At 42.7% G+C, this 72,089-nt stretch overlaps 1 long non-coding RNA gene and 1 pseudogene across 8 annotated transcripts; both read right to left on the bottom strand.

Moving 5' to 3' along the window:
- Window positions 1–25,985: 25,985 nt before the first annotated feature.
- Window positions 25,986–26,640, bottom strand: LOC100685032 (annotated as a pseudogene).
- Window positions 26,641–39,801: 13,161 nt separating this feature from the next.
- On the bottom strand, window positions 39,802–63,901 carry LOC102156851. 8 transcript variants are annotated; one of them, XR_005365441.1, is made up of 7 exons: window positions 63,065–63,901; window positions 62,828–62,962; window positions 45,877–46,020; window positions 45,334–45,503; window positions 44,943–45,027; window positions 43,977–44,008; window positions 39,802–43,516 (listed from the first exon to the last, which is right to left on the bottom strand). It is a non-coding gene; the product is annotated as an uncharacterized LOC102156851 (long non-coding RNA). The 8 variants fall into 8 exon arrangements; XR_005365439.1 differs by having other exon boundaries at window positions 39,802–44,008; XR_005365437.1 differs by lacking the exon at window positions 45,334–45,503 and having other exon boundaries at window positions 63,065–63,900.
- Window positions 63,902–72,089: the final 8,188 nt, after the last annotated feature.

Raw genomic sequence — 72,089 nt, 5'->3', positions numbered from 1 at the left:
CAGCTATTTTAAATCCTGCTGTTGAGTACTACCCTTTCACTCTGAAAGACGTTTAGGACAATAAAAAAAAAAAAAAGATTAGAAAGCAACAAATACAGTATGATGCCACATGGATCTCATATACACACCACCTTCTGTGAGCCAATCCCCAGCACAGCGTCAGCCCAGTCCAACACAAGGAGAGGAAAGAGTCAGGACCACCTGAAGTGAACGGCACAGTCCCAAGGGACAGGAAGCACTGCTGCCGATGTCAGCTGTTGCACCTGCTGCATGTACACTCTGCCATTTAGTTTCAATTCAGCCCTATTGGACCGAATTTTACCAAAGACCCCTTTTTTTGCACAAAGTTCAGAATATCATGCTGGGCAAAAAACACAAAGAGAATCTCATTCTGAATTTTGGATGTTTAAAAAGCCCCAAATCAAGACAGTGATATTGACAAAATCCATTTAGTGGATTTCTAGCCAATGGACACAGAATATTAACCAAATTGCTTCAGGCCTATTTTAGCATCCACGTGACGTGTGTCTGCATGGGTTCCCATATGTGCACACATGCATATGCGCAAACGCCCAGACACACAGTCACACACACACACACACAAACACACCATGAGACAACATGAAAAACATTCTGGGTTATTGGGGTGATATACAGTATTAGTCTAGTTCTTTTTTTAAAGTTGTTTATTTATTTGAGAGAAAGAGAGTGAGCATTAACAAGAGAGAGGGGAGAGAACATGAGTGGGGCAGAGGGGCAGAGGGAGAGGGAGAAGCAGGCTCCTCGATGAGCAGGGAGCCCAATGCGGGGCTCAATCCCAGGAACCCAGGATCACAACATGTCCTAAAGGCAGATGCTTGACCAATGGAGACACCCAGGTGCCTAATCTAGTTCTTTGATTAAAAGAAAAATGCAGGGATCCCTGGGTGGCTCAGCAGTTTGGCACCTGCCTTTGGCCCAGGGCGTGGTCCTGGAGTCCCAGGATCGAGTCTCACATAGGGCTCCTGGCATGGAGCCTGCTTCTCCCTCTGCCTGTGTCTCTGCCTCTCTCTGTCTATCATAAATAATAAATAAATCTTAAAAAAATAAAAAAGAAAAGAAAAATGCATTTTGGCTGTATTATTTCAAGTAATGAGAACTGTACCATCTGAACACTTGGAAAGAGAGGTTCCTGGGTGACTCAGTCAGTGAAGCGTCTAACTTCTGATTTCAGCTCAGGTGAGATCAAGCTTTGCATCAGGCTCTGAGTGGGTAGAGACCCTGCTTAAGATTCTCTTCCTCTCCCACTGCCCCCCCCGCCCCATTAATAAAAACCAACATCTAAATAAAGAGAAATTTTAGTTGAGATGTCAAACTTCAAAGGAATTCACAACTGCCAAGACACCAGCCACACAGATACCAAGGTGCTTCTCAATTAGAAGGCCGATGTTGCCTCTATGGATGTGCTGGAAACCAGCTGGAAGCCCAGCTAGTTAACATGACAGCTAATAAGCACCAAAGCTTATCAGATAAAGTACACTTACCATAAAATTGTCACCACTGAAGAGATTTAAATTTTGACCAACAGGATACCATGAATATAAACAACAACAACAACAACAAACAAATACTTAGGGGCTCCTGGGTGATTCCATTAGATCAGCATCTACCTTCAGCTCAGGTCATGATCTCAGGGTCCTGGCATTGAGCAGTCAGGCTCCCTGCTCAGTGGGGAGTCTGCTTCTCCCTCTGTGTTCCCCTCCCCTCCCCACTCCAACACCATGTGTGCAATTCTCTCTCTCAAATCAATAGTCTAAACACCCACACTCACACACTAAAGAATACTAGTTGGCAGAAACCAGAGAAAAAGAATAAAAATATCACAATCAAAATAATAAATCACATTTCCCATAATGAAAAAGTACAAGGAGGGCTTCAATTAAAATAAAAGCAAAATCAAAGTCGATGTTGGCAGCAATAAAAAGCATGATTCGTGCTACAGAAAATCAGTGATGCAGAGGATGAACCCTTGAGTAGCTACCCCGCAGTAGAGCAAGGGTATAAAAAATGAAAATTAGGGAAAAGAAAACAGTCCTAAGTGACCAGAGAAGGGAGTGTTAACTAATGGGAAACCATTAGTTCCTCAAAAGAAGAGAGAATAGATGGAAACCAGCCAATTACCAAAAGTAACAGAAAACAAAAATCTTCCTCAGCTGAAGAAATTAACTGTGTATAAAGCTTATCATAATCCTGGAAAACCAACTAAGAAACTGACACAGGGGGATCCCTGGGTGGTTCAGCGGTTTAGCACCTGCCTTTGGCCCAGGGCGCAATCCTGGAGTCCCAGGATAGAGTCCCACATCAGGCTCCCCGCATGGAGCCTGCTTCTCCCTCCTCCTGTGTCTCTGACTTTCTCTCTCTCTCTCTCTCTCTGTCTGTCTATCACAAATAAATAAATAAATAAATAAATAAATAAATAAATAAATAAATCTTTAAAAAAAGAATGAAACTGACACAGGCATTTCAAGGTGATAAAGGAAAAAGGATAGAAAGCTGCAGTAGGAACCTAAATTAACAGAGCTGGAAATGAGGCTTAGATGACAACACATGTTGTGCAGCAGGAGAACAGATACACAGCATGGCCACAGTCACTCGAAGGTGTGTTCCAACAGTTCCTCCAACATGAGGAGCCCCTGGTACAGGTAACCACAGGATGAATCTCAAAAACATGTTAAGTGGAGGAAGCTAGACACAGAAAAATGTATGAATCCATTCAAACGTAGTAAGAGCCAAAACTTAATTAGGATGATACAAATCAGAAAGTGAGTGGTAGAGAGGGGGTGGGGAAGCAGGAGAACTGACATGAAAACGGCAAAGGACTGTGAATGGAGGGGGGGAATGTATGTGTTCTATAGATCTTAGGTGGTGGCTTTAAATAGGTAAGTGTCAGAAATGCACTGAAAGAAACCACAAAGATCTGTGTATTTCACTGCATGTTAATTATACATCAGTAAAAATCTAACAATGCATACTGTGAAAGCCTTAAATTGGGTTAAGAGTGAGCCAGAAACCTGACAGTAAGCATGGTAGTAGTCTAAACCACACCCCAAAATGATTCACGGATTAATCTACAGGCCAGAGACTGATGGAGAGATCTCTACTAGTATTTGCTTTAGTGGCTAGAGCAGCAAAACACGTATGCTGAGCAACTCAGCAACATCTCATCAATCTCGTTTCATCCTCCCCAGTGATGTTAGTTCAGAGAACACTTACCCTCTTCTAAATTGGCCATTTCCCATTATGTCCTGTGGTTTTGCCCCACACTAAGAGGTGGGGATGCAGGTATTTTGCTAGCTTATGAATTCCAAGGTCGCTTCAGAAAGATTACACATGATGCCCTCATTCAAAATATCTGAACATATACCAAGTTCATGAGACACTTCAGTTTCTCTCCAAGGTCTCTTTCTGACACATAATAGATAATTTTCTTAGAAGTGCACACACGTGCATGCACACACATGCGCACGCGCACACAACACAAAAGCAGGTGGGTCCAAGAGTAAGGCCAGCCAGCCAGCATTCTGTCTCTGACCAAGGGCAGTATGGAGGAAAACAATAATAATGGAAGGTTTTAGATAAGAGTACTTACACATTTCATTCAATGCCTTCATATACATTTTTTAAAAATATCAAAACCACAGAAAATAAGATAAAACTGGAAAGTACCAGGGGAGCAAAGAACACTGCAGATAGCACTGCAAGGAATGCAGAGATTAAATTGTGAAATGCAAACAAGATGAAATCAATAAAGAGGCAGATCACTGTGGTGATGCTGAAGTTCTGTATCTCTGATTTTTGCATGGCAGTTCCATGAATTTACACCTGTGATAACACAGTACCCAGGACAAGTTCCTGGTTATGACACCATGGTATCATGATGGGAGATGTAACCACTAGGGGAAATGGTAATCCCTCTATAAGATCTTTATAACCTACTGTGGATCTATAATTTTTCAAAAAAAATAAGATCTTAATGTATTACAGAGACAATAAGTGCCAAAGTCAAGCAAAATAGATCCCACATATGCATCACCCAAGTTCTGGGGGCTGGAGCAAATTGTCCTTAATAAATAAATTGCTTGAGTCTACATAAGGAAGAGTAACCATGAATCGTCAAGTCAACAAGAGACTCAGCAAACTGAAGTAGACTTGAAGGAGAGAGCATCTTTGGCAGAAGCTTACAAGAAAAACATTCAAGTGTGAGGCAGGAAGAACTGAGGTGCCTCAGATTTCCCTCCTACATTCCACAGAAACAGGAAAGCTATCCCTACAAAATAAAAAATATAAGGGATGAAAACAGAAGCAGACAATTTGAAGCACACCCTGATATGCTTTCATTATCAAAGCCACAGGTTAACTGTGGAACATGAAAGAGCCTAGTGAGTACTGTTCCCTCTCCTCTGAGCAAAAGACCACAGAGTACATTCTTTAGTCAGTTGGGCGGGGAGTGGGGGAGAGGGACACCTGATGGCTAGATAAGAATATATTTAACGACAGAATAAGAACTAAACAAGTGTAGGATATGGTGATCAATCAAAATGCAAATGAAATGCCAATGTAGAAATTATGAAACTAAAAAAGAAAAAGGTGGAAAGGGAAAGAACATGAGAATAACCTCCCCAATTGTGTCCTTGGTCAAGGATGCTATTATGGGTTGAGCTGTATTTCCAAGAAAACAAATGTTTAAGTATTAAGACCCAATACTTCAGAACATGACTGTATTTGGAAATGGGATCCCTGTGGATGTAATTAGTTAAAATAGGATCATATTGGAATAGGCTGGGCCCTTAATTCACTGTGAATGCAGAGACAGAGATTAGAGTAATTCATCTACAAACCAATGGATGCCTAGGACTACCAGGAGCTGGAAGATGTAAGAAAGGTTTCTCCTGTAAAAGCTTCAGTTGAAAGGCTTGATTTTAAGTAATCTCTACACCCCACAAGGGGTTAGACTCCACATCCCTCAAATCAAGATTTACGGGCTCTACCAACTGAGCCAGCCACGCATCCCCTTCCCTAAAAGTTTCAGGGAGAATATGGCCCTGAACTTCTAGCCTACACAGTGTGAGGCAATAACTTTCTGTTGTGTTAAGCTGCCCAGTTTGGGACACCTGGCGATGGCAGCCATGGGAAACTAATAAACTTGGGACTCAAAGTATATCATTTAAAAACTGACAAAGCAAGTGTCGGAAGCAGAAGCATATTGGACAGTACAAAGATAAATGCTCAGATAACTTTACACACAAATATGAGAGAGGAGACCAAGAAAAATCAGTAGATGACATCAGTCATGACAAGGACAGATCATGTTCAAATTTCGTTGGGCTAGATGAATTTTAATGTCTTACATAAACTGTTGAGACAAGGCTGTACATATGAAAAAGTGTTAAGATGAGGTATCTAAGTGTCACTGGAACAGGAAGGAATTTTAGCCCTCTACTAAGCGTTCTAGCTTACCCATACCATTTCAGACAAATATGCAAAACTCCAATGGCAACTAGGGAACAACTTACTAGGTAACTTTGAAATCAGATTGAATTTCAACTTGTTTCTAATTACTGAACATTTTTGATAATGTCACTGTTTAGGTAAGTTTTCCTATTTATAAAAATCTTCGAATAGGGAAACATATAAAAGATATTTTATAAAGCCATAAGAGGGGCACCTACGGAACTCAGCTGGTGTCTGACTCTTGATTTTGCTTCAGGTCATGATATCAGGGTTGTGAGCCTGAGCCCCAAATCAAGCTCGACGTGGGGCACAGAGACTGCTTAAGATTCTCTCTCCCTTTACATCTTTGGTTAGGTTTATTCCTAGGTATCTTATGCTTTTGGGTGCAATTGTAAATGGGATTGACTCCTTAATTTCTCTTTCTTCAGTCTCATTGTTAGTGTATAGAAATGCCATTGATTTCTGGGCATTGATTTTGTATCCTGCCATGCTACCAAATTGCTGTATAAGTTCTAGCAATCTTGGGGTGGAGGCTTTTGGGTTTTCTATGTATAGTATCATGTCATCGGCGAAGAGGGAGAGTTTGACTTCTTCTTTGCCAATTTGAATGCCTTTAATGTCTTTTTGTTGTCTGATTGCTGAGGCTAGGACTTCCAGTACTATGTTGAATAGCAGTGGTGAGAGTGGACATCCCTGTCTTGTTCCTGATCTTAGGGGAAAGGCTCCCAGTGCTTCCCCATTGAGAATGATATTTGCCGTGGGATTTTCATCGATGGCTTTTAAGATGTCGAGGAATGTTCCCTCTATCCCTACACTCTGAAGAGTTTTGATCAGGAATGGATGCTGTATTTTGTCAAATGCTTTCTCTGCATCTAATGAGAGGATCATATGGTTCTTGGTTTTTCTCTTGCTGATATGATGAATCACATTGATCGTTTTACGGGTGTTGAACCAGCCTTGTGTCCCAGGGATAAATCCTACTTGGTCATGGTGAATAATTTTCTTAATGTACTGTTGGATCCTATTGGCCAGTATCTAGTTGAGAATTTTTGCATCCATGTTCATCAGGGATATTGGTTTGTAATTCTCCTTTTTGGTGGGGTCTTTGTCTGGTTTTGGAATTAAGGTGATGCTGGCCTCATAGAACGAATTTGGAAGTACTCCATCTCTTTCTATCTTTCCAAACAGCTTTAGGAGAATAGGTATTGTTTCTTCTTTAAACGTTTGATAAAATTCCCCAGGGAAGCCATCTGGCCCTGGACTCTTGTGTCTTGGGAGGTTTTTGATGACTGCTTCAATTTCCTCCCTGGTTATTGGCCTGTTCAGGTTTTCTATTTCTTCCTGTTCCAGTTTTGGTAGTTTGTGGCTTTCCAGGAATGCGTCCATTTCTCCTAGATTGCCTAATTTATTGGCATATAGCTGTTCATAATATGTTTTTAAAATTGTTTGTATTTCCTTGGTGTTGGTAGTGATCTCTCCTTTCTCATTCATGATTTTATTAATTTGAGTCTTCTCTCTCTTCTTTTTAATAAGGCTGGCTAATGGTTTATCTATCTTATTAATTCTTTCAAAGAACCAACTCCTGGTTCTGTTGATCTGTTCCACAGTTCTTCTGGTCTCGATTTCGTTGAGTTCTGCTCGAATCTTTATTAACTCCCTTCTTCTCTTGGGTGTAGGATCTATTTGCTGTTTTTTCTCTAGCTCCTTTATGTGTAAGGTTAGCTTTTGTATTTGAGTTCTTTCCAGTTTTTGAATGGATGCTTGTATTGCGATGTATTTCCCCCTTAGGACTGCTTTTGCAGCATCCCAAAGATTTTGGATGGTTGTATCTTCATTCTCATTAGTTTCCATGAATCTTTTTAATTCTTCCTTAATTTGCTGGTTGCCCCTTTCATCTTTTAGCAGGATGGTCCTTAACCTCCAAGTGTTTGAGGTCCTTCCAAACTTCTTGTTGTGATTTAGTTCTAATTTCAAGGCATTATGGTCTGAGAATATGCAGGGGACGATCCAAATCTTTTGGTATCAGTTCAGACCCGATTTGTGACCCAATATGTGGTCTATTCTGGAGAAAGTTCCATGTGCACTTGAGAAGAATGTGTATTCAGTTGAGTTTGTATGTAAAGTTCTGTAGATATCTGTGAAATCCATCTGGTCCAGTGTATCATTTAAAGCTCTCGTTTTTTGGAGATGTTGTGCTTAGAAGACCTATCGAGTATAGAAAGAGCTAGATTGAAGTCACCAAGTAGAAGTGTATTATTATCTAAGTATTTCTTCACTTTGGTTAATAATTGATTTATATATTTGGCAGATCCCACATTCGGGGCATATATATTGAGGATTGTTAAGTCCTCTTGTTGAATAGATCCTTTAAGTATGATATAGTGTCCCTCTTCATCTCTCACTACAGTCTTTGGGGTAAATTTCAGTTTATCTGATATAAGGATGGCTACTCCTGCTTTCTTTTGAGGACCATTCGAATGGTAAATGGTTCTCCAACCTTTTATTTTCAGGCTGTAGGTGTCCTTCTGTCTAAAATGAATCTCTTGTAGACAGCACATAGATGGGTCCTGCTTTTTTATCCAGTCTGAAACCCTGCGCCTTTTGATGGGGTCATTAAGCCTGTTCACATTCAGAGTTACTATTGATAGATATGAATTTAGTGTCATCATGATAACTATTCAGTCCTTGTTTTTGTGGAATGTTCCACTGAACTTCTTCTTAAAGGGGAATTTTAAGAGTCCCCCTTAAAATTTCTTGCAGAGCTGGTTTGGAGGTCACATATTCTTTTAGTTGCTGCCTGTCTTGGAAGCTCTTTATCTCTCCTTCCATTTTGAATGAGAGCCTTGCGGGATAAAGTATTCTTGGTTGCATGTTCTTCTCATTTAGGACCCTGAATATATCCTGCCAGCCCTTTCTGGCCTGCCAGGTCTCTGTGGAGAGGTCTGCTGTTACCCTAATACTCCTCCCCATAAAAGTCAGGGATTTCTTGTCTCTTGCTGCTTTAAGGATCTTCTCTTAATCTTTGGAATTTGCAAGCTTCACTATTAAATGTCGAGGTGTTGAACGGTTTTTATTGATTTTAGGGGGGGATCTCTCTATTTCCTGGATCTGAATGCCTGTTTCCCTTCCCAGATTAGGAAAGTTTTCAGCTAGAATTTGTTCAAATACATATTCTGGCCCTCTGTCCCTTTCGGCACCCTCGGGAACACCAATTAAATGTAGGTTTTTCTTCCTCAGGCTGTCGTTTATTTCCCTTATACTATCTTCATGGTCTTTTAATTGTTTGTCTCTTTTTTCCTCAGTTTCCCTCTTTGCTATCAACTTGTCTTCTATGTCACTCACTCGTTCTTCCACCTCGTTAACCCTCGTCGTTAGGACTTCTAGTTTGGATTGCATCTCATTCAATTGATTTTTAATTTCTGCCTGATTAGCTCTCAATTCTGCAGTCATGAAGTCTCTTGAGTCCTTTATGCTTTTTTCTAGAGCCACCAGTAGCTGTATAATAGTGCTTCTGAATTGGCTTTCTGACATTGAATTGTAATCCAGATTTTGTAACTCTGTGGGAGAGAGGACTGTTTCTGATTCTTTCTTTTGAGGTGAGGTTTTCCTTCTAGTCATTTTGCTCAGTGCAGAGTGGCCAAAAGCAAGTTGTACTGGGAAAAAGAGAAAAAGAGGAGAGAAAGAAGGAAAGAAAAGAGAAAGAGAAAAAAAAGGAAGAAAAAAAAACGAAAAAAAAGAAGAAAAAGAGAAAGAAAAAGAAAGGAGAAAAAGGGGGGGTGGGGGAAGGAAACAAATCAAAAAGCAAAACAAAAAAAAAGAACCACGGGGGAGTATCTTCTGATTCTGTGTACTTTAAGTCCCTTGGCTTCCCCTGGAAGTTGTCAGTCAGTCTAGCTGGTCTTCTGGGGGAGGGGCCTGCTGTGCTGATTTTCAGGTATTAGCAGTTGGGGGAGCTGCTCTGCCCCTGCCTGGTGCAGGGCTCAGTGGGGGTTGTTTACCCCATGAGGCCCCAGGAGCAACAGCCCTAGTGGCGGGGCCAGCTCTGGAAACCTGGATTCAGCCCCCGCAGGAACTCCGGAGCTCTCCGTCTGCAGGGCCTGGAGGATCTATACCCTCAAAACTATAGAACACTTCTGAAAGAAATTGAGGAAGACACAAAGAGATGGAAAAATATTCCATGCTCATGGATTGGCAGAATTAATATTGTGAAAATGTCAATGTTACCCAGGGCAATATACACGTTTAATGCAATCCCTATCAAAATACCATGGACTTTCTTCAGAGAGTTAGAACAAATTATTTTAAGATTTGTGTGGAATCAGAAAAGACCCGGAATAGCCAGGGGAATTTTAAAAAAGAAAACCATATCTGGGGGCATCACAATGCCAGATTTCAGGTTGTACTACAAAGCTGTGGTCATCAAGACAGTGTGGTACTGGCACTAAAACTGACGCATAGATCAGTGGAACAGAATAGAGAATCCAGAAGTGGACCCTGAACTTTATGGTCAACTAATATTCGATAAAGGAGGAAAGACTATCCATTTGAAGAAAGACAGTCTCTTCAATAAATGGTGCTGGGAAAATTGGACATCCACATGCAGAAGAATGAGACTAGACCACTCTCTTTCACCATACACAAAGATAAACTCAAAATGGATGAAAGATCTAAATGTGAGACAAGATTCCGTCAAAATCCTAGAGAAGAACACAGGCAACACCCTTTTTGAACTCGGCCATAGTAACTTCTTGCAAGATACATCCACGAAGGCAAAAGAAACAAAAGCAAAAATGAACTATTGGGACTTCATCAAGATAAGAAGCTTTTGCACAGCAAAGGATACATTCAACAAAACTCAAAGACAACCTACAGAATGGGAGAAGATATTTGCAAATGACGTATCAGATAAAGGGCTAGTTTCCAAGATCTATAAAGAACTTATTAAACTCAACACCAAAGAAACAAACAATCCAATCATGAAATGGGCAAAAGACATGACCAGAAATCTCACAGAGGAAGACATAGACATGGCCAACATGCATATGAGAAAATGCTCTGCATCACTTGCCATCAGGGAAATACAAATCAAAACCACAATGAGATACCACCTCACACCAGTGAGAATGGGGAAAATTAACAAGGCAGGAAACAACAAATGTTGGAGAGGATGCAGAGAAAAGGGAACTCTCTTACACTGTTGGTGGGATGTGAACTGGTGCAGCCACTCTGGAGAACTGTGTGGAGGTTCCTCAAACAGTTAAAAATATACCTGCCCTACGACCCAGCAATTGCACTGTTGGGGATTTACCCCAAAGATACAAATGCAATGAAACGCTGGGACACCTGCACCCCGATGTTTATAGCAGCAATGGCCACGATAGCCAAACTGTGGAAGGAGCCTCGGTGTCCATCGAAAGATGAATGGATAAAGAAGATGTGGTTTATGTATACAATGGAATATTACTCAGCTATTAGAAATGACAAATACCCACCATTTGCTTCAACATGGATGGAACTGGAGGGTATTATGCTGAGTGAAGTAAGTCAGTCGGAGAAGGACAAACATTATATGTTCTCATTCATTTGGGGAATATAAATAATAGTGAAAGAGAATATAAGGGAAGGGAGAAGAAATGTGTGGGAAATATCAGAAAGGGAGACAGAACGTAAAGACTGCTAACTCTGGGAAACGAACTAGGGGTGGTGGAAGGAGAGAAGGGCGGGGGGTGGGAGTGAATGGGTGACGGGCACTGGGGGTTATTCTGTATGTTAGTAAATTGAACACCAATAAAAAATAAATTAAAAAAAAAGATTCTCTCTCCCTCCCTGCCTGCTTTAAAAGAAAAAAAAAACATGAAAAACAAATTGGGAAATTTAATAAATTTTCTATATGGCAAAAAATACAAGCAAAGTAAAACAAAAAAATTTTCTGAAATCTAGGAACTATAACTCCTTCTTTACAAATGGTTATTCATTCTCCCTAATACATCAAGAGTTGCTTGAAATGGAGGCCAAAAGAAGACTAAAAATCCATGAAAAATAAAAGGAGCAAGAAAAATGGATAGTCATAGCAAATAGAGAGGAAATGATGCTCACAATCACCCCAACAATTTGAATTAAAGTTATACCAAGATACTATTTCTTTTGCCTATCAAAATGTCAACCATCCAAAAGTTTCGACGAGGGTATGGGAATACAGGCCCTCTCTAAAACTGTTGGTAGGAAAACTAAATAAGTACCTTTATGGAGTGGTTCTACTAATTTAATATGAACATGAATACAAATACTCTTTGATCCAAAAATCTTTCTGAGAACTTACCCTATAGACCTATTTCACATGACCAAAGTGATGATAATACAAATTAAGCTGTAATAAGTAACCTTATATAGCCAAACATCCACAGTAAGGATATATATTCTTATTTGGTTATGCATGCATAAGAAAACTCTAAGATACCTAATAAACTAATAACGGCAGTTCCCTGGTGGGAAGGGATTCGGGAACAAGCAGACAAGGGACACTGTAATGAAGGAAAATGCACACAGGTGTATGAGTGCATCTAAACGCAAATACACATGTAGACATTTCATAAAGCGATGAATTTCCACTGTTCAAAAGGTACACACACATATACTTATATATATGCAGACAATTTTCAAATAATGCAAATTATGGCCTTTTAAAATATGACACTTTAAAAAGTCCTTATAACTTGATGGTTAAATTAGTTTACAGCTTCAGTTAAAATCTATGAAGTATCAGTATTCTTCTAGTATTTACCAATCTCCAGGCTTAAAACCTTAAATTAATACTACAATATAAAAAAAAAACAACCTCTAAACCTTTAAGCTATTTCAAATTCTGATAAGAAAACAGTGAGATGGATATTCTCCTCATTCACTGAGGTGAGAACACGAGTCTTTGAGACCTATTTAGAAAATAATATGCTAATAGTTTCACCTCTAGGTATTTACCCTTAGGAATTCAGACAAAACATTAAAAAAGTTTTACAGGCAAAGCTGTTCATCACAAATGGCAAAACAGACAATAAATAAAATAAAATGGCAAAACATAGTAAAATATAGTATCAACCCCTACCGACCAGGGGCATCATATAATCCCTGACTGATTCACGATGTAGGCTGTAACATTATTACTTTTCTCTTAAATACAAAGAATCATTATAATAAGTGCAAACAAGAAACTATTAAAAGTTGCAGAGAAAAATGGTTTGAAACAAATTCAAAAAATATTTGCAATTGTTACCTTTGAGAAATGAACCTATAAGTGATACTTTTCTTCTCTACACTTTTTCCAATTTTCTTATACTGAACACATATTTTTATTAAAGAAAATAAAAGGTAAGTACCTACCCTCATAAACTTGTTCCAGAAATTTCGCTAGGAGAAGAATGATTCAGTGGAGAAGAGGAAGGTCTGAAGCTATCTTGGTCATCCTCTGAGCCATGTCCACCATCTTCAGGAGAGGGATTTTTGCAAACCTATCAGAAAGGTGTCATTTTCCAATGAGAACAACAACACAATCACTTATAATTCTGTGAACGTGAACAATTACTTCAACACTTACCAACATTCTTAGGTGCAACTATGCAATGTTTTCCAACAAAAGTCACATGTTTTCCGCTGTTGCTTGCTTCACTAGCACATTCATTTTCCCTCTGATTTTCTTCATTATTTGGTATTTCTTCACACTTTTCTGACAGCCAATCAGTTGCTAGGTGGGGATTCCTTACTTATGAATCACTATCAGATTTTGGAGTGGATACCGATGGGGCTGTTACACGGTTACCAATATCTGGTAATTTGCTGTCAATAGGATAGGGCTTCATGTCAACTACCATATGTTCACTCTCTTTTGTATTTGTAAGAACTGAACGTGGAAAGTTTGTTCTAAATGATTCCTGATTCTCACTCTTTCCATTTTCACCATAAAAAGTAAATACTATATTTTCTTCCGGTTCCCTTAGGAACCGGGTTTTATTAGTAGCACCCAAGTCCGCTGTATGGATGTCTTGTATAGTCTGTTCTTTTGGCAAAGATAAATCCCAAATATCAGATGTACTACTGGCTCTTGAAAAGTTTTCCAGTCCGCATTCATATCTACTAACTTCTGTTCTTGTAAGGTATTTCTCCATATCAAACATGCTGGAGCCACTACTTTTTTCTATATCACTAGGGAAGAAATGAGACTCTGTGGAATAGTCCTTCTGTTCATTATCCTCCTGAAAAGTCTCCCTGGTTTTATTTGAAAGCGCCTTGATCATGGCAGCAAGTTGGGAAGGATCAGTACTCACTGATGTATCTGCAATGGCTGAAGCAATGGTGCTTATCAAATGTACAGAATCAACACCAGTTGGTAGCTTGTGTTTTGTCTCTTTTGGGTTTACTACCCATGAGGAAATTGTCCTAGAAAGAAGAAAATTCACATCAGATAAATATACTCAGTTCCATGGACATGTACATATTAGTGTAATCTTTAGACATTACATAAAATTTCACAGCAGCTAAAAGTTAATGGCATACTGATTAAATACCCTCATTAAAGGACACTTTGTATCAACTTAAACAATAGAGTACTGGGTTATTCAGAGTTGGATTATCAAGTAAACAAAAATCTTCAGGAGTTAAAGAGATGATAAAGAGGAGTTAAAACTGAACCAGACAGTAATTGAAAGCAAAAAATTTGGGCACCTAGGTAGCTTGGTTGGTTAAGTGCCCAATGGTGGCTCAGTTCATCGTCCCAGGTTCCTAGGACCTAGCCTTGCATTGAATTCCCTGCTCAGGGAGGAATCTGCTTCTCCCTCTCCCTCTGCCACTCACCTTGGTTGGGACCTTTCTCTTTCTCTCTCTCTCTCTCTGACAATAATTAAAAAATGAAACAGAAACTTAAGATACTGAGATTGAGAAGCCATTGAGACATTGTGATTCCAAGTATAATTCTTGGTAATTTCATTCAATTGTTAGAATGATTTATATACCAGACATAAATGGGAAGCATGGGTAAACAACTGAAATGCAACCAAAAGCAAAGAAACATAAACCTATCTAATACTTAAAAATCCAAGGTAAGACTTCTATCTCCAGTACTAGCAGACTAAGCAATGCAAACTAACTCTGGCTGAGAGCAATTGGAGCTGGATAGCATATCCAGAAGCATCTCTTAGAAGGCATTGGAGAGCTAAAAATGAACAAAAAAACCACTGGCTCAAAATCAAAGACAAGAAATGATACCAGTACTGAGGAGGCTCTTACCTGGGGGGGGGGGGGATCTGTTGATTCAAGATGATGCTGTGGATAAGACTCGAAGAAGAAATTCAGCAAAGCTATTCCTATGGGAGTGAGGGTATAGAAACAGAGTTTCATGCCCCAAAATGATTAGCGGTAAGGAATAGCCGGGGCAAACACCCATGCTTTCGGATGAGACCACAAAGGGCTACATACCCTCAGAGAAAAGGAAAACCAAAACTAGGCTGCCCCTCAGAAGGACAGAGGGCCACTTCCAATCAGCTTCAATCTCAGAACTGGACTGAAGAGATCTGAGACTGCTAGTATTCCTCATTCATGTTAGAAGCAAACAGAAGTCCTGTCTGGAAGATTGTACCTCCCATGCCCTCAAATTATTTCCGTGACTTTTCATGTAAAAGTCCACCCCTCCATTCATGAATGACACATGACGTTCCAAGATAATGTGGCCCAAATTCCAGAGAAACAGACTCATGAGGGATATACACCAATGAAGTCATCAGAATTCAAAACACATCTAAATCTAAAATAAGTATCAAAAACATAAAATCTAAAACATACTTAAGGAAATAAAAGAAAATAATGAGAATCAGAGGACTAGAAATTATTAAAAAGAATTAAATGTAAGTCGTATAATCCAAACTTACAGTAACAAATTAAGAATCCAGTGGATGGGTTGCATAACAAACTGGATCCAACTGAAAAAAAGAATGAGACTTAGAAGTCTGGAAAAAAATCCAGAATAAACTATGAAAGAGAAAGTAACAGAAAATACACAACAGAACAGAAGAACCAGAAAAAGGACTACTCTGAGAAAACCTAACATACTTCTACATGAACTTTCAAAAGAAAAAGGACAGATAATGGAACAAATGGTTTCTAGGAAGATATACAGGCTAAGAATTTTCTAAAACTTGTGAAAGTCAACAATTCAAGATATTAGGAGGCCTACACACACTAAGCAGGATAAAACAAGAGATATCTAAGCACATCACAGTAAAATAGATAAAAATCCAAGTAAAAATTTTTGAGAGCAGCCGGAGATAGTGAAATACATTATCTTTAGTAAAGTTACCAAGAAGATTGGTAACAGACCTTTAAAATGAAATGTGAAATGGTCTATTCAAATTGCTGAGTTATTTCTAACATGGAAGTCTACACTAAGTAAACACATGCTTCAAAAATAAAGGTGTGAGCAGCCCTGGTGGCTCAGCAGTTTACCGCCGCCTTCAGCCCAGTGTGGGATCTGGGAAACCAGGAATTGAGTCTCACGTCAGGCCCCCTGCATGGAGCCTGCTTCTCCCTCTGCCTCTGAAATCCATCTGGACCAGTGGATCATTTCAAGCTCTTGTCTCTTTGGAGATGTAGTGTTTAGAATATCGTTCATTAGCAGAAATTGCCGTGTGGAATTCTTCAACTATTAGTGTATTATTTTCTAAGTAGGTCTTTACTTTGGTTATGAATTGATTGATATTCTTGGCAGCTCCCACATTTGGGGCATAACTATTCATGATGTTTAGGTCCTCTTGTTGGGTAGACCCGGTAAGTATGATATAGTGTCCCTCTTCATAGAGATAGCATTCTAATTTGTATGTACCTAAAAAGAGAGCTTCAAAATTTTTAAAGTAAACACTATCAGACTCACAGTGAATATCGGACAAATTCATCATCATAGTGTGAGACATTAATATCTAAGTAACCAAAAGAGCAAGTACAATAATTTTAAGCGAAGTTTCCACACTATGATTTAATGTTTTACCTGAATAAAAATATAGAGAAGAGAGGAACCAAGGATCACACCAAGGCATTCCTGTCACATGCATAGAAAATATTTTGAAAAACGGAAAAGGGTATCCCTGTGTGGCTCGGCAGTTTAGCGCCTGCGTTCAGCCCAGGGGATGATCCTGGAGTCCTGGTATCGAGTCCCACATCACCCTCCCTGCATGCAGCCTGCTTCTTCTCTGCCTGTGTCTGTGTGTGTCTCCCATGAATAAATATTAAAACCACTCTGAAAAACTGTTTGGAGGTTCCTCAAAGAATAAAAATAGATGTGCCCTACGACCCAGCAGTTGCACGGCTGGGGGTTTACCCCATAGATAAAGATGCAATGAAATGCCGGGACACCTGCACCCCGATGTTTCTAGCAGCAATGTCCACAATAGCCAAACTATGAAAAGAGCCTCAGTGTCCATTGAACGATGAATGGATAAAGAAGATGTGGTCTATATATACAATGGAATATTACTCAGCCATTAGAAATGACAAGTACCCACCGTTTGCTTTGACATGGATGGAACTGGAGGGTATTATGCTGAGTGAAATAAGTCAATCGGAGAAGGACAACGATTATATAGCCTGATTCATTTGGGAAGATAAAAATTAGTGAAAGGGAATAAAGGGGAAAGGAGAGAAAAAGAGTGAAAATATCAGTGAGGATGACAGAACTTGAGAGACACCTAACTCTGGGAAATGAACAAGGGGTAGTGGAAGGGGAGGTGGGCAGAGGGTTGGGGTGACTGGATGATGGGCACCGAGGGCAGCACTTGGTGGTCTGAGCACTGGGTGTTATGCTATATGTTGGCAAATTGAACTCCAATAAAAAATATTAAAAAAAACAATCTTTCTTCTTTTCAAGGACATTACTGTCTGGTAATTCCTGAGACTGTTCGAATAATTCTAGGACTGAAAATGAAGCAAGTTTCTAAAAATGCATAACCCGTGACTTCAGTGCATCCCCGCCCTCCTGCCCTGGCCCTGAGCTTTCCCATGTCCTCACCAGCCTTAAGCAGATCCCTTTGTAGCTTACCTGCAGGAAGGAAGTGCACACTCAGGGCTTTGTGTTCCCTCACTGGCTGCAAATCCGTAAGCATCTCTAAGGCCTTCCTGCATGTCACATGATCTGGGAAGGTGGGGGAACACCTAGGGATGAGGCTCTGTGCTACCGCCTGTTCCCCAAGGTGGTCTTCTGTCTCCAAGCACAGGGCGGGAGGAGTAAGTGAGTGAGCATTACCCAGGGTGTGAGAGTGTGAATAAACACCCATTGGGGGGAGGTTAGTGAATGGGCAATGGCATGAGTGGAATATGTTCAGCATGAGACCAGAGTTTCAGTCTTTCCCATTTATACTCATACCCTTGGCATCTGGATTACGGGAGGTGCCAATAAATATGCCGATAGCTGAATGCATGAGTGAGCAGTGCCATAGACATTGTCAGGATGCCCACTTCTCAGATGAGCACACTGAGACCAGAGAGGTTGGTAAGGGGCAGAGATGTCACTCAGACGAGGAATTCCTACTCCCGATCCACTGTGTCTTGTGTCTCCATATTAAAGTGGTCGTGTGTAGGAGGCACCAGACCCCATCTTTTCAGTCCATGTGGCCTGCGGACAGTTGCCCCACACTTTCAGAGGCTGGGCAGGTGCAGGAGGGGAGGGGAGCAGAGGCATCAGGTAGGGACATGAAGGGCTCCCAGGGCTTCCCCACCCGCTAGACTCAAGCTGGGCACAGAGCAGGGGGAAGTGCTTGTCCTAGAGGGCAGCAGGCCATGGCACAGGAGCTGCCCTTCCTTTGAGGGACAAAGTTTGGGGGACAATCAGCAGCCTGGGCTCCAGGCTCTGTCTGTGACCAGAGCAAACCCAGCACCTCTGGACATTCATTTTCCAATCTCTGAAAGGTGGGCCTGCCCCTATTTCCCCGCTGTAAGCTCCTGACCTCTCCCTCTGCCTTCTCCCCATCTACTGGCAAGGACAGCCAAAAGGATGCCCTGGGCCAGACAAACCCCCAGGTCAGGACTCCCCCATGCTCTCCTCCCACCGACAGAGGCTCTTCTGGCCACTGACCCAGGTGGGCACCCAAGCCTGCTGGGGAAGAGACATGGCCCATGGCTGCTGCTTTTCTTCTTCTCCGTTGAAACCTGCCCTAGGAGGCTCCACAGCACTTCTGCTGCCTGACACCCATTGCTCTACAGATGCCCTTGGTCCAGGACTGAGTCACCTCATCACTATCCCCTTCTCAAACAACATTCTCCTCCTTGAGGCAGCCTAGGAATCCTCCGTGTCTCAGCCCTTTTACCTGCGAGGGTCACCACTGAGTAAGCCTGTATTTGTGTGTGTCGTTCAGTGCACAGCCCTAAGGAACGTAATCTCATCATGGTACAGGGAAGAGCATCCCACGGGCCTGGGGAACAGACACCCAAAAAGCTCTACACAATAACACTGCAGTTCAGAGATCCCCTCAAGGGCTGGGGTTGGCAAAGTGGACCTGGGGCCCTAGATCCCCTCACAGGTGAATAGGGAGCAAATTTCTGGATCTGGTCTCTAATGTCAGCATTCAGGGTGTGAAAAATAGAGCATCACGGTGTGAAGTGGACCCTTTCTACAATGAATATTAATAAAATGGTATAGCATCTTCCCTAGACAAAGCTTTTAAGAAAAATGAGGTATCATAACATGAAAAGAAATGCAAAAATTGTACGTTCTGTAAGATAATTACTCATCTTATGAATTCTTAAAATCAGAATTTAGTTTTTCTTTTAGAGAAAGTTGAAAAATCGCATGCAGAGCCTCCTTGGAGTTAGAAGGCCCTGAGACCATATCTAGAACACGTATTTGAATAATTTGACACCCAGACAATCTTCCCAATGTTTTTCTGTTATCCCAAAGTGGCCTTTAACTACAGGCTACCAACTTGCCAGGATTTATGTGTCAGGCTGTTTTCCTGGCTTTTCCAATTAAGTGTTGCAGTGCTCTCCACTTGTGTACAGCAACGAAGTCAGATTTCTGCTCCATGGGGTTTTCAGCCCAAAATAAAACATTTGCCTCTGCCCACCCCCCAAACTCCATTTTATATCTGAGCCTTCTCAAAAGAGAGGCCATCCCTTGTCTATTTGTTTAAAACATAACATGGAATCAGGTGAAATTTGCACATTCGAATTCAATTCAAACGTGTTTGAAACGGTATATGCATTATTTTTCAGATTTGAGTTAAATAAAGCAATGAGATCCAAAGCAGTGGTAAAACCCATGGGTTTCCTGTCTGTCATCCACCCTGCTATTGGCCAGCAGCTTTGTCTCTGGCACACAGAGCCACAGTCAGGCTTACTGAGCGCCAATCCTTTGACTAAATCCCTTTGGGGGACAGGACCTGGACAGAGCTTTGTTTCAAGTCATTCACAGCTCTGGGCTGCAGGGAACAGACATGGGACTGTCTGCAGATCTTGCGGCAGGGGCTAGGGAGGGAGCTCTGTGTGGCCTGCAGCAGGAGGGATTTGGGGGACACAGGGGGCCGCCAGTCTTGGTGCTTTAGGGTCTTCTATCGAGATGTATAAACCAGATCCCCGGCCCCCAAATGAGAGATTCTGATTCTTCAGCTTCTGTGCTGAGAAACACATATCTGCAGGGAACAAAACGTTCCCACATGACGTTCCTGCATGGAAGAGAATGAAAACCGCTGAATGAGATCATCGGGACAATGAATGGCCTTGAAAAATGTGAGGTAGTGAGTTGTATTTCTGCCAAAAGAGGGACTGGGTGGCACAGAGGTTATGAGCACAGATTTTTCCTGGTTCACACTCGGTGTTGTTGGGCACAGAGCTGAAGACCCAAAGTGTGAATCACCTACTTTAGCTTATGTCATTTCACATAAATATCACACAGTTATAGAAACCCAGCATTTGGATTTCTTAGAAATCATCTGGGTAACTTCTCTCCATTCAATTCATGAATGTCATCTGTAATATCTCCTTCACTTCATCTTCTACTGTTTACTGGAATTGCTCAAATGAACTATTTGATCATCAGTAAATTGTGCCTCTCTGTGAAAAAAAAATATAGGCTCCACAGAATCAATAGCATTTTCCTCACATGTGAACCAGAATCTCTGAGTCTGAAACATTCCACCAGCCTCTGTCCTCAGTATCAGGGCTGACTGCTGTTCCCGTAGACTTCATGTTGACCCCATTTTCCCCTCCATACTGTAAGGGGTGTGACTTGCATCTCCTCTCCAGCATGACGGCTGCAAGATTGATCCCACTTCAATGAGGACATCACCTCAGGAAGTCAGATGTTGGGACCCGCCTGCGTCTTGGGATAGGCTTCCAAAGTACAGAGATGGAGCAGTAAGCAGGGGCTCCCTGGTTTATAGACCCTTAATGAATCTGCCAGACAGCTAATGGTATCCATAACAAAACTTTGGAAAAGTCAGTCACAAACTACCATCCTGAGATTCAGCTTCCAAGAAAGGATTATTCAGTGGGAGGGAGAGGAGTAGCACGGGTGAAGGACTTGCTGCCCATCGTCCTGGGACCCATGGGTGATCAGACCTGCTTTCTCCAACCCCCAAAACAACCATAGGTTAGAGGCCTTTTTGTGCAGAATCCAATTGCAACCTGCATTTCTCACGCATTTGAGCCCAAATCCTTTCTCTTTTGAGCAGCCAGTGTGCAAGTCCTTCCTTAGCTAAGGTAAACTGAATTTGTAAGCTGCTGAATCATTCTGTTGTCCTGTTTGCTGGCTTCCATTGCTTCTTGAATTCATGGCCCAGGTGTGGGCAGCTTCCTTCTCTAGAGAAATAACTTTTTATCTCATATGGATCTTCTGCAGTGGACGGAAGTCACAACCTACCTTGATAGTCTTCCCCCAGGGCCTTGGTCACCCTCTTTTGAAGATCCATTTTTTAAAAATTATCTACCTTAAATATATATTGTTAAGATTAAAACTTGTTTTCCCCTCTTATGTTTCATTCTCCAAAACATCCAAAAACAGGAACTGAACATCTGCTTCTACACGGGCTCCTTGCAATTGTCTTTGCCATGCTTAACGACATCAGTCACCCTCTATGCCAAACCCACCCTGGCCACCGTCCAAGAACAGGTTCTAAATGCAATATTCTGTCCTGGGTTGCGTCTTGGAACCAGAAAGACACACTAGTGAAGTTATGACTTTGTGAAGTCCAACAAAGTCTAGAGTTTAGTTCATAGTAATGTGCCAGAGATAAACTCTTTGTTTTAACAAATGTACTATAATTATGTAAAATGTTAACATGAGGGGAGATTGGGTAAGGGCAATGTGAAATTCTCTGTATTATCTTTGCAATTTCTTGTGAATCTAAAATGATTCCAAGGAAAATATTTTAATCACACTAAGGGAAAAAAGTTTTCATTTGAAATTTCCCAAGGATAAAGTTTCCAATCATCTAAAATCTGGAAGTTTGAAAGACGAAAATCAAAATGGGAATTTTATTTACTTTTTTAAAAACCTTAAATTCAATGAAGCCACCTATAGTACATCCTCAGTCTCAGGTGTAGTGTTCAGTAATTTTTCGGTTGCCCATCACAGCCAGTGCCCATCACGTGAAGTACCTTCCTTCATGCCCATTACTGTGTTACCCCCTCCCTCCACACCCTCCCCTTTATAAACCCTCAGTGTGTTTCCTATGGTTAAGTGTCTCTCCCTCTGATTTCTTCTCAGTTTTCCCTCCCTTCCCCTACAATCCTCTGTGCTGTTTCCTATATTCCACATATGAGTGTCTAGATTTGTGCTGTTCTTAAAATGTCTGAAGCACTTTCACACTCCTCTCTTGTACCCAACACACCTGTTCGATGAGTCAGGCACTAGATCCACATGGTACCTTGAGAAATCCAGGGCCCAGGGGGACAACAGCCTTTGTGTTCTGGCTCTAAAGTCAGCAGGCTTCCTGCACGCTACCTGGGCCATCGCAGACCACAGACTCACAGCTCTGACCTTCTCACCAACAAGCACAAATTGGGATTCCATGGTCCTTGGCTGTTTATCCACATCATCTAGTCTCACCACGCAAAACACAGAGGAGATTCCAGCCCTCCTCTAGGCTGGAAGCCCAGGACAGGGGGCATGAAGTACCTGGGAGAAGAGAAAGAACACCTTTTGTGTCTTTTCCCTCTAAAATGCCCCTGCCAACCTCTAATAGTCTCAGTCTCAGTGGTTTTGTTGCCTCCCTACACATAGTAGCCAGAGGACCTGTGAAAACACAAATCAGATCATGTCACCATCTAGCTCTGCACCTGCAGGGGCTCCATGTCTCACCCAGGGTAGTAGCCAGCACCTTCACAGTGCACCCCCTGAGCTGGTTCCTCTATCATCCCATCCTTCTCCTCTTCCCTCACTCGGCCCTAGTCCCACTGCCTCAAGGCCTTTGCATTTGCTCTTACTTCAGCCTGGAAGGCTCTTTCCCTGAAGCACCCACACAACTTCCTCCATACTGATTCCAAACTTTCCTCACATGGAATCTTTCCAGTGAAGCCCAACCCAGTGACCCAGCATAAATCTGCCACCCTCACCCACCATTCCCACTCAGTGCCTCTTCCAATTCCTTCCATAGTACTCATCACTACTTGTTCATACACTTTAGCATTTATTATTTCTGTATTTTGGCCCTTGTCTGTCGCTTCTCACGGGAATGTGACCTCATGGAGGACCTGGCGTTCATGGTTTTGCTTTGTTCACAGTGTGTGGCTCAACACCAAGAGTAGTAGTCACTTGGTAGATATATACCAAATGTTGAAATTCTGATTAAATAAATGAGTGAAATGCAAGCTCAGAGAGGCCATTTCACCGTCACCTGCTTGTCACACATAAGTTACATCAGCTCATGATTTTCTCAGGGCAATTTGCTATTTCCTTTGAGGAGGTGCTATGACTTGTAATTAATCATATGATTGTTTTTACCTCTTCCATGTTTTTCTCCCCGACTAGAATCAAATCTCCTCAAGGGTAACTACTGAGTGTCTGTCAGATGTTTGCCCCAAACAACAAGTAGAATTGGTTAGATTAGAGTATTCATGAATTAGTATGCAGCAGACTAGACAGACTTATCATGTTTCAGAGAGTTAAAAATTATATATTTTTTTCTGGAATGTTGGCCATGGATGTGACTGGTGCACACGCACGTCCCCCCCCACACACACACGAATGAACTTACATGTACCAGCACTGACTGTCCAAGAGCCTGAGGATGTTCTCAGCTCATAAAGCCAGGTCATGAGATGTGAGTTATTCATGGGAAAGTAAGAGAAAGCATGTTAAAGGTACTGTGTATGTGATTATTTCCTTCACTGAGTTTAACGTGAAAACTTCATTGCCCTCGACTTGTCTAGCCTCTCACACAGACCTCTAGGTGTCTGGGGTTCTATGGCACAATTTTTCCCAGGAATCTTCAGCTGACACATTCAGGAAAGAGAGAAATCTAGTTCCTTTACTGAGTCTGACTTTTAAAGATCATATTTTTTTAAAGGCTTATCCCTAAAACAACAGTTTTGAGATCAGAGAGTGGGTGTGAGAAGGTTGAGGAGGGGAGAAAGGATCATCTCATACTACATTTTGTGGACTGATTTCCCTGGCGAACAAGCTACCATCTGGGGATGGAATCCTGTGATCACAGTCACACATGCACCCATGCACACATGCACTATGCAAGAGGAAAGGGATGTGACTAGAATAGAGGACTGTGACCACACCTGTCACACCCATGGTGCAGCTTCTGTGGCTCCTCTCTGAGGTGAGCACCGCCCCGAGGGATCCTGCCACCCTTCACAAAACATCAGTCTTCTCTGTTGGAAGGCTTTTGGTTGGAAGAGTCTTCTTCACTTGGTTTTGGGGTTGTTGCTCTCAGGGACCAAGACAGGAGTAGCTTACTGCCTCCTTACTGGCCACCTGAGAACACCCAGGACTTCTCTTGGCCCAGGTTAACTCAGTCATGAAAAAGAATTCAAGAAAATGGCAATGAAAATGAAGGTGATGTCAGAGTCAGGAGGAAATGTCATTGCCACAGTAGAAGATGCACTGCTCTTGGTTTCTCATTCAACACTCATGACACAGTTGAGTGACCCTTGTTTTAATTCTTTCATTCATGACTTCTCTTTTTCCTTGACCACATTCACCACCATGAGCAAGGATTTTCCCTTAAAACTGGGCTTATTTCAACAAGGATATTGTAACATTACAAACAGAATCCCATCCCCTAAAACAAATCCTACAACTTGCCACTGCTTTAGCATGCCTTCTACTCCCGCAAAAGGCCTCACTCAAACATTCCTTGGCTCCTAAATGTCTCCGCTCACCAACTACCTGTTCCTCTCAAGTCTCACCTCCTCTAAGAGGTGTCTCCAACTCTCCCTCACTCAGATTCAAAAATTTGCCCTCTAGAGAACAAGTTCCTCAACAGTGCCATGACTGTGGGGTATGAGACCCTGAGGGGCTCTGTGGGCCCAGCTTAGAGCCTTCCACATAGTAGAAATTCGGTCAATGTGGACCAACCTTGATGCCAAACCTGATAGGCTGAGGGGCCTGTAAGGCTGCATCTGTCCTCCTCTACAGGATGACACGATGGAGCAGCTGTGCTTACTGCAGGATGCCAGTCCTTCCTGCTAGCCACTGCCTGATTCCCCTACCCCAGCACATAGGAGATTCTTCCAGGCAATCTCCTCTCCCCTAGGGCTGCCCTGCAATGCTCACCCTGCTTCACCTGAAGAGAGGAAGTGCTTCGTGAAAAGTCTCAGCATGCAGTTGAGACTGTGCCCAGTTGCTGGGCACACAGCATGTGCTTCCTCTCCTCCTAGCCAGGGAAGCATTATTACCTAACAGAAATGCCCAGAAGAGGTTCCTAGGCCCCTGTGAATGAGATTCTTATGGAAGCTGGAGGTCACCTGTATGCCACTGGCTCTCCTTCACTTCTCTTCTTCCTTCCTCCTTCCTCCCCTCCTCTGCTCATTCCTTCCTTTCCCTCTCCCTCACTCTCTCCCTCTTCTTTCCCTCTGCATCTCTTTCCCCCTCCCTCTCCTTCCTTCTCCTACTTTTTTTTTTTTGAATCCAAAAAGTATTTATTGAGTGCCTGGTATGTGCTAGATAATGTTCCAGGTACTTGGAACACAGCAGAGAACATGACCAAGGGCCCTGCCTTCACGGAGCTTACAGTCTAGCATTTTTCATCCCCACACCTGCATGTAGTCTGTGACCCTGAGCAGGCCACCGCTCTGTGCCTGCTCTTGGCTCCTTGACATGGGAACAGGCAGGCCCGGCTCAGAGGGGGACAATGTGCCTGCTACACCATGAAGGCCAAACAGGACACCCACCCCCAACCCACCACCCAGACAGTAGAAAGGGCTGGAAGTTGACTTTTCATAATAAAGTACAAGGGGGGAAAGGCAGAGAGAATCGAGCCAGGTGGTTGTGTGTCTTACCGCACCAGGGCCTGGGCTAGCTACACAAAGTGCTGCTGCTGCTTCATGGCGGCCTTGCTGGCAAGGTCGTTGGCCTTCTCTGTAGTTGCCAGCGCTGTCGTCTCCTTTGCCTTCTCCTTGGCTTCCTTGGCTGTCTTCACAAGGGTTTTGGAAGGGGCATCACCTTGCAGCTTGGCCAAGATATATTCGAAGGCCTTCATTGTCTTGGTCACATTTATTTTGAATCAGGCAAGATCAAATTCCTGGACAGCTCTGGAGACACGAAATAAGCTAGAGGAGACCCAGGCTTCCTGGCAGATTTTGGTCCAGCCAGTGTTATCAGAGTTCACACAGTAAACACATCGTTCCTCCACCACCATCGGCTGGGCGTGGTTGATGTTCCAGGTGAAGGTGGTCATGGTCTGGTTCTTTGGGTCCACAATAGAATCCTCCAGGATGTACATCGAGTGAGCAACATTGGCAGGAAACAGTCTGTCTCCCCCAGCAGGGCATACTGTTGGTCTTGGTCAGGAGATGCTGGGACAGGAGTTTCTGGTCAGGGGTCACCTCCCAGTGCACTATGTCTTCCATCAAGACATGTTTGCTATAGAGATTCGGGTACTGCTGCCAGAAGGCAGTGAACACTTGGTCCCAGAAACTCCAGAGCACGCTCTGGCTCAGGCAATACTTCATCATCGTCCCGGCCGGGGTGGGCTAAGAACCCGCACAGCATCAGGGGTGTGAGGCTGGTGGGGGGTGGGGGGATGCGGAGGCCGGGTCGGGACTCAGCGCACACTCACCAGACTCATAGCTCAATAACCACCACGCCTGCCCAAGGAGCCGCCGCCATGAGGACCTCCTCATCCTTTTTCTTCCTCATTGTCCCCTTTCTCCCTTCTCCTTTCTATCTCCCCTTCCCCTCCTCCCTCATCCTTCCTCTTGCTTCCTCTCTTCCATTCCCCTCCCTCCCTTCTCTCTCTTTCCCTTCTCTCCTTCCCTGCCCTTTCCTTCACTTTTGCCTTCCCTCCTTCTTCCTCCTCCTCTCTCTACCTTCCTCCCCATCTCCCTCTTCTCTCCCTCACTTCCCTCTGTCTTTCCCTCCCCTGTCTACTGTCCCTTCTACTCCATCTCTTTCCTCTCTTTCCCCCTTCCTCTCTCTCTTCCTTCACCCCTTTCCCAACCTACCTCCATATGTCTTAGAGGAAGTTCTTTGTGAAGCTTGAGATGTGTTATTCTCAGTGCTTTCTAGTTCCTGGACAAGAAGATACTGAGGTTGACACTTGGGGTTTGCTCGGAAACCATCTCTCAACCATGACATTTCTTTCATCTCAGAGGAGATGGGACAGTCTCCTCCTCCTCAGCTAGGGACGAGGTACCTGCTGTAAGGGCAATGCCTTCAGCACCCACCTGCCCCTCTGACTTCTAGCCAAGGCAGGGTTTCTGATTGAGAAACACAAAGTTAGGGGAATCCCTGGGTGGCTCAGCGGTTTTGCACCTGCCTTTGGCCCAGGGTGCAATCCTGGAGTCTCGGGATCGAGTCCCACGTCGGGCTCCCAGCGTGGAGCCTGCTTCTCCCTCTGCCTGTGTCTCTGCCTCTCTCTCTCTCTCTCTCTCTGTCTATCATAGATAAATAAGTCTTTTTAAAAAGAGAGAGAAACACAAAGTTAGACTGAAAAGGAAGTTCAGCAGCATCCAAAGTCATGACTGTGAGAATATGTACTTAGATTTTGAGGTCTGACACATCACTCCTTTGGAGAGGACAAGGGGGCAATAAAAGTGATGGGTCATGGATGGGTCAAATGATCAAGGCCTTTTATAACTGCCATGAGACTCAGCACATTTACCAAACTACATGCTCACATAGCTACAAGAATTATAGAAAATCAATTGATCCTTTTATTGTACACTGGGTGAATACAATGGCCTGAATTTTTTTTGAGAAGCATTTACAACAGAAAAGTAGAGATCCCCGAGGCCAGGAAACAGAAGGTTTTGGATTCCCATAAATAGATCCATGGGGTCAAAGGGCTTGAGAATTCTGGGGGCAGCACTGGGGAGAAGTCATACTGGGCTCTTGCTAAATATCAGGGACAGGTGACCAGACACCCTAAAAACTCCAGCTCTGGCTAGAATTATAATCATGGGTATTTGTTAGCATCCAAAAATAAACCAAATCATTCTGTCAAAATTAAAGTTTATTTGTTTGTCATCAAGGATGGCAAGGTGCAATAAAACATACAGTAACTTTGTAACTTGTAGCAGTAGACTGAGGGAATCAAATTATCCCCAAAGATCAGAGTGAGAAATATGTTCTCCTTGTTAGGTTCTGGAATTTGCCAAGAGACATTTGATTTAAAATGAAGGAAAAGAGGGAGGAATAGGCAAGAAAAAAGAAAAAGAGGAAGGCAGGAAGGAAGGAAGGAGAGGAAGAAAGGAAGGAAAGAAGAGATAGAAGAAGAAAGAAAACCACCACAGCAGTGTCTTCTTTAGAACCTCTAAGACCCTGCTTTTGCAGTGCCAGTAAGTAAGCCCAGAGCCCCAGGCCTGCAGGCCCAACTTGTATGGGGAGCCAAGGAGGAATGCAGCCCATGTCTACCACCTGCAGGAATCCTTATTTTACTGGTGGCATGTGGTTTGTGTAAAACATTCATCAAAGGGAGATCACACTGCAAAGGGCTCCCCATTGTTCACATGTCTCCCCATGTAGGAAGTCCCAGATTGGAATCATCATCATATAAACCAGCCAGTACTCTATGTCCCTATCTCTATATTTTGCCCCTAGATATAGGATAGTCTGTTACTTATTGCCATGAATCCTTATGAGTCAAACATACTGATTAACACTTCACTTTTCTGTGCATCATGGTAATTATAATCACATTTCTTCTAACACTTAAGGCCTGGTTTCTCCTATCCCATTCCAGAAACCAAGAATCTCCATTCTAGAAAACAGTATCGCTGCATAGTTCTTCACCATAAATACTAGTCTTCAGAGGTCCTCCTTCGCTGGACTTGTCAAAATATTCCGATGCCCCTCTAACTACTGAATCCCTTCTTGCTTTAGTAAAGATTTCCTCCTGTCCATTCAAGGAACACAGTCAGAAGATGTATTCCCAGGAGTTACATGGTAGAAGTATTCTAGTTTATTTGAATTCATGAGTCTTCTGAGTCCATCCTCAATGCTATACCAAGGGAGCTCCAATATCTCCACCTCATTGACTATTCTCCATTGAAGTAGATAAGCTTCAGAGAATCTTCTGAAGCACCCTTTCAGAATACTTCCATTATTGTTCTCAACTTCCTACTGGTACATACTAGCCAAATCCTGCAATGTATTCAGCAACTAGGTGATTGCCTCTCATGGAAAGAACTACACCTTTCATTCAGCTTAGAAGATAAATAAATGAGAAGAAATAGTTTCATCTTTACATGCATTTAAAGGCTGCATACCTATTATTTCCTTTTGCAAGGTTTCAAATGCCACAATAAATGTCAACAGATACCACATTTTTATATTTATCCTTGCACACATATAAACCAAGCATCATCATTATTCGTATCCCAGGCTCTCAATGTATAATTTTACTTCATCCCAGTACAAAAGCCTTCGAATTCTGAGACCAAAGTATAGCAGGGATTATCACTAGTAGCAGTGTGGAACCCTAACACTCATACTGAGGATTTGATTATAAATATTGTCAAATTTGGGCACACTAGAATATGTGGCAACAGATTATGTGGTACTGAGAACTTTGGCTCCTGGGAAGATGAAGTAGAAGTACTTTTCCTTATTATTCCTGTTAAGTATGAATAAAACTTTTAAAACTTTTAAAAAGTATAATACACTGAACTGTTGAGAGAAAAAACCAGACCAGTAAGATAACTTGAGGAATAACACCAGGTCGAGTTCTCTGAATTTTCTTTCTATCTCATATTCCATATTTGGAGACAAGGACAGCAACTCAGAAACAGCAATGGGAATAAGCAGCAGCAACAACAAAATGGCCCCAACAAAAGTCTATTCTTTCTAGCTAAATGATCAGGGAAGGGATAATGTAGATGACAGAAAATGTAGAAAACAACCACCTTAATCCAGCCAAACATCATAGAAAATACCTGTGGTCCCATGTTACCCAATGTCAGGAAAGGCTGAGTAGGGAGTCTTGATTTCCACCCTTACAATGCTATATTGCGGTACCTCATCCTTCCTACATACCCTTCCAGGGATGTGGTAGAAAAGACTGGGTAGGAGGCAGACATTTTTAACTCTGTTTGGCATCAGCTTCAATGGAGACCATATAGGGGACATGGGCTTTCATTTCTACCTGGCAGTAATGAGGTGCCTTCCTCCTCCCCGTTGAGTGATATTAGGAGAGACCTCATAGAATTCAAGACTGTCACCACTGCCTCTGCTAAAGAAACCCTCCTCCTGCCTCTGGTGTCATTTAAGGACATCTGAGGAGCAGTAATGAGGAGGAGCCTCTCTTAACCAGACTGATATCAGTGGAAGACCATGGGACCCAGAATCCCAATTCTTAGTCACCAGTAACAAGCACACCTCCCTACTTTGTCAGTTGAGATTAAGGGGTAACCTGAATTTCTACCACCACATGGCAGCAATAAGCCAGTAGAAACAGATGGTTTAAATAAGATACAAAGTCTCATTACATAATATTCAAAATCTAGGTTCAATTAAAAATCGCTTGTCATGCCAAGAAACAAAAAAAATGTCCATTTGAATGGAGACATACAGGTGACATAACAACACTGAGATAATAGAGGTGTTAGAATTACCTGAAAAAGATTTGAAAGCAGTCATTGTTAAAATACTTCAATAGGCAATAATGAAAATGCTTGAAACGCATGAAAAATTAGAAAGACTCAGCAAAGAAATAGAAGATAAGAAGAAAAAAATGGAACATTTCAAACTGAAAAACACAATAAAGGACACTCAAAAACTCAATGCATTGGTCAACATCAGAATGATGGAGACAAAGGAAAGAATCAGTTAATTTGACATTTAACAATAGAATTACCCAATTTGACCAATAAGAAAAAAAAAATAGATTGAGGGAGAAAAACTGAACAGAGATTCAGGGAATAGTGGGACTATATAAAATATCTAACACTTGTGTCATCAGAGTCCTGGATTAAGATGAGAAAATTGTTGGAACTGAAAAAAATATATACAAAAAAATAGTGGTTGAAATTTTCTCAAATTTATCAAAAAACACAAGCTAATAGTTTTAAGAAGCCAAACTAATCCCAATGACATCCAGGCAAACCATAGTCAAATTTATGAAAACTAAAGTCTTTTTACTTATAGGAGGGTGAAAATATTGAATGGCAATACATTTCTCAACAGAAACCATGAAGATAATAACGTATTGACACAATTCTTTCAAGCACTGAAGAACAGACTATCAATCCAGAGACATATCCAGGAGAAATACCCTGTAGGAATGAAACAGATATCATGTCAGTGTCAAAAGAGGAAAAGTTAATACAATTTGTTGCCAGGAGACATACTTTAAAAGCATAAACAAGAAATGTCTCTAAACAGAAAATAATAAAAGAAGAAGTCTTGGAGCATATGGAAAGGATAAAGCTATGGTAACAGCAGAAATATGGATCAAAGGTAGCCTTTAGAACTCTTAATGATTTTTCAAATTGTCCTTGGACCTTTAAGCAAGAATTATAACAGAATATAGGAAATGCCTAAGACAATTACACTACAAACGGGAAGGATAAAGGGCTATGAACTGTGGTAGGGATTTTACACTTCACTCAAACTCTAGCAAAGTTCTTATGTACTAAATTATGTTAACGTTCATTCAAATTTCATGGATATAAGTTAAAATGTTAATTTTAGTCTCCAGGGCAAGCACTAAGAAATTAACTCCAAAGAAAAATTAATGAAAAGAGAAACAAAGTGTTACACTAGAAGGTATTTTTTTAATGATTTTATTTCTTCCCGAGGACACACACACAGTGAGAGAGAGGAGAGAGAGAGAGAGAGAGAGAGAGAGAGAGAGAGAGAGAGGCAGGCAGAGACAGAGCAGAGGCAGAGGGAGAAGCAGGCTCCAAGCAGGAAGCCCAATGTGGGACCTGATCCCGGGTCTCCAGGATCAGGCCCTGTGCAACCGCTGAGCCACCCGGCTGCCCTAGAAGGTATTTTTTAAAAACAGACTAATGAAGCAAATGGAGGAAAAGAGAAGCCATTACTACCAAATTTACAGAAATAAAAAACGTAATAGATTATGAATAACTGTATGCTGCCATATTAGATAACCGTAGAGGACATAAACAAATTCCTAGGAAGACACAAACTGCAAAGCTGGACTCAATAAAAAACAGAAAGTGTGAATAGGCCTGTAATAAGTAGATAGAGTCAGTAATTTTTTTTAAAGATTTTATTTATTTATTCATGATAGTCACAGAGAGAGAGAGAGAGAGAGAGAGAGAGAGAGAGAGGCAGAGACACAGGCAGAGGGAGAAGCAGGCTCCATGCACCGGGAGCCCGACGTGGGATTCGATCCCGGGTCTCCAGGATCACGCCCTGGGCCAAAGGCAGGCGCCAAACCACTGCGCCACCCAAGGATCCCTGAGTCAGTAATTTTAAAAAATGTTTAAAGAACTTTTAACAAAGAAAATTCAAGGTGAGATGACCTCACTGGTGAGTTTTACCAAACACTTAAGGAATACCACCATCCTTCAAAAACTCTTCCAAAATGTAGAAGAGGAGAGAACACAATTCAGCTAATTCTGGTTTCAGCTAAGAAACCAGAAGAATTGAGAAGAAAAGAGATACATATCAATAACTTTTATGAACACAGATGCAAAAAATTCTCAATAAAATACTGGCAGACAGAATCCAGGAGCATAGATTCCAACAACATGATCTAGTATTATTAATGTCATGAATAAATCTTAGCTTAAGATATAAACATCAATAAACATAAAACAACATATCATAGGGTAAAGAAAGAAAACATAAATATCTTAAAAGACAAAGAAACATCTTTTGAGAAATACCAACATTTTAATGGTAAAAACACTCAGTGAATTAGATATAGAAGAGAACTTCCCCGATCTAATAAAGGACATCTTTGGGGGGAAAAAAAGGTCTTGAAATGTCTAACAGTGAAAGAAAAATCTTTCTACCATTAGGAATAGGACAAGAATATATGCTTTCCATATGAGGTTTAGGATTAGCTTTTCTATTTCTGCAAAATAAACAGCTGGGATTTTGATAGCAATGGTATTAAATCTGTAGATTACTTTAGGGAGTATTGCCATTTTGACAGTATTGCATGGCAATGAACAATCTGAAAACGAAATTAAGAAAACAATTCAATGCATAAAGCATTAGAAAGAGTAAAACACTTAGGAATAATTCTAAGAAATACATTTTCGAATAAAAAGTACAAGACTTGTATCCTGAAAACTAAACAATCATTGAAAGAAATTATAGAATACCTAAATAAATTGGAAGATATCCGGTGGTCAGGGATTGGAAAATGTGTGATGTTGGTGTTAAGATAGACAGATAAATCAATGGGATAGAATTGAAAGTCTTTTTTAAATTTAATTGAAATTTTAATTTAATTGAAACTCTAAAAATAAATTTATACATTTATGTAATGAATGTAATAAATGCATACATTTATGGATAATTGATTTTCAGCAAGAATTCAAAGACAATTTGATGGAGAAAGAAGAGTTTTTTCAGCAAATGATGCTGATACAACTAGATATCCACATATAAAAGAAGGATATTCAGCTCTTAACCTTGCATCATGTGCAAACGTTAACTCAAAATAGAAGATAAAACCAACTAAATATGAAATTAAGGCTAAAATAATCTCCTAGAGGAAAACACAGAGTAAATCTTTGGGAAGTTAGGGTAAATAATAATTGGACAAAAACACTATCCAGAAAGTGACTTCTTTACAATTCTCAGAAAATTAAGTACAACTGACAAATTATTGGACACTGCACCTGAAACTAATGATGTACTACTATATGTTGGCAAATTGAATTTGAATTTAAAAAAGAAAAAGAAAACTAAGGCTGGAAGTAACTTCTTCAACTTGATCAAAAATACCTGAGAAAGCTCCACTTAACATTATATTCAATGATAAAAGATTAAATACTTTCTGTTATGTGGTTAAAGACAAGAATGTCCATTCCACAACTTTTATTCAACATATACTTGAAGTTGTAGCCTAAACAATAAGGCAACAAAAGGAAATTAAAGGAATACAGATTAGGAAAGAATAAATACCAGTACCTGGATGGCCCAGTTGTTTAAGCGTCTGATCCTTAGGCTCAGCTCATGATCCTTGGGTACTGGGATAGAGCCTCATGTCAGGCTCTCTGCTCAGTGGGGAACCTGCTTCTCCCTTTCTCTGCCTTCCCCCACCACCACATTCAGGGGCTCTCTCTCACTCTTTCTTTCTCTCTCTCTCAAATAAATTAGCAAATAATCTTTTTTTTTTAAAGAAAAGCAAAGAATAAAGTGTTGTTATTTGCAGATATGATTGTCTAAGGAGAAAACCACCAAGAATTCACAAAACAAGAATAGAAGTAATTAGTAAATTCGTGAGGTCACAGCATATAAGATTTATCTACAAAAACCAATTATGGTTCTAAATACCAGCAGTCAACACATGGATACCAAATTAAAATTACAATTATAAATATTGAAAGTACTGTGAAATTCTTAGGAGTAAATATAACAAAACATAAAGGACATGCATGCTGAAACTATCAAATACAATTGGAAGAAATAGGACAAGATCTAAATAAAAGAAGACACATCATGTTCATGAGTTAGAAGGATTAGAAGACGACATAGTAAAGGTGTCAATCCTCCCCTAATTTGGTATCTAGTTTTAAAGCAATTATTATCAAAATTCTAGCACATTTTTTTTCTATAAACACAAATAGAATTATTCTGAAATTTACATGGAAGGAAAAAGAATGAGAAAAGCTAAAACAACTTTGAAAAAGAAGAAAGCAGGAGAAATCAGTCTCGTATATTCCAAGACATATTATACAACTCTAGTGATCAAGATTGCATGGTATTGGTGGAGGGATTGACATAGAGGGTAATGAAATAGAAAGGGGAGCCCCAAAACAGACTCATAAATTTGTCCACTTTATCCTTACTAAGGTGCAAAAGAATTCAATGAAAGAAGGGTAGCCTTTTTAACAAATGGTTTGAGAGCAGTTGGACATCTATCTATGGGCAAAATATTTAAAAATTAAAAAAAAATGTCATAGACCTAAACCTTACACTTTGTACAAAAATCAACTCTAAATGGGTCACTGACTTACGTATAAAATATAAAGCTATGAATATTTTTAAAAATAGGAGATAATTTGGGAGTTTGGGCCAGAATTGATATCAGAAGCATGATCCATAGAAGAAAAAAATTGACAAAATGGACTTCATCAGAATTACATAAAAACTTTTGCTCTGCAAAAAGGCTCTCTGGGGGCAAAAAGCCTCATAAGTGGAAGAAAATATTTGCAAACCACATAAGCAATAAAGGGCTAATATCTAGAATATGTAAAGAACTCTCAAAATGAAAAATAACAACAAAACAACTGGAAAATGGGCAGATATAAATAGAGACTTCACTGAGAAAAATACACAGATAGTAACTAAGCACATGAAAAGATATCCAACATCCCTTGCCAATTCGTCATTAGGGACATACAAAGTAAAACCACAATAATATATCACAAACTAATATATACCTATTAGATTGTCTGAAATTAAAAAAAAAAAACCTGTGATGATAGCAAGTGCTGGTGAGATTTCAGAGAAACAGGATCCCTCTGGTCATGAGAGCATAAGATGGTGGGAAAGTAAGCTGGTATGGCCATACCATCCTGTACTCCATTATACAAACCAGGAATCACATCTCTGGGCATTTATTCCAGAGAAATGAAAATTTTTGTTCGCATAAAACTTTCACACAAGTGACCATACTACTTGATTCATAATATTGCAGGGTGGAAACAATGTGGATGTCCTTTGGTAGGTTACGGGTTAAGTGCACAGTGGTGGCACTAATGGTACCATGGGGAGGCGCTGAGCAAGCTATCCATGTGAGTGAACCTCCGAGGAATGATGACAAGTAAAAAACACCAACCCCAATAGGTTGCATACAGTTTAATCTCATTTCTATCACATTCTTAAAATGATAAAATTACAGAAATGGAGAGCAGATTAGTAGTCGCCAATGGAAGATGAAGAAGGACGGGAATGGAGTATCCCTCCATGAGGGCACCATGAAGTATTTTGGGCTGTGTCTTGGCTGTATCAAAGTCAATATCATGGTTGTGATCTTGCACTATAGATACTGCATGAGGTCATCACCGGGGGAAGCAGAGTGAAGGGTAAAGGATCTCTCTGCATGATTTCTGTCAATTACTTATGAATCTATAATTATCTCAAAATGAAAAGTCAAATTAAAAATTAAAAATAATTATGTGGTACCATTTCATTGGGGCAGGCACTCCGGAGAGGCAGGATAGAATGAGGGAAGGAGGGGCAACAAATATGAGGCCTGTCACGGAGCCAGAGGTCCTATGAACCACTGCTCCTCAGGACTGCTGTACCCCAGGACCAGGAGCCAATGTGCCCACTGCACCTTCCCTTTCTCCTGCTGCTCCTCAACCCCAAGAGGTCCTAACTTCTCAGCACTTCCGGATTATGTCACGTCTAAACCAAAGGTCTGTGTGTGTTTGAGTATGCCCCCACGTCAGCTAGAACATAAACACCTTGAACTGTACCTGTTCTTGGTTAGGCTAGAAGACAAACACTGAGAAGGTGAGGAGCCCTACATGTATCCTTGTTTCCCCAGAATAATAGCACCAAACACAAAAGAGGAGTGGCGATTACATGCCAGGGGCCTAGGAGCCATCACCACATATGTCAGTCCATTTCAAGATCAGAGCAACCTGTTGTGTTTCCCTCTAAGTCTGTAGAAGAACAACTATGGCCAGGATTGTAACCCAGGAACATCACATCACTAGGAGGGGAGGTCCTGCAGCTTATGGTAAGTAGTCGTCCCCCGCTTCCTTTCTCGATAACACATACACACACACACACACACACACACACACACACACACAAAAAAAAAACTACTCAACAGCATTATGAGTTTCGAGTGCTAACACTTTTGCCAAATTATATAAGCTTTTTATGACTGGAGTATGGTCTAACAGATTGTTTGGGTTTCTGAGGCTTTTATCCAAAGAATACCCTGGATCACCTTCAACAAATGAAAGATCCCTAGGGAAAGGCTAGGCTGCGAGAGTGGGGCTGTAACATAGGGTCTCAGGAAGAATCTGGAAGGTAGGACAGAAATGGCCTCTGGATGGTGGAATAAAGTGGGGATGAGATGTCTCGCCGAAGGACCTGTGCGGGGTGGGGGGCATGGGGGTCGCTTATGGAAAGGAGTAGGAAGGAGTTTGCAGCATGACGCCTACCCCACACAGGACCAAACCCATCTATGTGCGGTGCTGATTTCACAACAGTCCTTTGCAAGGGACAACTCCCTTTCTGTTTTTATTTCCCATTTTTTTATGCTTGGTAAATTTCATGTGGCCCGAGGGAGAACATAAAACCCCCTACATCAGCTCATTATCCTTATCACTCTGTAGTTTTGCCTTGTTCTCTATAAATAACCCACATTATGTAGAGCCCTCTTAGCAAACCTACGTTCTCTGTCCCTGCCCCCTCAAGGCCACCCCTCACCGCACCCCACTGTCCCCTCACAGCACCTCCGCTCCCCACTGTCTGTGCCTGGAACCTTGTAGATGGGCCCAAAGGTTGAGGATGAGGCTCTCAGGGACACAGCTTGAGAGGGGATCCCAGTTTCAGGCTTCCCAGCTTTTGCTTCCTACAGTACTGGTTCCCACTGGTCGCAGTGCAGCAGCCTGAGCCAACAGCAGTGGGACAGTGAGCTACAGCCTCTCTGGGTGACAAAGAGCAGAGGGGGAAGATGTGGGCGGGACCCAATGCTTGTGATGCCACAGGGGTCCCGGTGGGCCACCTGCATGCCTGGGGTTGCCACCACGTGATCCCCATGTCCCTGTTCACACTCTTGGGGTGGGTCGTCCAGCATACCTAGGATTGTTAGAGAAGGACTGAAAGCTCCATTCCTACAGGATGCGGTAACTTTGCTTGGCTCCATGCGTGTCCTCAATGAGGAGAAAGAGCCTTAGACACACAATAAAATAGAGAATTGATGACTCTGACAGCTAATCATTTGAAGAAACAGCAGATGCACTTGCAATGAAGACAGGTTTTGTGATATTTTTTGAAGTATGTTTAACTAACTGAATAATGTGTTATAATGATCACACTGGTATTTCTAAAGGTTTTAAGGATGATATTAAAATTTTTCTTCTGAGGACGCCAAGGAGATTTACCTAATTGGTGATGAAGTTAAAATAGGGGTAGGTGCAGACTTTTTACAAACCCCCCACCCGAAGCTGCAGACAGTTTTGACAGAGGAAAATGCCTCTGGGTTTTGAAGACGGGGATAAGGGCCCTCAGTGAGAGGGACACAGGCCACGGAAACACACCCTGGGCCACAGCACCTACAAATGAGATGTTCAACGGGTGACATGCAGGTGGGGACCCAGCGGTTGCCGAGCCCCTGGAGGTCAGCACAAGAGGTTCTCAGCATAGCAGGAGGCTTGCCTGAGACCCCATGAGTGTTTCCTGAAGCCAGGAGCTGGGGGAAAGCCTCCTGGGAGGTGAGGCCTAGCTGGCCAGGGAAGTAGGGCCTGGTGGTGGGAGGAGCCAGGTCGGGAAAGGCTCTGGCCCAGGTCAGCTCGGTTGCTGACACAGCATCTGGACCTGCCTGCGTGTCACAAACACCTGGACAGCGGGCAACGTCTGCTAAACGACCCTTTGCAGAAACTGGAAAAAGGATAAGGTTACTGAGCAGCATCCACATTCATGAAGCCTTCACCATCCTGGGGTCCAGGAGGCCTGCATCTTCCGTCAGGGCCTCTGATGGGGATGCCCCGTCAAGAGGCGGCCAGGTCATGAGTGTGACTTGTTGTATTACTCTGCTGGCCCTTGAGGCTAAGCAAATATCCCTCATACAGGCTCATTACAGAAGCCACCTCATCTAAGAGCTTCGTTGATTTTATTAATTTTATAATGACCTAATTATAGCTAATTAAAGATAGGAGTTCTGTTCTTTTTTATTGTTATTTTTTAAAAGATTCTGTTTATTTATTCATGACAGAAAGAGAGAGAGAGAGAGGCAGAGACACGGGCAGAGGGAGAAGAAGGCTCCATGCAGGGAGCCCGACATGGGACTCAATCCCGGGTCTCCAGGATCACACCCCAAGCCCAAGGTGGCGCTAAACCACTGAGCCACTGGGGCTGCCCAATTCTGGTCTTTTTATAGTTGAAAATCAGATTGTGTCACTTTCTAAAGTCTCCCCATCACTTTAAATACAAATCAAAATTATTACCATGACCTACAAGGCTTGACACTGCCAGACCTACAGTCCTCCATGTGCAACCTCTTCTTCTGAGACAGTGGCCAACAACAGGCTTCAGCCTCTGCTCATGCTGCATCTCCATCCCTAGCCCCTGTGGCGGCATCTGAACCCACAGAGGTCAAATGCAGCTCCTTTTGGCTCCTTGGGTTCATTCCTTATCAGAACTGTAGGAAGCTGATAAAATACACTTGGCATCAAAATCTACAAATTATTTTTTATAAAGGTTTTATTTATTTATTCATGAGAGACCCAGAGAGAGAGAGAGAGAGAGAGGCAGAGACACAGGCAGAGGGAGAAGCAGGATCCATGCAGGGAGCCCGATGCGGGACTTGATCCTGGGTCTCCAGGATCATGCCCTGAGCCAAAGGCAGACACTCAACCACTGAGCCACCCAGGCATCCCAAAATCTACAAATTCTTGAACAAAGATTTTCAGTTGGCTCAGATTTCCCATTTCAAGGCCCATTGTCAAACTTGCAGAGCTGAGAACTCTCAATTTCGTGTTCACTTCAATGAATGATGCATTTTTATCTGAGAATCTTGAAGCCAGGATTCCCAGAGACTCACGGGAAGGAGGAGGTATCTTGGCCCGAGCTATATTCCATACACCAAACACGACCAGGCCCGCCTTCTTCATGCCATCAGTGCTCTGCACATGGGCCTGTGAGTGCTTGGCTCCCTGAGCCCTCAGAGGTTCGTGTTTCTGTTCTTTTTTTCAATTCAACTAGTGAACATATAGCACACCCTTAGTTTCAGGTGTAGTGTTCAATAATTCATCAGTGGTGTAAGACACCCAGTGCTCTTCACCCATGCCCTCTAAAGAGCTAAACCGCTGAGCCACTCAGGCTGCCCCACCATTTCCATTTTTGAGAAGAGACACTGAGGCTCACAGGGGTTAAGTCACTGGCCAGAGATTATGTTTGTCTAGTATGTGGTTGAATGGGTCAGGGGCTGGTGTAGAGGCCTGAATGGCAGGCTGCAGATATGGTGGCACTGGTGGATTGAGAGCTTGTGGGAGCCAATGCCCTCTGATTCCTGCATCTGGAAAAGCTTCCCCAGAGTGTATGCTGTTGTGTCATAAATGGAGGACTTTGGAGAGTCACGTCAGGGAGAGCTTTGTTTACTTTTATCTCTATTTCATTACAGAAACTTTCAATAATACACAAAAGTAGGAAGAATACTAAGGGAGCACCTGGGTGGCTTGGTGGTTGAGCGTCTGCCCTCAGCTCAGGGTACGACCCTGTGGTCCTGAGATCGAGTCCTGCATCAGGCTCTCTGCATGGAGCCTGCTACCCCCCCTGCCTGTGTCTCTGCCTCTCTGTGTGTGTCTCTCATAAATAAATAAATAAATAAAATTTAAAAAGAATATTAAATAACATTCCATTTAACCTTATGCACTCATCTGCCAGCTTCAAAGTATATATGTGCATCCATCTTATTTAACCTGCTCACTCTCCTTTCCTCCTGCAGATTTTAAAGCAAATCCCAGGCATTATATTAATTTTATCTGAGGAAAACTTCAATATGTATTTATGATAATACATATTTTTTAAGATTTTACTTATATATTTGAGAGAGAGAGAAAGAGAGAGAATGAGAAAGAAAGACACAGATGGAGAAGGGGAGGCAGATTCTCTGCTGTGCAAGGAGCCTAATGTGAGGCTTGATCTCAGGACCCTGAGATCATGACCTGAGCCAAGGCAGATGCTTCACAGAGTGAGCCATCTGGGAGACCCTATGATAAGTATTTTAATCATGACCACAATTCTAAATCACATCTAATAAGATTTCTAACAATGCTTTAACATCAATACTTGGCTTATGTTCAAATTTCTTGATTTTATTTTTTTAAAAAAAAGAATCCTTCCTACAGTCGGTGTATTTAATCAGGATCCATAGAAGATGGACACATTGCACTTCTGGGCTGTAAACCTCTCACACTTCCCCTTTTCCCATGCCTTTTATTGTGTTGACAGGGGGTTATTTGCGCCTATAGAATTTCCCACATTCTGTGTTTACCTAAGTGGTATATTTGACTGAAGTGTAACCTGGATGCTTAAATATAGAGGCTTGGTTAGCTTCTTGCTTGTTGTTGTGCAGGGATATTTCATCATGGTCTTGCATTCTTATCTCATGGTATCTGATTTTGTCAAACTGATGAATCCGGATGGAGGTTTTCAGATGATAGCGATATCCTGGTCATCACAATCATGGTGACAAGGAAACAACACCTGCCTGACACTTTGCTAAATGCTGCATGTATGTGTTTTCATTCCAATCTGTCTTCATTTTACAGAGGAAGTGGATGGACAGAAGGACTAAATATGAGATTACCTAGGCTACGCCGCTGGTATCTGATGAAGCTGAAATTAAGCCCAGATCGGTCTCACTGTGTTGTCTAAGTGTCTTCAGGGTTGGATAACTTGGGTGCGAGGAGGCATCCCACATGGGATGTTGTCTGGGGAACGGAAAGAGGGAGATTTAAGTGAGATTTAGTTTAAATGAGTCAAAGAGGGTGCCCCACAGCCCGGGCTCCTGAAGGAGACAACCAGGAAAGCTGTCTCTGACCTGTCTAGAGAAGGGATTCTGTGAACAAGGGCTATTTAGGGGTGTGTGTTAGGTATGGGTGATGCTTGCTTCATCCCTGTTCTATTTGATGGCAGGTATATGTGGAGTAGGGTAGAATTGTGAAGCCAAGCCAGGATCAATTGGGGAGGCTGCACTTGGCTGCCGAGAGGTGACCATGTGGGGGTCCCTGAGGGGTGAGGAATTCAGACCTCAGCCTATGTGTGAACCTGTCCTCAGAACAAGACACCATGGCCCACTTGTCAGGAAGTTCTGGTTGGCCTTGGGATTAGTATCCAAGAACGAGCGATGTTTGCGCTGGGATGGAAAGACAGGCCAGGAGGCCCAGTGGGAAAGGTCATGCTTTCTCATCATCAAGGAGGCTAAGACACGTAATCATAGCCTTAGAATAATTGTAGCTCTTACTGGATTCTCTTCTACTAGAAAAAAGTGTTGCCATTAGAATCAGAAGACCTGAATTTGTGTCCAGCCTTTAACACACTTAACCCTAAGTGTTCGTTGAAACTCAGTAGGCCTCTGTTTTCTCTCCTCCTTACTGGGGACAACCCCTTCAGAATCCACTCACTAACCAGTTGTGGTATGTTCCTTATGTGCCAGAAATTATGTCCTGAGAACTGGAAATAAAAAGTCATGATGGTGAGTCATGGCCCCTGTGCTCAAGAGCTATGGGTGAGGGGATTTCGAAGGAGCTTAAATGAGACAAACCACTGAGATTTGTTTATAAACTACTGCTGGATACCAAATGGGGTAAGGCCTCTTACTGATGGTTTGGATCTACTGTGCTTTTCATTGGATGCAGGGCAGAGTTTACCACAGAAGGTATGAAGAAGATGAAGAGGATCCCTGTCCTCAGAGCACTAGAATATTGAGGAGGAGGTAAATCACATACAAAAATGGCAACAGGACATGGCCAGAAAGTAAAAGTGTCACGATCAACTTATAAACAAAACATCATGGTTTCGGGACAGGAGAATATGGTGTTCAAAATGGAAGAGGTCATGTATCCGAAAGACTTCACTTTTTTTTATTTGTTTGTGTATTTTTTAGGATTTTACTTATTTATTCATGAGATGCAGAGAGAGGCAGAGACACAGGCAGAGGGAGAAGGAGGCTCCCTTCAGGGAGCCCATTGTGGGACCCTATCCCAGGATCCCAGGGTTGCACCCAGAGCTGAGGGCAGACACTGAAACCCTGCGCCAACCGCGCATCCCAAGGCTTCACCTTTGAATTGCATCTGGGAGACTGAGGCACCTGGAAAGATGGATTCTTAGACAAAACAACCTTCTGTCATTCAAAGATGAGCCAAAGAAATGGTCCAGCTTCCTGGCAAAAACACTGGGGAAATCATCCTCGAGGAGCCCATCAGCTGGGGAATCAGCTCCAAGCCATAAGTTCTTCTTTAGGCTAAAATTTCATGTGTGTCTCCAGATGTAAAGTGTTCTCTGAAACCACAAATCCTACCTTCAAATTGACAATGCAAAAAGGAGACCAAAGGGGACTCTAGGTGATAGGGGTTCCCTGGCAAACTGAGCCTACATACCAAAGAAGCCTTTTGTAGAGGAGAGCCCCCGGTGCCTTAGAGGTCGTGTTTCCAGAAAGCAGCCTAGTCATGGCAATGCCTGGAGAGCATCCTTTTAGGGACCAGTGTGGGAGCAGTTTCCACTTTCCTGCCCAAGCTCCTGGATCCAACCTATGCCCTAAGATGTACTTGAGCAGCCTCAGGCAAACACCTTATGGTGGTGATGCCCAGAGAAGAATTGACAGGTCTTTAGGGGCTATCATAATGAAGCTGCACTATGACTATAGGCCTTTCAAAGTTAGAGAGAGCTCTAACCCTGCCACCTCATCAGATCATCATCATGGGGTTTGTTCAAGGTCACAGTATGGGGAGAATCAACGTACCTCTGATATGAGTCCTGTTTGTACTATGGTTCCTGGGGAAAGATAGAGGACTAGAGATGAGGCAAGTTTCCAAACCTGACTTCATTGCCCTTCCCCACATCTAACCCACATGCAAACAAGAGGGCTTAGTCCCTCTCTGTGAGGTTGTAAACTACTGTCATGTGCGAGTGACGTCAGAGAGCTGAGAGGTTTGCACCATGGCCAAGCAATGCTTGGGGTCCTGCCCAGGACCACTCCACAGAACCCAGGGGGTCAAGGACCAAGTCTCAGAGGTTATGAGACTGACTCAGGACATAGGCTGGTAAGCGGTGGGCACAAGCTCATCAGCGTTTGGTGCTTTCTTTTGATGACTTCCTCGAGGTATCCTCAGTGACCACGGTTCGTTCTCAGTGTCTATGTAGTATTTGCAGTGTAAATAACACACCTCCTTCCTCCTTAGTCTGGAGCTTTTCTGGGACAAGACCAAGGTCTCCTCCCTGGTGCATTTCTTCACAGCTGCCCTAGGTCTCCTCGCCTACATAAAGACAACCTTTCTTTATTGTGTCCCAATTGAAATATAGAAGAATTGCATGTGCCTACGTCCAAAGCACAACTCATCGCCATTGGTGAAGTATCTCCTGTGGGGCCGCCCACCGAGGGGTTCTCGCTGGGTTGCCTCAGAGCACGGAGAGCTGGGTTCCAGTGTGGCACTTTCCCTGGCAACCTGACCTATCAGAGTACCCTTTCTTCTCCTGCTCCCCTTGTAGACACAGATGTCGTGCTACCTGCAGCATCACCTCTGAGGTTTGCCCAGAATGTGCCTCCCTTCTGTCTGCACCACCTGTGACCTCTCCAACTTGTGAACTGCCTCTGTTCATGTGGTCTAAAGCCCCAGATATTCACATGATGTCAGAGACCAATGATCCATTCTGTAAATGAGGAAACTGAGATCCAGAGAGAATAAAATAAGAGGCAAGAATAAAGTACCTGGTAAGTTGGCTGCACAACAGGGTGGAGCCCTGGGCTGCTGGTCCTTGTTCTGATGCTGCTCTCATTTCCACACCCTGGCCCCCTAGGAAGAATAAGGAGGGAACAAGCTCTGAGACCTGGGTCCCGTGGCATTTCCCTTGCAGGATCTCTGGACCCACTTCTCCCTTGACGCATAGTAATGATGGTTCACATTTCCTGAGCACTTGCTGTGTACCAGGCGCTTGGCTCAATCCTTACTATGCTTTATATCATGTTATCCCTTACCACCAGTCCTAGAAAGTAAGTGTAATCATTACCCCCATTGTACAGAATAGGGAGCTGAGGCTTACAGAGTTTAGGTCATTTAAGGAATCAGCACATTTGTAGGGAGGAGTCTCAAATCAATTACATTCGATGGAGCTGTGAATAGGGACTGAGCCTGGCCACACAGCTTAATCAGAGCGATCTGTTCTGGGTGATGCAGAAAAAGAAGGGAAATGATTCTTCTGGATTTCCAGGGGTAGGTTCACTGAGTCCAGGTTGCTATCACTTCTGATCAGCAGGATAAGTTGGCAGGGGCTGCTCAGAGAAGCCAAAGTAAAGGACTGGTCATGTTAAATAAATGTATCACAAGCTACTCATCTTATCCCCAGTAGAATAAGTAAAACAAAACAAAACAAAACAAAAAAACAAACATACAAAAAAATCTTTCCTGACTAATGAGCAGAGAAGCATCATGTCATTATGTCAACCTCTAGGACATGATCTTCACATCACCTGATTAAAAATCATGGCCACAGTCACATCCAATTGTCCTCAAGAAGTTACATGCCCATGTATGTCTTTATATATCCACCTATAGATACACATACATACCCCAGGCTTATGCTAAGAGTTCATCTTTCCTCTCAATTTTGCCACTATATCAGTCACTAATGCCTATTGATCTTACATGCAAAATGGTTGTTGCTGCTCCATTTATTTCCCTTCAGTCTCCTCTTGTGTGAATTCAGTCTCCACTGTTGGAAGACAGAGATGGTTTATCATGCAAGTCCGTCAAGGTGCAGTGCTTCAGGAGAGTGGAGCACAGCCATAACTGTAGGGGGTAAGGGGTGATGTCAAGGGAGGCTCAGAGGCTGACCTGCCATCTTGCCTCCTCTCGCATCCTTTCCTAAGGCAGCCTCACCATGGAGAACCTGCCTTTGTATTCTATTCACATCTGTTCACTCTTGTTCATTCCTTTGTACTGTACTCCTTTACTCCCTTGTCTGTGTTTCTGGAATAGTCTTAAAGGTGACAGCTGATTTCTCCCTCTATCTCTGGTTCTATGTTCAGAATCTTGTGAGAAACTTTGTAAATATTGGCTTAGTTAATGAGAAAATGGGGTTCTGGTTCAATCTGGATCAATAACTGATTGAAGCAGCAATGAAGAGTTATGAATTAATGGGTCAGTTGTATTTGTAAAATAAGCCAGTAAATGATTTTTTTCTGTTGATATGTCAATAAGGGAATATCAGGTTATCGATATTTACACAAAGAAGTTGAAAATTAGCGCCCATGCAAGCTTACACAGAGATGCTTTTAGCAGCTTTATTCATAACCGCCAAAGGTCGAAAGAAACTGACATGTCCTTCAGTAGGTGGATGGAGAAACAAACTGTGGCACATCCAGATAATAGAATATTATTCAGTACTAAAAAGATATGGATTATCAAGCCATAAAGAAGACCTGGAATAAATTTTAATATATACTACTAACTGAAAGAAACTCCATTCTTAAGGGGAAGAATTTACAAACGGTACGATTCCAATTACATGGCATTCTGGAAAAGGCATTTCAAATCAATATGTATTGAGTTTTGACTACATTCAAAGGCTTTGTGAAGTTAGGCATCATTGCTCCTGCTCTGCATATAAGAAAACTGAGGCTAAAAATTAGTGAAAGGGAATAAAGGGAAAGGAAAGAAAATGAGTGAAAATATCAGTGAGGGTGGCAAAACATGAGAGACACCTAACTCTGGGAAATGAACAAGGGGTAGTGGATGGGGAGGTGGGCTGGGGGTTGGGGTAACTGGGTGATGGGCACTGAGGGGGGCACTTGGCGGGTTGAGCACTGGGTGTCATGCTATATGTTGGCAAATTGAACTCCAATTTTTTTTAAAGAAAGCCAGTTCAGAAGCACAATTAAAAAGTTATTGGTAGCTCTGGAAAAAAAGGACAAAGGATTCAAAAGACTTCATGACTGCATAATTCAGATCTAATCAGGCAGAAATTAAAAATCAATTAAATGAAATGCAATCCAAACCAGAGGTCCTAAGGATGAGGTTTTATGAAGTAGAAGAACGAGTGAGTGACATAGAAGACAAGTGATGGCAAGGAAGGAAGCTGAGGAAAAAGAGAAAAACAATTAAAAGATCATGAGGAAACATAAGGGAATTAAATGACAGCCTCAGAAGGAAAAAGCTACGATTAATTGTGGTTCCAGAGGGTGCCAAAAGGGACAGAGAATCAGAAAGTGCATTTGAACAAGTCATAGCTGAGAACTTCCCTATCTTGGGGAGGGAAACAGGCATGAGTTCCAAGATATAGAGAGATTACCCCCTAAAATCAATCAAAACTGTTCAACACCTCGACATTTAATAGTGAAACTTGCAAATTCCAAAGCTAAAGAGAAAATACTTAAGGCAGCAAGAGACAAGAGATCCCTAACTTATATGGGGAGAAATATTAGATTAACAGCAGACCTCTTCACAGAGATCAGGCAGGCTAGAAACAGTTCTAAGTAGAAACCATATCATAGAGGTATCAAATCAGAGGGAAAAAGATTTCCACTGTGATGGTCCATCATACGAAGACTGGGTTAGCAATAGAAGAGGGACTTACTTCTGTAGTTTAACATGCCAGTCATATAAACTGTCATTTATGGGTCTCACTGAATAAATCCCTGTAAAGATACAGAACATGTAGGATTCTCTTTTTTTAAGGGAGATAGGTGTGGGAAGGGACAGATGGAGAGAGAGAATCCCAAAATGGCCCGGAGCCTGATGTGGGGATCAATCCTGTGACCTTGAGATCATGACCTAAGCAGAAAAAAGATATCAAATGTTTAACCAACTGAACTACCCAGGTGCCCCTAGGTTACTCTTTATTTGCTCTTTTTAATTATTACTTCAGTGTAAATGAACACGTTAGACAATCATGAAATCTACATATTTTGAGTTAAAACACAAAACAAAAAATAAATAAAAACACAAAACAATTAAGCTATATTGTAAATACTTTGCCATTGGACCTGAATAGCTTAGGCTCTTAACAGATAATTAAAGCCATCAACGAAAAGGCTTCTTTAAGGAGTTGAGAAAGTGTTACCATTAATTGTGAGTGGGAGGAAAAAATTATGCGAAATCATATGTCCTTAAATATTCTTCTAAACACATGCAAGTATTTTTATAAAAATGGAATCCCAGGCAGTCCTGGTGGCTCAGCAGTTTGGCGCCATCTTCATCCCAGGGCATGATCCTGGAGACCCGGGATCGAGTTCTGCGTCAGGATCCCTGCATGGAGCATGCTTCTCTCTCTGCCTGTGTCTCTCAAAAATGAATAAATCTTTAATGATTGAAATTACCAGATAGGGTGACAGAACATGATAGACTCCTAACTCTGGGAAATGAACAAGGGGTAGTGGAAAGGGAGGTGGGGCGGTTAGGGTGACTGGGTGACGGGCACTGAGGGGGGCACTTGACAGGATGTGCACTGGGTGTTATGCTATCTGTTGGTAAATTGAACTCCAGGGAAAAGAAAATTATAAAAAGAAAAAAATGGAATCCCTCTACATGGTTTATAATCTTTCTTCGACTTCCCAGGGCATCTTTTCAACTTAGTATATAAGGAGTCTATCGTAAATTTTTAAATAACTCAATGGAAAATTATTTTATTCATATACCATAATTTAACCAATTCCATGTAATATCTGATTATTAATTTTAATGTACTACAATGCTATAAAAACAGGAATTTTTAACATTTAAAAGTAAACCCATAGGTAAGTACTTAACTGTACTTTATTGGTTTTCTACAGATAAACTTTTAGATTTCTTTTAAAAAACAGGATCACAAAACATCTAATAACTCAGACACAAGGATGGTTTACCTTAAAACCCTAAAGCAAAAATTTTTTTTCTTGTTTTAATTTAAGTGAGCTCTAATGATTTATATTTGGTCACTCTGATAATTACTGAATGGATCACAAAGCTACCTTCAAACATATTAAAGTTCAACTGTTTCCCTTATTCAATACAGTTAGAATCTCTGTGACAATAAAAAGGAACTTTACTTCAAGTATTGAGATTCCACAATATTTAAGTCACAATGGGTAAGAAAGAATAAATGATGAAATGAACTAAAAATCCCACATATTTTTTAAACCCACCTATTTTTAAAGTTAGACCATAAATACACAATAAAAGTTGATTCTGTTGTTTAAAGAAAAGGAAAAAATCAACTCAGCAACAGTTCTTTGTTCATATAATCATATATATATACATATATATACATAATTATATACATCATAATATATATGTATCTATGTATCTTATTTCCTTTCTAAAGCAGATATTACTAATAGTTTTCCCAGAAGATAAAAATCATGAGTTAATCCCCATCAGCAAGAAGACAAATACTTTTTAAGATAACAATTTTCAAAAATCAAAAGAACAAATAAACAAGTAAACTCATCCTACTTTACCTTCCACATCTTTGACTTACTTGAGTAAATCTACATTTTACATTCCTAAAATCAAGTTGATAAGCCTTTCTGCTTCTATCTAGTTATAAGAACTGAAGTTTTCCTCTCTGAAAATTAAAAACAGCATTAAGGAGAGCAGAGATCCAGAGGTCCTTACCTGCTTTATACCTATGTGATTGTATATGTCCCTGAGCTCTGTCATAAGTCTATCTGAAGCCTGCATAGACCTAGACACTGCACCCTGCAACATAAAAACTGCTGTTGACCAGGATCTATGGAGTCAAATAACTGAAAATTTCAGTAGAGAAACCTGAAATGAAAATATCCAAAGACATTATAAAAACAGATCATAATTAGACAATAAAAAATCAAAGAAGTTTAATTAATTGATGATTATGAAGTTTCAACAGGAATATAAAATGGGGAATAAGTCTGGCCTATTTCCTGTTTGTTAACATCTGAATAAAAAATGTCTAACCAGCACATCTATTTTACCACCGCTCCTGCAATAACCTATAACTTAGAATTAACCTATTTCAAACTCCACTTATTTTTTGAAATATTACTTTTTTTTAGGATTTTATTTTTTAGAGCACTTTTAGGTTCACAGAAAAATTGAGACAAAGTACAGGGAATTCCCATATAAGAGCTCCCACCACACACGGTCCCCCTCATGATCAATATCCCTCACCAGAAGGCACATTGCTTAAACTGAAGAGTCTACACTGACACATCATTCCTAGTGAAATCCATTATTATCTTAAGGCTCACCTTTGGTGCTGTACACTATATGGGTTTGGAAAACGCAAGGACACATATGCATCATTATATTAGCATACAGAATATTTTCATTGCCCTAAACATCTTCTGTGCTCTGTTTATCCCTCAACCTCAGATTAAATGAATACAATAAGATGGAAGAAGAGAGACTAATCTATCTCCATACAACATCTGGTATCTCCCTACATAGCAATTCAATCCTGGTTTCTGAACCTGTGTCTAAAGCAAAGGTCCTCCGATGTCATGGGTTGGGAGGAGTGGCAAGATGGTGGAAGAGTAGGGTCCCCAAGTCACCTGCCCCACCAAATTACCAAGATAACCTTCAAATCATCCTGAAAATCTATGAATTCGGCCTGAGATTTAAAGAGAGAACAGCTGGAATGTTACAGTGAGAAGAGTTCATGCTCCATCAAGGTAGGAAGACTGGAAAAAAAGAAACAAAAGACATCCAAGGGGGAGGGACCCGCCAGGAGCCGGGCTAAGGCCAGGCGAGTGCCCCCTGGACAGGAAAGCACCGTCCTGGAGAAGCAGGAGCTGCACCAATCTTCCCGGGAGGAAAGGCACTCGCAGGGAGTTAGAGCGGGACCCCAGGAGGGGTGGGGATGCCCTCAGACTCCCTGGGACACTTATAGATACCTGTGCCCCAGGGAGAGTGAGCCGAGCTCCATAAAGGGCTGCATTGCGTACACGGCTTGACCTGGGAGCAGCTCGGATGGGATCGGGTGGCGGCTCGAGGAGAGGGGGATGCGAAGCCCCTGCAGCAGCTCCAAGGAGTTCAGGCGGAGGCTCCGCAGAGAGGGGGCTGCCCGGCTGGCTGGGAGAGCCAATCCAACAGCACAGACCCGGGAGCACAGGGCACCAGGGACACAGCCCAAGATCCGACCTCTCTCTGGGACAGGCAGAGGCCAGGAGAGCCCAGGACAGCAAGGACACTCCTGCTCCAAGCTGAGCAGATCAGCAGGCCCGTCCGCGGAGCATCCAGGCCTCTGCAGGCTGAGAGCTCCATAGTTACTGCGGGAGCTGAATCCAGGGCTCCAGAGCTGGCCGCCGCCACTGTGGTAGTTCCTCCTGGGGCCTCACAGAATAAAGAACACCCACTGAGCCCTGCACCAGGCAGGGGGCAGAACAGCTCCCCCAAGAGGTAACACCTGAAAATCAGCACAACAGGCACCTCCCCAGAAGACCGGCTAGACGGACAAGATCCAGGGGAAGTCAAGGGAATTAAAGAATACAGAATCAGAAGATACTCCCCCGTGTTTTTTTCTTTTTGATTTCTGTTTCCTTCACCCACCCTTTTCTTTCTTTTTCTCTTTCTTTTTGTCTCTTCTTTCTTATTTCTTAGTCTTTCTGCGTTCTATTATCTGTCTTCTGCTTTATTTCTTGATCTTTCTTCGATATCTTTCTTCTGTCTTGATTCTGTTCTTACTTTTTCTTGCTTTCTCTTTTCTTTGTCTTTCTTTTCTTCCATTATTCTTTTTGCTTTTTCTCTTTTCTTTCCTTCTTTCTCTCCTCTCTTTTTCGCCTTTTCCCAATACAACTTGTTTTTGGCCACTCTGCACTGAGGAAAATGACTAGAAGGAAAACCTCCCCTCAAAAGAAAGAATCAGAAACAGTCCTCACTCCCACAGAGTTACAAAATTTGGATTACAATTCAATGTCAGAAAGCCAATTCAGAAGCACTATTATAAAGCTACTGGTCCCTCTAGAAAAAAGCATAAAGGACTCAAGAGACTTCATGACTGCAGAAATTAGATCTAATCAAGCAGAAATTAAAAATCAATTGAATGAGATGTGACCCAAACTAGAAGTCCTAAGGACGAGGGTTAACTAGGTGGAAGAACGAGTGAGTGACATAGAAGACAAGTTGACGGCAAAGAGGAAAACTGAGGAAAAAAGAGACAATTAAAAGACCATGAGGATAGATTAAGGGAAATAAATGACAGCCCAAGGAAGAAAAACCTACTTTTAATTGGGGTTCCCGAGGGCGCTGAAAGGGACAGAGGTCAAGAATATGGATTTGAACAAATCATAGCTGAAAACTTTCCTAATCTGGGAAGGGAAACAGGCATCCAGATCCAGGAAATAGAGAGATCCCCCCTTAAATCAATAAAAACCTGTCAACACCTCATCATTTAATAGTGAAGCTTAAAAATTCCAAAGATAAAGAGAAGATCCTTAAAGCAGCAAGAACAAGAAATCCCTGACTTTTATGGGGAGAAGTATTAGGGTAACAGCAGACCTCAAACAGAGACCTGGCAGGCCAGAAAGGGCTGGCAGGATATATTCAGGGTCCTAAGTGAGAAAAACATGCAACCAAGAATACTTTATCCAGCAAGGCTCTCGTGAGAATGGACAGAGAGATAAAGAGCTTCTAAGACAGACAGGAACAGAAAGAATATGTGACCTCAAAACCAGCTCTGCAAGAAATTTTAAGGGGGACTCTTCAAATTTCCCTTTAAGAAGAAGTCCAGTGGAACAATCCACAAAAACAAGGACTGAATAGATATCATGATGACACTAAACTCATATCTTTCAATAATAACTCTGAACGTGAACGGCCTTAATGACACCATCAAAAGGCGCAGGGTTTCAGACTGGATAAAAAAGCAGGACTCATCTATTTGCTGTACACAAGAGACTCATTTTAGACAGAAGGACACCTACAGCCTGAAAATAAAAGTTTGGAGAACCATTTACCATTCAAACGGTCCTCAAAAGAAAGCAGGGGGAAGCCATCCTTATATCAGAAAAACTAATATTTACCCCGAAGACTGTAGTGAGAGATAAAGAGGGATACTATATCATACTTAAAGGGTCTAACCAACAAGAGGACTTAACAATCCTCAAAATATATGCCCCGAATGTGGGAGCTGCCAAATATATCAATCAATTAATAACCAAAGTTAAGAAATACTTAGATAAGAATACACTTATACTTGATGACTTCAATCTAGCGCTTTCTATACTCGAAGGTCTTCTAAACACAACACCTCCAAAGAAACGAGAGCTTTAAATGATACACTGGACCAGACGGATTTCACAGATATCTACAGAACTGTACATCCAAATTCAACTGAATACACATTCTTCTCAAGTGCACATGGAACTTTCTCCAGAATAGACCACATACTGGGTCACAAATCGGGTCTGAACCGATACCAAAAGACTGAGATCATCCCCTGTGTATTCTCATACCTTAATACCTTGAAATTGGATCTAAATAACAACAAGAAGTTTGGAAGAACTTCAAACACGTGGATGGTAAAGACCGTCCTGCTAAAGGAGGAAAGAGTCAACCAGGAAGTTAAGGAAGCATTAAAAAGATTCATGGAAACTAATGAAAATGAAGATACAACCGTTCAAAATCTTTGGGATGCAGCAAAAGCAGTCCTGAGGGGGACATACATCGCAATAGAAGCATCCGTCCAATAACTGGAAAGAACTCAAATACAAAAGCTAACCTTATACATAAAGGAGCTAGAGAAAAAACAGCAGATAGATCCTACACCCAGCAGAAGAAGAGAGTTAATTAAAATTCGAGCAGAACTCAATGAAATCGAGATCAGAAGAACTGTGGAACAGATCAACAGAACCAGGAGTTGGTTCTTTGAAAGAATTAATAAGATAGATAAAGCATTAGCCAACCTTATTAAAAAGAAGAGAGAGAAGAATCAAATTAATAAAATCATGAATGAGAAAGGAGAGATCACTACCAACACCAAGGAAATACAAACGATTTTAAAAACATATTATGAACAGCTATACGCCAATAAATTAGGCAATCTAGAAGGAATGGATGCATTTCTGGAAAGCCACAAACTACCAAAACTGGAACAGGAAGAAATAGAAAACCTGAACAGGCCAATAACCAGGGAGGAAATTGAAGCAGTCATCAAAAATCTCCCAAGACACGAGTCCAGGGCCAGATGGCTTCCCAGGGGAATTCTATCAAACGTTTAAAGAAGAAATCATACCTGTTCTACTAAAGCTGTTTGGAAAGATGGAAAGAGATGGAGTACTTCCAAATTTGTTCTATGAGGCCAGCATCACCTTAATTCCAAAACCAAAGACCCCACCAAAAAGGAGAATTACAGACCAATATCCCTGATGAACATGGATGCAAAAATTCTCAACAAGATACTAGCCAATAGGATCCAACAATACATTAAAAAAACTATTCAACATGACCAAGTAGGATTTATCCCCGGGACACAAGGCTGGTTCAACACTTGTAAAACAATCAATGTGATTCATCATATCAGCAAGAGAAAAACCAAGAACCATATGATCTTCTCATTAGATGCAGAGAAAGCATTTGACAAAATACAGCATCCATTCCTGATCAAAACTCTTCAGAGTGTAGGGATAGAGGGAAAATTCCTCAACATCTTAAAAGCCATTTACGAAAAGCCCACAGCAAATATCACTCTCAATGGGGAAGCACTGGGAGCCTTTCCCCTAAGATCAGGAACAAGACAGGGATGTCCACTCTCACCACTGCTATTCAACATAGTACTTGAAGTCCTAGCCTCAGCAATCAGACAACAAAAAGACATTAAAGGCATTCAAATTGGCAAAGAAGTAGCCAAACTCTCCCTCTTCGCCGATGACATGATACTCTACATAGAAAACCCAAAAGACTCCACCCCAAGATTGTTAAAATTCATACAGCAATTTGGTAGCATGGCAGGATACAAAATCAATACCCAGAAATCAGTGGCATTTCTAAACACTAACAATGAGACTGAAGAAAGACAAATTAAGGAGTCAATCCCATTTACAATTGCACCCAAAAGCATAAGATTCCTCAGAATAAACCTACCCAAAGATTCCTCGGAATTAACCTACCCAAAGAAAGAAATTGAGGAAGACACAAAGAGATGGGAAAATATTCCATGCTCATGGATTAGCAGAATTAATATTGTGAAAATGTCAATGTTACCCAGGGCAATATACACGTTTAATGCAATCCCTATCAAAATACCATGGACTTTCTTCAGAGAGTTAGAACAAATTATTTTAAGATTTGTGTGGAATCAGAAAAGACCCCAAATAGCCAGGGGAATTTTAAAAAAGAAAACCATAACTGGGGGCATCACAATTCCAGATTTCAGGTTGTACTACAAAGCTGTGGTCATCAAGACACTGTGGTGCTGGCACAAAAACAGACACATAGATTAATGGAACAGAATAGAGAACCCAGAAGTGGACCTTGAACTTTATGGTCAACTAGTATTCAATAAAGGAGGAAAGACTATCTATTGGAAGAAAGACAGTCTCTTCAATAAATGCTGTTGGGAAAATTGGACCTCCACATGCAGAAGAATGAAACTAGACCACTCTCTTTCACCCTATACAAGGATAAACTCAAAATGGATGAAAGATCTAAATGTGAGACAAGATTCCATCAAAATCCTAGAGGAGAACACAGACAACACCCTTTTAGAACTCAGCCACAGTAACTTCTTGGAAGATACATCCGCGAAGGCAAAAGAAACAAAAGCAAAAATGAACTATTGGGACTTTATCAAGATAAGAAGCTTTTGCACAGCAAAGGATACAGTCAACAAAAACAACCTACAGAATGGGAGAAGATATGTGCAAATGATGTATCAGATAAAGGGCTAGTTTCCAAAATCTATAAAGAACTTATTAATCTCAACACCAAAGAAACAAACAATCCAATCATGAAATGGCAAAAGACATGACCAGAAATCTCACAGAGGAAGACATAGTCATGGCCAACATGCACATGAGTAAATGCTCTGCATCACTTGCCATCAGGGAAATACAAATCAAAACCACAATGAGATGCCACCTCACACCAGGTAGAATGGGGAAAATTAACAAGGCAGGAAACCACAAATGTTGTAGTGGATGCAAAGAAAAGGGAACCCTCTTACACTGTTGGTGGGAATGTGACCTGGTGCAGCCACTCTGGAAAACTGTGTGCAGGTTCCTCAAAGAGTTAAAAATAGACCTGACCTACGACCCATAATTGCACTGTTATGGATTTACCCCCAAGATACGGATGCAATGAAACGCTGGGACACCTGCACCCTGATGTTTATAGCAGCAATGTCCACAATATCCAAACTGTGGAAGGAGCTTCGGCGTCCATCGAAAGATGAATGGATAAAGAAGATGTTGTTTACGTATACAATGGAATATTACTCAGCCATTGGAAATGAGAAATACTCACAATTTGCTTCAACGTGGATGGAACTGGAGGGTATTATGCTGAGTGAAGTAAGTCAATCGGAGAAGGACAAACATTATATGTTCTCATTCATTTGGGCAATATAAGTACTAGTAAATGGATTATTGGGGGGAGGAGGGCAATGAATGGGAAAAATAGAGAGGGAGACAAACCATGAGAATCCTAACTCTGTAAAATGAACAAAGGGTTGGGGAAAGGTAGGTGGGCGGGGGGCATGTGGTGACTGGGTGATGGGAACTGAGAGGTCACCTGTTGGGATAAGTACTGGCTGTTATACTGTGGGTTGTAAATCGAATTTCAATATACATGAAACGTCAAAGATTCAGGTTACCAAAATTTTGGAAGGTATTTTAAAGGTTTACCCATAAAACTTTTTAAAAAATTTTATATATATGCCCTTAACAATGAAACGGAAGGTATAGAAGACAGACAAAATCGACCATTTTAAGTAGTTTTTGTGCACAAACCGCAACAGGTACAATTTGCCTAATCAATTGAGGTAACAGCAAAACTGAATAGGCCCCTCCCTCGGGCCTGATTTTTTTTTTTTTTGAAGAATTTCAGAAGAGCAGGTGTTACCACTCCTTCAGTGTTTGGTCGAAATTCCTGTGAGGCCATCTGGTCCTGGACGTTTGTTTGTTGGCTATTTTTATTACTGACTCAATTTCCTTGCTGGTATTCTGTCCATTGAACTTTTCACCTACTTCCTCCTTCAGTTTTTGTAGCTTCTAGACTTCTAGGAATTTATCCACTGCATGTAGGTTGTCCAATATGCTGGCCAATAGTTTTTCATGATATTCTGTTTCAATCATTTAATGAATGTATGGAATTGGCTGTAATTTCTCCTTTATCCTTTTTTATTCTGTTTGAGTGCTTCTCCCTTCTTCTTTCATGAGTCTAGCTACAAGATTATCATTGTGTTGAGCTTCAAGGAACTAGATAGTGGTTTCGTTAATCTGTTCTACTGGTTTTTACTTATGTTTCTGTAACATATATTTCAGCTCTAATTTTTAGTACTTGTGGCCTTCTGCTGTTTTTTGGTTTTATTTACTGTTCTTTTAAGAGTCCTTTAGTGTAGGTATATGTGGTTTGAGATTTTTGTTTGAGGTAGGTCTGTATTGCAGTAACCTTCCTTCTTTAGGATCCATTTTGCTGTCTCTCAAAGATGCTGGACAATGGTCTTGCCATTTTTATTTGTTTCCATGTAATTTTTTCAGTCTTCTTGGAGTTTTCGTTTGATGCATTCATTGTTTACTAGCATGGTGTAAACCACGTGTATGTGTTTTTTTACAATTTTTTTCTCTTGGGATTGATTTCTGGTTCCACAGCATTGTGCTCAGAAAAGATGCTTGGTATGATTTCAATGTTTTTTAATTTCTCAGACTTGTTTTGTGGCCTGATCTGTGACCTATGCTGAAGAAGGTACCACGTGCACTTGAAAGGAATGAGTATTCTGCTGTTTGAACAAGTTTGAACCAGTGCATTAGTCCAAGTAATTGTTTCCTTTTTGATTTTCAGTTTGGGTCATCACTCTATTAATGTAAGAGAGGTGTTAAAGTCTCCTACTATTGTTGTATTACTGTCAATTAGTTCCTTAAAGCCTAATTGCTTTATGTATTCAAGTGTTCCCTATGTTGTGTGTACATATATTTAAAACTGTTAAATCTTCTTGCTGTGAGGTCTCCACTTTATTACATAATGTCTTTCTTTGTCTCTTACTACACGCTCCATTTTAAAGTGTGTTTTGTCTGGAAGAAGTGTTCCTACTCCTGCCTTCTTCAGACAACCTCTTGAGTGATAAATATTTTTCTCCATCTGCTCACTATCATTCAGCAGGTGTCTGTAGATCTGAAGTGAATCTCTAATAGTCAGCATATAAGTGAAACTTGTTTCCTTTTGTTGGTGCTGTTGCTGTTGTTGATTGAAAGAGTTTAGTTTGTTTTGTTTCATTTTTTAGAGTTTTGTTTGTGAATCCACCCTGTCACCCTATGTCTTTTCATCAGAGTGTTTTGTCAATTTACATTCATAGTAATTATTTTTTTATTGGAGCTCAATTTGCCAACATATAACATAACACCCAGTGCTCATCCCATCAAGTGCCCCACCCCAGTGCCCATCACCCATTCACCCCCACACCGTGCCCACTTCCCTTTACACCAGCCTTTGTTAATTTCCCAGACTTAGGGGTCCCTCATGTTCTGTCTCCCGTTCTGATATTTCTCACTCATTTCTTCTCTTTTCCCCTTATTCCATTTCACTATTTTTTATATTCCCCAAATGAATGAGACGATATAATGTTTGTCCTTCTCCAATCGACTTATTTCACTCAGCATAATACCCTCCAGGTACATCCATCTCAAAGCAAATGGTAGGTGTTTGTCGTGTCTAATGGCTGAGTGTTCATTTCCCAGAGTAAGAAGTCTTTCATGTTCTGTCTCCCTTTCTGATATTTCCCACTCATTTTTTCTTCTTTCCCCTTTATTCCTTTTCACTATTTTTATATTCCCCAAATGAATGAGACCATATAATGTATGTCTTTCTCCGATTGACTTATTTCCCTCAGCATGATAGCCTCCAGTTCCATCCACGTCGAAGCAAATGGTGGGTATTTGTCGTTTCCAATGGCTGAGTAATATTCATTGTATACATATACCACATCTTCTTTATCCATTCATCTTTTGATGGACTCCAAGGCTCTTTCCACAGTTGGCTATTGTGGACATAGCGCTATAAATATCAGGGTGGAGGTGTCCCAGCATTTCATTGCATATGTAACTTTGGGGTAAATCCCCAGCAGTGCAATTGCTGGGTTGTAGGGCAGATCTATTTTTACCTCTATGAGGAACCTCCACACAGTTTTCCAGAGTGACTGCACCAGTTCACATACCCACCAAAAGTGCAGGAGGGTTCCCCTTTCTCCACATCCTCTCCAACATTTGTGATTTCCTGCTTTGTTAATTTTCACCATTCTTACTGGTGTGAGGTGATATCTCATTGTAGTTTTGATTTGTATTTCCCAAATGGCAAGTGATGCAGAGCATTTCCTCATGTGCTTGTTGGCCATGTCTATGTCTTCCTCTGAGATTTCTGTTCATGTCTTTTGCCCATTTCATGATTGAATTGTTTGTTTCTTCGGTGTTGAGCTGAATAATTTCTTTATGGATCTTGGATACTAGCCCTTTATCTCATACGACATTTGGAAATATTTTCTCCCATTCTGTAAGTTGTCTTTGAGTTTTGCTGACGGTATGTTTGCTTTGCAAAATCTCCTTATCTTGATGAAGTCCCAATAGTTCATTTTTACTTTTGTTTCTCTTGCCTTCATGGAAGAATCTTGGAAGAAGTTACTGTGGCCGAGTTCAAAAAGGGTGTTGCCTGTGTTCTCCTCTAGGATTTTGATGGAATCTTGTCTCACATTTAGATCTTTCATCCATTTTGAGTTTATCTTTGTGTATGGGGAAAGAGAGTGGTCTAGTTTCATTCTTCTACAAGTGGATGTCCAATTTTCCCAGCACAATTTACTGAAGAGACTGTCTTTTTTCCAGTGGACAATCTTTCCTCCTTTGTCGAATATTAGTTGACCATAAAGTTGAGAATCTACTCCTGGTTTCTCTGTACTGTTCCATTGATCTATGTGTCTGTTTTTGTGCCAGTAGCACACTGTCTTGATGACCACAGCTTTGTAGTACAACCTGAAATCTGGCATTGTGATGCCCCCAGGTCTGGTTTTCTTTTTGAATATTCCGCTGGCAATCCAGGGTCTTTTCGGATTCCACACAAATCTTAAATAAAATGTTCCAACTCTCTGAAGAAAGTCCATGGTATTTTGATAGGGATTGCATTAAAATACAAAATCTAAAAAAAAATTAAAAAAATAAAAAAAAAATCTATCACGCTGTAGGAGCACCACCATGGTCCAGGTCACAACGAAAGCCCCGCTGAAGGTGAGCTCACATTCCAGAATAAGGGAACAGACGAGCAAACAATCCATGTGAGAGATGGTCAACAGGTATAAAAAAGGGCTTATTTACACAAACACTTCACCAATAATTTCATGTCATGAAAGGCGTAGAACAAAAACGTGAAATTCTATTAAAAGGTACAAGACACTGAAGAACAGATGCCAAAAGAAACAAACAACGAAACCAACCCCAGAAAGAAAAATGGAGTCATTGAGATAAAGAAATCAGTGGATAGTATACACTTCAGATGGACACTACGTACTTTTTAAACATTGTATATATTTAATCACGAGAGACACAGAGAGAGACAGGTAGAGACACAGGCAGGGGGAAGGCAGGCTCCAGGCAGGGAGCCGGATAAGGGGCTCCTTGCCAAGACTCCAGGAACGCGCTCTGGGCCGAAGGCAGGTGCTAAACCGCTGGGCCACGCAGGCATGCCCAAGATGAAGGATTTGAACCAGTGCATGCGGGCAGAAAAAAGTGAGGCTCCACAAAGGAAAGGTCCGACTGACGCTTGAAAGTCATCTTTATTTATCCACGCAGCACACAGGCTGGGTTTCAGGAACGAGGCTGAGATGGGCGCTGAACACTCCGCGTGGCGATCATCTTCTCCCAAGCTCCACACTTTAGCGTTGTGGATCGCGATATCGCTGTGCACCCTGACATGGTACAGCCTGTGGTCATCACGTTCCGGGCTGACCCAGAGAGGAGATCGTGGGCATCCGAAGGATGCCCCAGGGGAGGGAGGGCGACTTGGGCTCCGAGTCCGTGGGGCCTGGGCCAGCACACCCCAGGGGCTCAGCACACCATCATAGGATGAAAGAATGGACGTCGTTGACGTGGTTACACGGAGAAGCAACAGCAAGCAATCTGACACGTCCATCTTAGAGAAGCTGTAAGATTAACTTACACAATTAACTTAATGGATCCATTTTCCTCAAATTTACCAGGAGGGCAGAAGTTGGGGGTGTTTGAGTGTGGCTTCCCCAGTGTCCCCACAGTGGGAGTGGTGTGGTCTCATGTCCGGGAGGGGTGCCAGAAGATTTGCTATTGGAGTGGTGTAGAGCGGGCCCTAAGTTACATTGGGGCTGATGGAGCTCTCTCAGGCTCAGCTCCCCTTGTGGAGGTTGGGCTTCCCCGCTGGACCCTTTGGTCTCCCAGTCTGCTCTCCACGGAGTGATGCCCCACAGGCGAAGAGAAGCTCCAGTAAATGAGGAGCTTTTTACTAAGGCCTTCCTTCCTTCCGTCTCTCCCTCCTTCCTTCCCTGCCTATTCCTTCCTTCCTTCCTTCCTTCCTTCCTTCCTTCCTTCCTTCCTTCCTTCCTTCCTTCCTTCCCTCCTTCCTTCCTATCTTTCCTCTCCTTCCTTCCTTCCTTCCTTCCTTCCTTCCTTCCTTCCTTCCTTTCTTCCTTCCTTCCATCACTTCCTGCATTCCTCCCTTCCTCTCGCCTTCGGTCCACACCTCCCTCCTTCCCTTGATTTCTGAGAACTGAGCTCTTTACCCCAATACCCCGTAGGCAGGCCTGTGGCAGAGACACCCGCCCGGACTAGAGTTAGAATGGGGTGAGAGGACCACGCCCCACAATAGAAAGGCAAGAGCTAAGGATTTTTGGCTCCTGTGGTAAGTCTGGTATCCGGTAGTAGCAAAATTATTCTTACGAGTTCTTAAAGGAGTCATGGGTATTCTTGGCTCTTTGGCCTGTCGTTGTAAAGTACAATCAACTCCTCACGTTTCCTGAAGATATGTGTTAGAATTTTGAGTGATCTTCCACTGAATCTATATTGCTTTATGTTGACGATTTTAAGATATATATATATATATATATATATATATATATATATATATATAATCTGTTTATTTGATGCTATCATCTGGAAAGGATAGGCATGTATACTTTCCTTCTAGGCTTTGGTGCCTGCCATTTTCTGGGATTCAGGTGTTAAATGGTCAGAGCTTCAATGAGATCATAATTGGGGGCCCCCTTCCTTTTGGCAGGAGGCATTTCTGAAAGGCAAAAAAGTCCCTAGTCCATTTCCACAAATCCTAGGGTGCAGAACAATAGAGACTTGTAGGAACCGCACCAAGGAACCTTGTATCCTTCTATGTTTATAATAGGGGTTTTGTGCTTGTGTGGGAGTTCTTAGAGGTCACCCATTCCGGCATTCACTTTCATCAAGGGCAGATCAATAGGACTCACCCGTGTAGATTTCAGATGACATGATTTCCACTCACTCTTCTCTACCTTGTGTCCCTGGTCTTGCTGTTTGCTCGGTGGTCACAGTCCAAATTCCATGGAGAAACCAGTTATAAATGTAGAATTCATTCAGGCCGTCTAAGTAGGAAAGAGAGGAAAGAAACTGGTTTTTGGCAGAGACGATCTTGTAAAGGTATCTCTGGCATCTGAAGGCGATTTACAAGGATGAAGATAACATACACAGAATAATACGATAACCATGTTGTGGGTGAAAACACCAACATGGACAAGGGTTACCCTCCGAGCTAAATGTTGATTGGCTTTGTCTTGAGTTCCCAACATTCACCAAGTGAAGCTCCTGCGGATCGATTGTTCTGGCAATTCTGGATGATATCAGAACCGTCCCACTCACAGGGAAATCATCTCTCCAGGATAGGATTTGTGTATCACGGAGGTCTGGATGGAGTTGGCTGGAATGTTGGGGAGGATAAGACTTTAACGTCTACTTAGGGCTGGGAGGGGGAGTAGGAGCAAAGAACAAACTGGAGTAACGGAGAACAGTAGCGGGAGAAAAGGAGCGGGGGCTGGAGGTTTTGGAAGGAATAGAGCAATATTTGGGTGGGGAAACCTGTACGTTAGGGCGGCAAGGAGGGACAGCACTATGAACAGGAGGGAAAGAGATAGGCTTATGAGTTGAGAGAGGTGGCCGACGCTGGAGAGTATTCTGTGGATGAAAAGAGTTACACACAAGAGGAAACTTCCTCGGACAATGAGAGGAGGAAGGAATAGAGTAGATAGGAGGACACCGGGGTTGAGGGGAGGAAGGAATAGAGTGGGTAAGTGGAGCCCGGTGTCGTGAGGAGGAAGGAAATGAGTGGGGAGTTGGAGCTCGGGGTGGAGAGGAGGAAGGAATAGAGTGGATAGGTGGAGCCTGGGGTGGAGAGGAGGACGGAATAGAGTGCGTAGGTGGAGCCTGGGGTCGAGAAGAAGAAACCCGAGGCAGCTTTTTTGTCATGTCTCCAACGGCCTTTGGCTAGTTACTCATCTTGACCAAATGAGTAACTGGACATAAGCTCAGACTTACCCCATTATTTATGTCCCAAGCTAGGCCGTGCATCATCCCCTGGCTCAAAGCCCATTATGATATGTTTGTGCCCCTCCCTCTGGGCACGTACGCAGGCTCACCAGCCATGGGCATGGCCCCGGGTGCGAGGTTGGAGAGTGATCCCAGGAAATAGCAGACAGAAGAAATGTGATAGGGGTCCCTAGGCCTTGGGAGAACATGTAGTGTTGCCCCTCACTACACAAAGATCGATCAAAGGGCTGTGCTGCAGTCAGGGGCTGGGCACCAAGAGAATGCATCAGAAGCAGGTGTGGGTAATGTGGGAAGTACATGCCACCAGATACTTAACTTATTCCCTTCTCCAAAGCCCTCCTACATCACTTAGAACACTCCATGAATATCAGTGATATTATTATTTTTTTTAAATTTTTTAAATTTATTTATGATAGTCACACAGAGAGAGAGAGAGAGAGAGAGGCAGAGACACAGGCAGAGGGAGAAGCAGGCTCCATGCACCGGGAGCCTGACGTGGGATTAGATCCTGGGTATCCAGGATCGCGCCCTGGGCCAAAGGCAGGCGCCAAACCACTTCACCACCCAGGGATCCCTATCAGTGATATTATTAAGAAGTCTAGATGAATAGCTGGAAAACTCCCTGTTTCCTTAGACGGTTTCAGGACTTTCTGTTTCTTGAATCTCCTGGCTTTAACTGTAACCTGCATTTTCCATGAAAATACTGCTTCCTTTGCATATGTCTTAAATAGGGACCCTTCCTCCCAAACTCTACAGTACTTCGAGTTGCGGATGTAGAGTGTTTTCCTTGTCTCTTCTGACACCTTCAAGCTATTATTCCCCTTCCTCCTTAGGAAATCTCTTGTTCCATAGAAACTTTGCTACTCACCATTTCCCTGGCACTCCAGATCTAGATACCCGTTTTCTCTATGAAAACCTTGCGCTTATCTCAAAGTCTTAGTCTTGAGTCCATTATCTTCTTCAAAAAAAATATTGATTTATTAGAGAGAGTTAGCCAGAGAGAGAGAGACAGAGTGACAGAGAATGACAGCGAGAGCAGGAGGGAGGGAGAGAGAGGGAGAGAGAGGAGGCAGTGTGAGAGAGAGAGAACAAGCTGAGGAGGGGCAGAGGGAGAAGTAGAAGGAGATGTTCCACTCAGTGTGGAGTCTGACATGTGGCTTGCTCCCAGGAACCCAGGATCATGATCTGGAGCAGAGGCAGATGCTCAACGCACTGAGCAACCCTGGCACCCCTTGAGTCCATCATCTTGAGTGATGTCAGCATATACGTAGATGATCCCGTTGAATCGACAATGTCCATGTAGATTCAATTCTTTGGCTTAACCTTTGATTTCTTTATCAATAATATCCACCCATCCATTCTACCTCAGCTGCTTATGGCCATACCTGGTGTTTTCCAGTACCCAAGAATGATCCCACTTCTGAAATCATGTACTCATACGTTGCATTTTCTGACTACTACTTCCTGAGCTTACAATGTAATCACTGAATTGTTCCTACTTCATGGAGACTACAACCACTGACCCTTCCTTTCTTCTTATTGATTCTGATTCCTTTCATCTTGATTTCTCTCCTCACCCACTTCAGAGTCTATCATTCCTAATTTCAATGATTTTCTTCCCAAAGTCTATGCTCTCATGCCAGATCTCTTTATTCTGCTTTCTTGGGCAGAAAATCCCCAGTATGACAGATCCCAGCAATTTGATATTCTGATGTTGATGAATGCTGCTGGAAAAAAAATGTCATTCAACGAGGAAGATACAAAATAATACCCATAATTCTCAATACCTGTAAGACTGTTCATGGTGAGATTTTTTTTATCAGAGTTAGAGAAATATGCCAGACAACCTTAATGCAAGTCAATAAGGACTTAGGCACACTGTAGTGCAGCCATGAGAAACTGCTCTGCATCACTTGTCATCAGGGAACTACGAATGGATCCCACAATGAGATACCACCTCACACCAGTGAGAATGGGGAAAATTAACAAGGCAGGAAACCACAAATGTTGGAGAGGATGTGGAGAAAGGGAACCCTCCTGCACTGTTGGTGGGAATGTAAACTCGTGCAAGCCCTCCAGAAAAGTTTGCGGAGGTTCCTCAAAGAGTTAAAACTAGATCTGCCCTACGACCCAGCAATTGCACTGTTGGGATTTACCCCAAAGATTCAGATGCAATGAAAAGCCGGGACACCTGCACCCCTATGTTTCTAGCAGCAATGTCCACAAGAGCCAAACTGTGGAAGGAGCCTCAGTGTCCATCGCAAGATGAATGGATAAAGAAGATGTTGTTTATGTATACAATGGAATATTACTCAGCCATTAGAAACAACAAATACGGAATCCCTGGGTGGCGCAGCGGTTTGGCGTCTGCCTTTGGCCGAGGGCGCGATCCTGGAGACCCGGGATCGAATCCCACGTCAGGCTCCCGGTGCATGGAGCCTGCTTCTCCCTCTGCCTGTGTCTCTGCCTCTCTCTCTCTCTCTCTCTCTCTCTCTCTCTCTCTCTCTCTCTGTGACTATCATAAATAAATAAAAATTTAAAAAAAAAACAAATACCCACCATTTGCTTCAAAGTGGATGGAACTGGAGGGTATTATGCTGAGTGAAGTATGTCGATCGGAGAAGGACAAACATTATTTGTTCTCATTCATTTGGGGAATATAAATAATAATGAAAGGGAAAAAATAATAATGAAAGGGAATATAGGGGAAGGAAGAAAAATGTGTGGGAAATATCAGAAAGGGAGACAGAACATAAAGACTCCTAACTCTGGGAAACGAACTGGGGGTGGTGGAAGGGGAGGAGGGCAGGGGGTGGGGGTGAGTGTTTTACGGGCACTGAGGGGGACACTTGACGCGATGAGCACTGCGTGTTATTCTGTATGTTGGTAAATTGAACACCAATAAAAATTATTTTATTAAAAAAAATAATAAACCTAACCCTCACCATAAAGCTGTGGCCTAACCCTGAGGCCTAACCCTAACCGCTAACCCTGAGGTCTAACTCTAACCCTCACCCAACCCCCTAACACTGAGTCCTAACCCCTAGGCCTAACCCTGAGGGTTAAACCTAAATCCTAACCCTGAAGCCTAACCCTAACCCTAAACATGAGGCCTAAATCTAACCCTTAGGCACAACCCTGAGGCCTAACCACTAACCATGAGGCCAAACTTGAGGCCTAACCCTAACTCTAACACTGAGGTCTAACCCCTAACACTGAGGCCTAACCCTAACCCAAATCCAAACCCTTAACCCTGAGGCCTGACATCAACCCTAACCCTGAGGCCTAATACGAACAATAACCCTAACCCCTTACCTTACCCTAACCTTGACCCCAAGGCCTAACCCCTAACACTAACCCCTAACCCTAACCCCTAACCATGAGGCCTAAAGCCTAGTCCTAACCCTGATGCCTAAACATAAACCCTAACCCTAAGGCCTAACCCTAACCCCTAACCATGAGGCCGAACCCTAACCCTAACTCTAACCCCTTACCCTAACACTAAACCTGAAGCCTCATTCTAACCCTGTTAGTGTTAACACTCTAACACTAACCCTGTTAGTGTTAACACTCTAACACTAACCCTGACCCAGACCCTAACCCTGACCCTGAAGCTAACCCTGACCCTGACACTAAACCTAAACATGACCCTAACCCTGACACTGACCCTAACCCTGACACTGACCCTAAACCTGAGCCTGAGCATAACCCTAACCCTGACCCTAACCCTAACCCTGACCTTAACACTAACCGTGACCCTGACCCTAAAACTACCCTAACCCTAACCCTAACCCTACGCTGAGGCCTAACACTGAGGCCTAACCCTAACCCCTAACACTGAGGCCTAACCACTAGGACTAACTCTGAGGCCTAAACCTAACCCCTAACCCTGAGGCCTAACCTTAAACCTCACTGTGAGGCCTAACCCTAACACTAACCTTAACCCCTTACCTTAACCCTAACTCTGACCCCAAGGCTTAACCCCTAACCCTAACCCCTTGGCCTAACCCCTAACCCTAAATCCTCGGCCTAACCCTAACCCCTAACCTTGAGGCCTAACACTGAGGCCTAACCCTAACCCCTAACACTGAGGCCTAACCACTAGGACTAACTCTGAGGCCTAAACCTAACCCCTAACCCTGAGGCCTAACCTTAAACCTCACTGTGAGGCCTAACCCTAACACTAACCCTAACCCCTAACCTTAACCCTAACTCTGACCCCAAGGCTTAACCCCTAACCCTAACCCCTTGGCCTAACCCCTAACCCTAAATCCTCGGCCTAACCCTAACCCCTAACCTTAAGGCCTAACCCTAACCCATATCCTAACCACTAACCCTGAGGCCTAACCCCTAGTCCTAACCCTGAGGCCTAAACTTAAACCCTAACCCTGAGGCCTAACCTTAACCCCTAACCAGAGGCCTAACCATGACCCTAACACTGAGGCCTAACCTTTACTCTAACCCTAACCCCTTAACCTAACCCTAACTCTCACCCTGATCCTAACCCTGACCCTGACCCTAACCCTAAACCTGTCCCTAACCCTAACCCTGACCCTAACTATGACCCTACCCTAAACCTGACCCTGACCCTAACCCTGACCCTAACCTTAACCCTACCCTGACCCTGACCCTAACCCTAACCCTGAAGTCTATCCCTAAGGCCTAACCCTCAACCCTAAACCTGAGGCCTAACCCTAACACTAACCCTAACCCCTAACCCTGAGGCCTAACCCCTAGGCCTAAACTTGAGGCCTAAACCTAAACCCTAACACTGAAGCCTAAACCTAACACTAACCCAGAGGCCTAAAACTAACCCTAAGACCTAACCCTGAGGCCTAACCCTGAGGCCTAACCCCGAGGCCTAACCCTAACCCTAACCCTGAGGCCTAAACCCTAGTCCTAACCCTGACTCCTAAACATAAACCCTAACCCTGAGGACTAACCCTAACCCCTAACCGTGAGGCCGAACCCTAACCTTAACCCTGAGGCTGACCCTAACCCTAACTCTAACCCCTTACCCTAACACTAACCCTGAAGCCTAACTCTAACCCTAACCCTAACCCTGACCCTAACCCTGACCCGGAAGCTAACCCTGACCCTGACCCTAAACCTAACCATGACCCTAACCCTGACACTGACCCTAACCCTGACACTGATCCTAAACCTGAGCCTAGCGTAACCCTAACCCTGACACTAACCCTAACCCTAACCCTGACCCTAACACTAACTGTGACCCTGACCCTAAAAGTCACCTTAACCCTAACCATAACCCTACGCTGAGGCCTAACACTGAGGCCTAACCCTAACCCCTAACACTGAGGCCTAACCACTAGGACTAACTCTGAGGCCTAAACCTAACTGAACTCTGAGGCCTAACCCTAACCCTAACCCTAACCCTAACGCTAACCCTAACCCTAACCCTAACCCTGAGGCCTAAGCCTAAGCCTAACCCTAACCCTGATCCTAACCCTGAGGCTTAACCCTGAACCTGACCATAAACCTAAACCCTAACCCTGAAGCCTAACCCTAACCCAAAGCCTAACCCTAACCCTAACCCTAACCTGGAGGCCTAACCCTGAGGCCTAACCCTAACCCCTAACCCTGAGGCCTAACACTAACCCTAACCCGAAACCCTAACCCTGAGGCCTAACTCCTAATCCTAACCCTGAGGCCTAAATGAAAGCCCTAAACCTACCCTAACCCTGAGTCCTAAGCCTGAGGCTTAACCCTAACCCTAACCGAGGCCTAACCCTGAGGTTTAACCCTGAGGCCTAAACCTAAACCCTAACCTTTAGCCCGAATCCTAACACTGACCCCAGGCCTAAACCTAACCCTACCCCAAAACCCTAATCCTTACCCTAACCCCTAGGCCTAACCCCTAACCTTAACCCCTCAGGCTAAGCCCTAACCCTATCCATGAGGCCTAACATTAACCCCTAACCCTGAGGCCTAACCCTAACCCCTAACCCTGAGGCCTAATCCTAAACCTAACCCTGAGTCCTAACCCTAACCCTAACACTGACCCTAACCTTAGCATAGACCCTGACCCTAAACCTAACCATAACCCTAACCCTAACCTGAACCCTAACCTTGAGGCCTAACCCTGAGGCCTAACCCTAACCCTAAGCCTAACCCCTTACCCTAACCCTAACCCTGAAGCCTAACTCTAAAACTCACCCTAACCCCTAACCCTAACCCTAACCCTAACCCTAACACTGAAGCCTAACCCTGACCCTAATCCTGAAGCCTAACCCTCACCCTAACCCTGAAGCCTTACCCTAAACTTAAACACAGATCAATTTGGAAATTAGATGTGACATGCCATTGAGTTGGATGTATTGTGTTAGTCAGGAACCAGTCACGAAGGACCTCGGGGGGACACAGGGATATTTATGCCACAGGTCATTATCGCTGGGAGCCATGATGAAGGCTACGACCCCCAGAGCCCAGAAGGAGGCACCTCTGTCTCATTCAAAAGAGAACAGGAAAAATTGGACCGTTTGACTACAGAAGATCACCATGTCTGCATCTTAGAGCATTCCTACCCCATCATGGTGCCCCCATTGAAATGAGGCCAGAGGTAAAGTGAAAACTGTGGAACCCAGGCCACTTTCAACTGGTCCTCCATGCCACATCTCACCTCTTCATGTCAATCCACCATCCTGAAAATTGCGCCTCAGATACACAGGGCACCAGCTCACGTGCGTTGCAGATATCATTCATAGACCCCTGATGATGTCCCTAGGAAGGAGATTCTGACTCTTCTATCTCTGTGCAGGTTGGGAACCTGTGGACTATATGAGAAACATGGTGGGTTAGATAGGTCACAGATCTTGGAAGGCAAGCACAGAGAGTAAGGTCTGAATTCAGCTATTCGTGTGTGCTGAAGTTTCCAATACTCTGCCCTGCCTCTGAACCAAACAATGGTACTTCGAAGCCTAAAACCTTTTTCTGTGTGGGCCCTGAACTCCTTTTTCCAGTACTACTTCCTGAGGGGATGGGTGTCTCTGGGCTGAGCGCCAGACCCTGATCTTCCCAGTGGCTTGTGGTTTGGAAGCTCACTACAGTGCCCCTCCTTGTGTCTCTGGTGTGGAAAGGAATCATCCACCCTGACCCCGGGTGAGTCCTGGACCATGCGGACACTCCGGGAAGGCAGAATGGATACTTTTGTACAGTCCCTGCTGCGATCCTTCCAGGAGAGGATCCTCTCAGAAAATGCAGTCGTTTCCCATCTCTACCAGGTGTTCAGCACAGCCCAAATGGTCCTGGGCCAGCAGTTCCACAGGTGAGTGACCACCCCATACACAGCACAGGGCCTGAGGCTCGCCTCTACTACCGGCATGTTTTGGGAATGTCACTGCCCCTCTCTGAGCTTCCTTTTCCTCCTCTGAGAAGGGCTGTGGAAGAGGATGAACCTCATGGAGCTACTGTGGGCAATCCTGGCAGAAAACATGACCTAGACTTCTCTGCTGCCTGGCCCTGTCGAAAGGGCTGCTGGGCATCTTCCTGTGGAGCAGCTGTCTCTCTCCAGCCAAGAAGCTCTCCACATCAAGCCTCATGGGCCTGTGGCACCCTGGGTGTACAGAAGCACATGGAAAGCAGGCCGTTTCCCTGTTTGCAAAAGATTTCTGGGATTCCATCTAACTGGCCCTGATCCTTGTCCTTCATGTGCCCAGAGCAGAGGTCACTGGGGGAAGGCAGAACAGCTCAAGGTCCACTCACTAGATGGAAAGTACTGGTTGGGATTCCTTTCTCCAAGAATAGAGATAAAGCCCCTAGGATTGCAGACATATTTCTAAGCACTAAGATCATTGAAAGAATACAGTAGATACACTGTCTCGGTCTCAAGTCTAATCAGAGTGTCAGACAGTCAATCTATCTGTCATAGGCACGCATGTCCACAGTTGGTTAGATGTGACATGTTCATGGCCGCCGCATGGGATGAATGGATCCACCCACATTTCGACCACTCGGATGGACGATTAGATCAAGTAAGGGCACTGAGTGGCTCAGTCAGTGAGGCCCCTGCTTTCAGGTCAGGCCATGATCCCAGGGGCCTGGCTTTGAGACCTCCATTGGGCTCCCTGCTCAGTGGGGAGCCTGCTTTGCCCTCTCCCTCTACAGCTCACCCTGCTTATTCTCTCTTTTTTTCTAATATTAATTTTAATT

Source organism: Canis lupus, chromosome 10, assembly GCF_011100685.1.
Source record: "Canis lupus familiaris isolate Mischka breed German Shepherd chromosome 10, alternate assembly UU_Cfam_GSD_1.0, whole genome shotgun sequence".
In the NCBI taxonomy this organism is placed as follows: domain Eukaryota; kingdom Metazoa; phylum Chordata; class Mammalia; order Carnivora; family Canidae; genus Canis; species Canis lupus.
This window is presented reverse-complemented; position numbering and strand designations above follow the sequence as displayed.